General features: G+C 44.6%; 1 protein-coding gene across 1 annotated transcript; it reads right to left on the bottom strand.

Moving 5' to 3' along the window:
- Positions 1-42,383: 42,383 nt before the first annotated feature.
- On the bottom strand, positions 42,384-68,388 carry LOC110537158 (glial cell line-derived neurotrophic factor-like). The gene is made up of 3 exons (XM_021622982.2): positions 67,463-68,388; positions 65,494-65,724; positions 42,384-45,763 (listed from the first exon to the last, which is right to left on the bottom strand). The coding sequence occupies exons 2-3, from the start codon at positions 65,696-65,698 to the stop codon at positions 45,189-45,191; spliced, it is 780 nt and encodes a 259-aa protein (XP_021478657.2). The 5' UTR covers positions 65,699-65,724; positions 67,463-68,388; the 3' UTR covers positions 42,384-45,188.
- Positions 68,389-72,089: the final 3,701 nt, after the last annotated feature.

Here is a 72,089-nt window from a genome sequence, read left to right as displayed (position 1 = left end):
CAAAAGGAGCTGATCGTGGAGTACAGGAAATGGAGGGCCGAGCACGCCCCCATTCACATCGACGGGCCTGAAGTTGAGAGGGGGTCTAGAGCTTAAAGAGCTTAATCAAATGGCTACCCGGACTATTTGCATTGACATCCTGACTCTACCCACACCCTCACGCATAATACACTGACACTCCAAAACACACACACACACACACGCACGCAAACACACACACACACACACACACACACACACACACACACACACACACACACACACACACGCACACGCACACGCACACACTTTCACACACTTTACATACGCTGCTGCTACTCTGCACATAGACTTGTATGTAGCCTCGTTATTTTGTGTTACCATTTATTTTATTTTATTATTTGCCATTTTGTATTTATTTGTTTTACCCTGCACTGTTGGAAAAGGGCTTGTAAGTAAACATTTCACTGTAAAGTCTACACCAGTTTTATTCGGCGTAGGCGACAAATTAAATTAGATTTTATATCCTTTTACACTACGTGATCTATAAATGTAAAATGAAGTTCTGTGTTGGTGTTTTTAACCTGTGAGTGAGTCTTAGCCCGCGTTAGCACTGTCAGGCAATTTAGCAGATGCTTTTTTCATGCAGTCATGTGTGAATAGTACATTTTACAAATGGGTGGTCCCGGGAATTGAACCCGCTATCCATGGTCTACCAACTGAGCTAAAGAGGATCACCATAGTGCATGTGTTGATCATGTCAACCATATTGTCATTTAGGTGTTGTCAGTGGACATATGACGCTCCTGACACATTGGTTACAGTGTTATTGATATTACTATGACTGACCCCAGTTACATGTAAAATCTATTAACTTGTAAGCTTTCCAACCTACCCAGGCCTAAATGTCCTAAATGCGTTAGGACAAAGGGTTTTGTCTGCTATGTAATGTGGTGTGGGACTTATGGCTTGAGTTATGGCAGCTGTAGTGTGTTTCGAATTTGAATAGAGAAAAACAAAGACTAGTAGTCAGGCAGCTCAGCTTGCCAAGGTAAACCCCCGGAGTCTAAAATCAAACAAATGTGTGTACTGTATGTGTCCTGTCTGCAAAGGTTGGAGGATTTCATACAGCATGGAGGTTTTGAGGGTATAGTGTTTTAGGAAGAAATGAAAACTGTATGTTGTCTTGAAGAGATGGAGCATGAACATAGCTTTATGTTACTGGAGTGGAGTTCAACATCCGTTTGTGAAAGAAAACCTCTAGCAAAGTGTTTAGAAGTTCACTAAGGATGGTTGACAGTCTAGGGAGCATGCATTTTCTACCCCAGTCACTGAGACAATGTCCTGGGATGTTCATTCTGATACAATGTCTGTGAATGTCGGGTCACCTTCACTTGTCATACCTTTGACCTTGTCACACCAAGTTCCACTGTCGCCAGGCCCACGCCCCAGGAATAGACACTTCCTGTCTCACCTTCTCCTATGACAGTACAACTCTGGCATCTCGAGGAGGTGAGATCTATCAGCCTGCCTCACTGCCTATGCTTTCCTGATTCGTTCCTACTAGCTCTTTGCCTATGGGTATATACATTGGAGCGAGTCCCTCTTCTCCAGCCTTGACTCAGCACTTTCAGGGAAGCTGTAATGTCTGAACACGCATCCTACATTCTCTGTTGTTTCAGCGGGGAAAGAGCTAATATTTTTCCCCAAGTGCAAATAAAGACGGCCAGTCTGTCACCATCAGCAAAGCTGTCCAGCACACATTCTATACACAGAAGCAGAGGGGTTCCCCTGGAGTCTTAATGAGTGTTCTGTTATAGCCGTATGTCCCTCTAAGCTGGAGTGATCATGGTGTGGTGTGATCATAACAACATACAGGAACTCAAATCCTTTTGTTCACCTGACCTACAATTCCTTACAATAAAATGCAGATCGCATTATCTACCAAGAGAATTCTCCTCGATCATAATCACAGTCGTGTATATCCCGCCCCAATCAAACACATCGACGGCCCTGAAAGAACTACATTTGACTCTGTGTAAACTGGAAACCACATATCCTGAGGCTGCATTTATTGCAGCTAGGGATTTAACAAGGCTAATCTGAAAACAAGGCTCCCTAAATTTGATCAGCATATCGAATGCGCGACCCGGGCTGGCAAAACCCTGGATCATTGTTATTCTAACTTCCGCGACGCATATAAAGCCCTCCCCCACCCATCTTTTTGGAAAATCTGACCACGACTCCATTTTGTTGCTCCCAGCCTATAGACAGAAACTAAAACAGGAAGCACCTGTGTTCAGGTCTGTTCAATGCTGGTCCGAACAATCGGATTCCATGCTTCAAGATTGCTTCGGTCACGTGGATCGTTGATGAATACGCTGATTCGGTGAGCGAGTTTAGTAGCAAGTGCATCGGTGATGTTGCACCTGCAGCGTCTATTAAAACATTCCCCAACCAGAAACCGTGGATTGATGCCAGCATTCGCTCGAAACTGAAAGCACCAACCACTGCTTTTAATCAGGGCAAGGTGACCGGAAACATGACCGAATACAAACAGTGTAGCTTTTCCCTCCGCAAGGCAATCAGACAAGCTAAGCCTCAGTATCGAGACAAAGTAGAGTCGCAATTCAACGGCTCAGACACGAGAGGTACAGTGTGGCAGGGTCTACATTCAATCACGGACTGCAAAAGGAAAACCTCTCCTTCACTGCAGCCAACGTGATTAAAACATTTAAACGTGTTAACACTCGCAAGGCTGCCGGCCCAGACGACATCCCCAACCGCGCCCCAGCTGGCTGGTGTGTTTACGGACATATCCAATCAATCCTTATCCCAGTCTGCTGTTCCCACATGCTTCAAGAGGGCCACCATTGTTCCTGTTCCCAAGAAAGCGAAGGTAACTGAGCTAAATGACTATCGCCCCATAGCACTCACTTCCGTCATCATGAAGTGCTTTGAGAGACTAGTCAAGGACCATATCACCTCCACTCTACCTGACACCCTAGACCCACTCCAATTTACTTACTGCCCCAATAGGTCCACAGACGACGCAATCTCCATCACACTGCACACTGCCCTAACCCATCTGGACAAGAGGAATACCTATGTAAGAATGGTGTTCATCAACTACAGCTCAGCATTTAACACCATAGTACCCTCCAAACTCATCATTAAGATTACCAACAACGACGAGACGGAGGTGAGGGCCCTCGGAGTGTGGTGTCAGGAAAATAACCTCACACTCAATGTCAACAAAAAAAAGGAGATGAACGGGGACTTCAGGAAACAGCAGAGGGAGAAGCCCCCTATCCACATCAATGGGACAGTAGTGGAGAAGGTGCAAAGTTTTAAGTTCCTCAGCGCACACATCACGGACAAACTGAAATGGTCCACCCACACAGACGGCATGGTGAAATTAGTCTTGTCACCAAAAACAAACTTTTACAGATGCACAATCGAGAGCATCCTGTCGGGCTGCATCACCGCCTGGTACGGCAACTGCTCCGCCCATACCCGTAAGGCTCTCCAGAAGGTAGTGAGGTCTGCACAACGCCTCACCGGGGGCAAACTACCTGCCCTCCAGGACACATACACCACCCAATGTCACAGGAAGGCCAAAAAGATCATCAAGGACAACAACCTGTTCACCCCGCTATCATCCAGAAGGCGAGGTCAGTACAGGTGCATCAAAGCAGGGACCGAGAGACTGAAAAACAGCTTCTATCTCAAGGCCATCAGACTGTTAAACAGCCATCACTAACATTGAGTGGCTGCTGCCAACATACTGACTCATCTCTAGCCACTTTAAAATGAAAAAATGTATGTAATAAATACATCACTAGCCACTTTAAACAATGCCACTTTATATAATGTTTACATACCCTACATTACTCATCTCATATGTATATACTGCACTCTATACCATCTACTGCATCTTGCCTATGCCATTCGGCCATCGCTCATTCATTTATTTTTATGTACATATTCTTATTCATTCCTTGACACTTGTGTGTATAAGGTAGTTGTTATGAAATTGTTAGGTTAGATTACTTGTTAGATATTACTGCATGGTCGGAACTAGAAGCACAAGCATTTCGCGACACATCTGCTCACCATGTGTATGTGACAAATAAAATTTTATTTGATTTTGATTTTGAATGTGGCTACAGGTCTTTCCACCTTCCCCATGTGAGTACTACTGTCATTATTCCCTTGGCATGAATCATTGGTGATTTAACACCCTTTATGGGATTTATTGTGATTACTTCAACGTAACTGGTTGGCACACTACCTACATGTGCAGGGTACAGTAACCGAAGACAACTGTATGACATGAAGTTTTGTACAAACGTGTTTGTCTAGTATCAGCTGGATGAACTGTGGTGTGTGACTGTGTATTGCCCTGATGACAAGTTGCTGGTGACGGGGACGTCGGTGAAAAAGGACGAGGGCAATAGGAAGCTGGTGTTCTTCGACAGAGAAACATCCTTTAACTCTGACTGCAACACTAATAATAACTGACCAGAATGGCTACATCATATCCGAAAGTTTCATTTAAATGTATTGGTTCACAAACATAAACAACCATGGACATAGATAATCAAACATTATTTGGTTGAAGGGACAACATTAATTTGTGTACATTTGCAACAGATGCAGTATTGAGGACTTACCTAGAAAGATCCTAGAATTTAATTTCCTCTCAGGATTTGTGGTTTGTCCTTGTGTTCCATCCTAAAACTCTCCGACATCAGTCTAAGCTCTCATTTGGGCAGGAAAGAAGTCTTGTCTGTTTAGATTAAGAGGTTTAAGGTAGTTTCTTTAATCTCCCATTTATCCAGAGCTGAATTATCCCCAGCAGGGATTAGAGCTACAGTACAGACAGTACTGTGACTATACAGGCAGGAGAGGAGAGTTGGCCTGGGGAATACTGGATGCTGCTAAACTCAATTAGTAAGGTCTGATACAGTAGATACTGCTGTACTCAATTAATAAGGTCTGATACTGTAGATACTGCTGTACTCAATAAGGTCTGATACTGTAGATACTGCTGTACTCAATTAGTAAGGTCTGATACTATAGATACTGCTGTACTCAATTAGTAAGGTCTGATACTGTAGATACTGCTAAACGCTAAACATAATTACTCAGGCCAGAGGGGTATATTACACAGTCCAGTACACACAATGCAACAGAACCAGTAGCCACCAGAGGGGCATTCTACAAAGTAGGATCGATGAGTTAGCCAGCTAAGTTGCCTAAATATTCTGAAATAACATTATTTTTTGGAAAGATGAGCTTGAAATGGGCATGCTCTAATTGACTCAACAACCAAAACACATCTAAGTTTAGCGTTTTTAAATGATGCACAAAATCAATAGTTATTTCAAATCAAATGTTATTTGTCACCTGCGCCGAATACAACCATGCAATGCTTACTAGGGGAATGTTAGCTAAGCATCCTTGCACTTCCAGAAATAGAGTTAAGAAAATATTTGCTAAATAAACTAAAGTAAAAAATGAAATAAAAAATAACACAATAGGATTACGTAACAATAATGAGGCTATATACAGGGGGTACCGGTCCCGAGTCAATGTGGAGGCTATATACAGGGGGTACCGGTACCGAGTCAAAGTGGAGGCTATATACAGGGGGTACCGGTACCGAGTCAAAGTGGAGGCTATATACAGGGGGTACCGGTACCGAGTCAATGTGGAGGCTATATACAGGGGGTACCGGTACAGAGTCAATGTGGAGGCTATATACAGGGGGTACCGGTACCGAGTCAATGTGGAGGCTATATACAGGGGGTACCGGTACCGAGTCAATGTGGAGGCTATATACAGGGGGTACCGGTACCGAGTCAATGTGGAGACTATATACAGGGGGTACCGGTACCGAGTCAATGTGGAGGCTATATACAGGGGGTACCGGTACCGAGTCAATGTGGAGGCTATATACAGGGGGTACCGGTACCGAGTCAATGTGGAGGCTATATACAGGGGGTACCGGTACTGAGTCAATGTGGAGGCTATATACAGGGGGTACCGGTACCGAGTCAATGTGGAGGCTATATACAGGGGGTGCCGGTACCGAGTCAATGTGGAGGCTATATACAGGGGGTACCGGTACCGAGTCAATGTGGAGGCTATATACAGGGGGTACCGGTACCGAGTCAATGTGGAGGCTATATACAGGGGGTACCGGTACCGAGTCAATGTGGAGGCTATATACAGGGGGTACCGGTACAAAGTCAATGTGGAGGCTATATACAGGGGGTACCGGTACCGAGTCAATGTGCGGAGGTACAGGTTATTCAAGGTTGTTTGTACATGTAGGTAGGGGTGAAGTGACTATGCAGAGATAATAAACAGAGAGTAGCAGCAGTGTACATGTAGGTAGGGGTGAAGTGACTATATATAGATAATAAACAGAGAGTAGCAGCAGTGTACATGTAGGTATGGGTGAAGTGACTATGCATAGATAATAAACAGAGAGTAGCAGCAGTGTACATGTAGGTAGGGTTGAAGTGACTATGCAGAGATAATAAACAGAGAGTAGCAGCAGTGTACATGTAGGTAGGGTTGAAGTGACTATGCAGAGATAATAAACAGAGAGTAGCAGCAGTGTACATGTAGGTAGGGGTGGAGTGACTATGCAGAGATAATAAACAGAGAGTAGCAGCAGTGTACATGTAGGTAGGGGTGAAGTGACTATGCAGATATAATAAACAGAGAGTAGCAGCAGTGTACATGTAGGTAGGGGTGGAGTGACTATGCAGAGATAATAAACAGAGAGTAGCAGCAGTGTACATGTAGGTAGGGGTGGAGTGACTATGCATAGATAATAAACAGAGAGTAGCAGCAGTGTACATGTAGGTAGAGATGAAGTGACTATGCAAAGATAATAAACAGAGAGTAGCAGCAGTGTACATGTAGGTAGGGGTGAAGTGACTATGCAGAGATAATAAACAGAGAGTAGCAGCAGTGTACATGTAGGTAGGGGTGAAGTGACTATGCATAGATAATAAACAGAGAGTAGCAGCAGTGTACATGTAGGTAGGGGTGAAGTGACTATGCAGAGATAATAAACAGAGAGTAGCAGCAGTGTACATGTAGGTAGGGGTGAAGTGACTATGCATTGATAATAAACAGAGAGTAGCAGCAGTGTACATGTAGGTAGGGGTGAAGTGACTATATATAGATAATAAACAGAGAGTAGCAGCAGTGTACATGTAGGTAGGGGTGAAGTGACTATATATAGATAATAAACAGAGAGTAGCAGCAGTGTACATGTAGGTAGGGGTGAAGTGACTATGCAGAGATAATAAACAGAGAGTAGCAGCAGTGTACATGTAGGTAGGGGTGAAGTGACTATGCATTGATAATAAACAGAGAGTAGCAGCAGTGTACATGTAGGTAGGGGTGAAGTGACTATATATAGATAATAAACAGAGAGTAGCAGCAGTGTACATGTAGGTAGGGGTGAAGTGACTATATATAGATAATAAACAGAGAGTAGCAGCAGTGTACATGTAGGTAGGGGTGAAGTGACTATGCAGAGATAATAAACAGAGAGTAGCAGCAGTGTACATGTAGGTAGGGGTGAAGTGACTATGCATAGATAATAAACAGAGAGTAGCAGCAGTGTACATGTAGGTAGGGGTGAAGTGACTATGCACAGATAATAAACAGAGAGTAGCAGCAGTGTACATGTAGGTAGGGGTGAAGTGACTATGCATAGATAATAAACAGAGAGTAGCAGCAGTGTACATGTAGGTAGGGGTGAAGTGACTATATATAGATAATAAACAGAGAGTAGCAGCAGTGTACATGTAGGTAGGGGTGAAGTGACTATGCAGAGATAATAAACAGAGAGTAGCAGCAGTGTACATGTAGGTAGGGGTGAAGTGACTATATATAGATAATAAACAGAGAGTAGCAGCAGTGTACATGTAGGTAGGGGTGAAGTGACTATATATAGATAATAAACAGAGAGTAGCAGCAGTGTACATGTAGGTAGGGGTGAAGTGACTATGCAGAGATAATAAACAGAGAGTAGCAGCAGTGTACATGTAGGTAGGGGTGAAGTGACTATGCATAGATAATAAACAGAGAGTAGCAGCAGTGTACATGTAGGTAGGGGTGAAGTGACTATGCACAGATAATAAACAGAGAGTAGCAGCAGTGTACATGTAGGTAGGGGTGAAGTGACTATGCATAGATAATAAACAGAGAGTAGCAGCAGTGTACATGTAGGTAGGGGTGAAGTGACTATATATAGATAATAAACAGAGAGTAGCAGCAGTGTACATGTAGGTAGGGGTGAAGTGACTATATATAGATAATAAACAGAGAGTAGCAGCAGTGTACATGTAGGTAGGGGTGAAGTGACTATGCACAGATAATACACAGAGAGTAGCAGCAGTGTACATGTAGGTAGGGGTGAAGTGACTATGCAGAGATAATAAACAGAGAGTAGCAGCAGTGTACATGTAGGTAGGGGTGAAGTGACTATGCAGAGATAAGAAACAGAGTAGCAGCAGTGTACATGTAGGTAGGGGTGAAGTGACTATGATAGATAATAAACAGAGAGTAGCAGCAGTGTACATGTAGGTAGGGGTGAAGTGACTATGCAGAGATAATAAACAGAGAGTAGCAGCAGTGTACATGTAGGTAGGGGTGAAGTGACTATGCAGAGATAATAAACAGAGAGTAGCAGCAGTGTACATGTAGGTAGGGGTGAAGTGACTATGCATAGATAATAAACAGAGAGTAGCAGCAGTGTACATGTAGGTAGGGGTGAAGTGACTATGCACAGATAATAAACAGAGAGTAGCAGCAGTGTACATGTAGGTAGGGGTGAAGTGACTATGCAGAGATAAGAAACAGAGTAGCAGCAGTGTACATGTAGGTAGGGGTGAAGTGACTATGATAGATAATAAACAGAGAGTAGCAGCAGTGTACATGTAGGTAGGGGTGAAGTGACTATGCATAGATAATAAACAGAGAGTAGCAGCAGTGTACATGTAGGTAGGGGTGAAGTGACTATGCATAGATAATAAACAGAGAGTAGCAGCAGTGTACATGTAGGTAGGGGTGAAGTGACTATATATAGATAATAAACAGAGAGTAGCAGCAGTGTACATGTAGGTAGGGGTGAAGTGACTATGCAGAGATAATAAACAGAGAGTAGCAGCAGTGTACATGTAGGTAGGGGTGAAGTGACTATATATAGATAATAAACAGAGAGTAGCAGCAGTGTACATGTAGGTAGGGGTGAAGTGACTATGCAGAGATAATAAACAGAGAGTAGCAGCAGTGTACATGTAGGTAGGGGTGAAGTGACTATATATAGATAATAAACAGAGAGTAGCAGCAGTGTACATGTAGGTAGGGGTGAAGTGACTATGTATAGATAATAAACAGAGAGTAGCAGCAGTGTACATGTAGGTAGGGGTGAAGTGACTATATATAGATAATAAACAGAGAGTAGCAGCAGTGTACATGTAGGTAGGGGTGAAGTGACTATGCAGAGATAATAAACAGAGAGTAGCAGCAGTGTACATGTAGGTAGGGGTGAAGTGACTATGCATAGATAATAAACAGAGAGTAGCAGCAGTGTACATGTAGGTAGGGGTGAAGTGACTATGCAGAGATAATAAACAGAGAGTAGCAGCAGTGTACATGTAGGTAGGGGTGAAGTGACTATGCAGAGATAATAAACAGAGAGTAGCAGCAGTGTACATGTAGGTAGGGGTGAAGTGACTATGCATAGATAATAAACAGAGAGTAGCAGCAGTGTACATGTAGGTAGGGGTGAAGTGACTATATATAGATAATAAACAGAGAGTAGCAGCAGTGTACATGTAGGTAGGGGTGAAGTGACTATGCAGAGATAATAAACAGAGAGTAGCAGCAGTGTACATGTAGGTAGGGGTGAAGTGACTATGCAGAGATAATAAACAGAGAGTAGCAGCAGTGTACATGTAGGTAGGGGTGAAGTGACTATATATAGATAATAAACAGAGAGTAGCAGCAGTGTACATGTAGGTAGGGGTGAAGTGACTATGCATAGATAATAAACAGAGAGTAGCAGCAGTGTACATGTAGGTAGGGGTGAAGTGACTATATATAGATAATAAACAGAGAGTAGCAGCAGTGTACATGTAGGTAGGGGTGAAGTGACTATATATAGATAATAAACAGAGAGTAGCAGCAGTGTACATGTAGGTAGGGGTGAAGTGACTATGCACAGATAATACACAGAGAGTAGCAGCAGTGTACATGTAGGTAGGGGTGAAGTGACTATGCAGAGATAATAAACAGAGAGTAGCAGCAGTGTACATGTAGGTAGGGGTGAAGTGACTATGCAGAGATAAGAAACAGAGTAGCAGCAGTGTACATGTAGGTAGGGGTGAAGTGACTATGATAGATAATAAACAGAGAGTAGCAGCAGTGTACATGTAGGTAGGGGTGAAGTGACTATGCAGAGATAATAAACAGAGAGTAGCAGCAGTGTACATGTAGGTAGGGGTGAAGTGACTATGCAGAGATAATAAACAGAGAGTAGCAGCAGTGTACATGTAGGTAGGGGTGAAGTGACTATGCAGAGATAATAAACAGAGAGTAGCAGCAGTGTACATGTAGGTAGGGGTGAAGTGACTATGCAGAGATAATAAACAGAGAGTAGCAGCAGTGTACATGTAGGTAGGGGTGAAGTGACTATGCAGAGATAATAAACAGAGTAGCAGCAGTGTACATGTAGGTAGGGGTGAAGTGACTATGCACAGATAATAAACAGAGAGTAGCAGCAGTGTACATGTAGGTAGGGGTGAAGTGACTATGCAGAGATAATAAACAGAGAGTAGCAGCAGTGTGAAAACGAAGGGAAGAGGGGGATCAATGTAAATAGTCTGGGTGGCCATTTGATTAAGTGTTCAGGAGTCTTATGACTTGTGGATAGAAGCTGTTAAGGAGCCAAGCAGTTGCCATACCAGGCGACGATGCAACCGTTCAGGATGCTCTCGATGGTGCTGCTGTACAACTTTTTGTGGATCTGAGGACCCATGCCAAATCTTTTCAGTCTCCTGAGGGGGAAAAGGTTTTGTCGTGCCCTCTTCACGACTGTCTTGGTGTGTTTTGACCATGATAGTTTATTGGTGATGTGGACACCAAGGAACTTGAAGTTCTCGACCCGCTCCACTATAGCCCCGTGATGTTAATGGGGGCCTGTTCGGCCCTCCTTTTCCTGTAGTCCACAATCATCTCCTTTGTGTTGATCACACTGAGGGAGAGGTTGTTGTCCTGGCACTACATTGCCAGGTCTCTGACCTCCTCCCTATAGGCGGTCTCATCGTTGTCGGTGATCAGGCCTACCACTGTTGTGTCGTTAGCAAACTTAGTGATGCTGTTGGAGTCGTGCTTGGCCACGCAGTTGTGGGTGAACAGGGAGTACAGGAGGGGCCAAGCACACACCCTTGAGGGGCCCCGGTGTTGAGGATCAGCGTGGCAGATGTGTTGTTGCCTACCCTCACCACCTGGGGTCAGACCGTCAGGAAGTTGGAAGTTCTGGGTTGTTAATTATGGAACAATTGACTAAGGCTTTGTATTACATTATGTAATTCAAGCCATGCATTCGTGTCTGAACATCATAATTAGCCTACATGTATCATTGTTACATTTCAATAGAAATCCTTTCATTAAAACATCTGACTTGAGTTATGTGACCAACTGTGCTACTTGTGGAGGAGACCAGAATGGTGATGTTCCCCCAACACTATGTTTTGCCAGTAGCATGATCGTCTTTCAGTGCAGGACGAACTGGAAAACCCAGCTCAACCCAGCCAAGCCCATGAAAGAGAAGAGAGGAGAAAAGAGTCAGGAACACAATTTGAAGGCCCAGCCAAGCCAGAAAAGGGTAGGGTAGAAATGTACCCCTATTCTCTGCCTGTCATCTCCATCCAGTGTTGGCAGGAGAGGCACAGTAGATGCTTTTCCAATTGCTTCAGTAAACATTAGATAGAGAATTAAATACTATAACTAGCAAAATGATTATAGTCCATTCACACACACATTAATGTGCATGTGAAGTAATGTTCTACACAATCTATCTGCATGTAAAGAACCTACATGCTATGTGTTGCCAAGGCAAAGTGCATGTATCCATAACATAGCATGGAGTATTGGAGTAACATACAGTTATTTACACCTCTATAATGCTTCTAGAGATACAGCAGCTGCAGGTGTTCTCCTCACCAACACTCCACTGCAGTGGCTGTCTTGCATTAGCCAATCAAAATAGCTCTCTTCACCTGGGTAAATAGAGGTTCAAATCAGAGAGAGAGGTCTGTCGATAATTGATACCACACCACCATCCCATCGTTGGAAATGTTCTCTCTGTTGTCTGTGATGTCATACAGTACAGTATGCACAGCTCATCGTTGGGAGTATGTTCTCTCTGTTCTCTGTGATGTCATACAGTACAGTATACACAGCTCATCGTTGGGAGTATGTTCTCTGTTGTCTGTGATGTCATACAGTACAGTATACACAGCTCATCGTTGGGAGTATGTTCTCTCTGTTGTCTGTGATGTCATACAGTACAGTATACACAGCTCATCGTTGGGAGTATGTTCTCTCTGTTGTCTGTGATGTCATACAGTACAGTATATACAGCTCATCGTTGGGAGTATGTTCTCTCTGTTGTCTGTGATGTCATACAGTACAGTATACACAGCTCATCGTTGGGAGTATGTTCTCTGTTGTCTGTGATGTCATACAGTACAGTATACACAGCTCATCGTTGGGAGTATGTTCTCTCTGTTGTCTGTGATGTCATACAGTACAGTATACACAGCTCATCGTTGGGAGTATGTTCTCTCTGTTGTCTGTGATGTCATACAGTACAGTATACACAGCTCATCGTTGGGAGTATGTTCTCTCTGTTGTCTGTGATGTCATACAGTACAGTATACACAGCTCATCGTTGGGAGTATGTTCTCTCTGTTGTCTGTGATGTCATACAGTACAGTATGCACAGCTCATCATTGGGAGTATGTTCTCTCTGTTGTCTGTGATGTCATACAGTACAGTATACACAGCTCATCGTTGGGAGTATGTTCTCTCTGTTGTCTGTGATGTCATACAGTACAGTATGCACAGCTCATCATTGGGAGTATGTTCTCTCTGTTGTCTGTGATGTCATACAGTACAGTATACACAGCTCATCGTTGGGAGTATGTTCTCTCTGTTGTCTGTGATGTCATACAGTACAGTATGCACAGCTCATCATTGGGAGTATGTTCTCTCTGTTGTCTGTGATGTCATACAGTACAGTATGCACAGCTCATCATTGGGAGTATGTTCTCTCTGTTGTCTGTGATGTCATACAGTACAGTATACACAGCTCATCATTGGGAGTATGTTCTCTCTGTTGTCTGTGATGTCATACAGTACAGTATACACAGCTCATCGTTGGGAGTATGTTCTCTCTGTTGTCTGTGATGTCATACAGTACAGTATGCACAGCTCATCATTGGGAGTATGTTCTCTCTGTTGTCTGTGATGTCATACAGTACAGTGCAGCTCTTTTTCTCCCTCCCTTCTTCCACCTCAATCCCTTTCCATCGCTCCTTTTGGATATCTGAATACAGAGACTAACCTGTACCCCCCCACATAGACACATTGAACCGGTACCCCCTGTATATAGCCTCGTTATTGTAATGTGCATTTCTTGTGTTACCTTTTGATTGATTAGATTTTTTTAATACTTTAGTTTATTTAGTAAATATTTTCTTGATCTGTATTGTTGGTTAAGGGCTTGTAAGTAAGTGCTTCACAGTAAGGTCTACTACACCTGTTGTATTCAACGCATGTGGCAAATGCAATTTGATTTGATTTGTCTCCCTCCCTCTCTCTATCTCCATCTCTACTGTCTCTGTCAGCCAGGGGATTTAGCAGAGTGTATTTGTAGTCATAACAGTGAGGTCTGATGGAGGCTAATAGCTTCCTCAGTATCCCTCTGGTCCAGGCCTGACAGCCAGGTTCGGCTATCCTCTACTTGGGGTTACAGCGGCCATGTTGCATCCTGCTTGCCCTGCCTCTCTCCTCTTCCAGCCGGCTGCCATCACCTCTCCCTCTCCTGTCTGACAGCAGGCCTGGCACAGCCTACAGAGAGAGACACACCTCTAAGTGCATGTACCCATGTATATTTAGTACCTTCCCCATCCCAAACCAGATAAGCAGAGCTAGGTAGTAAAGTTAATTTTGGGGGGGGTGGGAGGTGCACTCAGGGGACCTGACGAATGAGCAATTTACTGTGTTTACACTAGCCCGTCCCGCTCTGAGATGGGTTAAGAATTTAAGTGCTGTCTTTATGAAGTGGTGTACCATACAGTCGAGTGAAAGGCAAGGTAACTAAACAGTCTGCATAAACCCAGACCTGGGCCATAGGCTGTGCTAAGGAACGGAGGATTTTTTAAATCCTCGATAAGGTAAATACTCCATCCTCTCTTAACTTATCTCTGTCTATCACAGGAGGCCATGAACCAGGCGACAACTCACAGACTCACTTCCACTGAGGTACAGTGGGACATTTCTCAGAGAAATACCTCTCAGTGAGAGTACTAGTGGATGTGGCAGTCCTGGAAATCCTACAGTAGATTGCCCTGGGGAGAAGTTGTGTCCCTGCCTCACATTCCCATAGCGTGTCTGTGTGTTGATGTTTGTACTCTACACTTCACTTCTCACGCGTGGTGGCTCTCAAACAGAAGCCTGCCTTTCCCTCTCCTTCTTTATTTGATGGAGAGGTTTAGGCTTTCATCTTTAGAGGGAGGAGGAGGGTGAAAGGTGGGACAGGGGCAAATGGGCTATGGCTCTCCTCTTTGTGGGTCAGTACACTGCTCCTCCACAATGGCCTATTTGGAGTTCATTCTGATGTCGGTTATGGGGTGCTAAGGCAAACTCACACTTTAATTGAGATTTCCCCCTTTAGTTATACCAAAGCTAGATGTTTGGCTGCTGTGGGTAAATAGTCAGCTGTGGTCCTTTCTCCCTTCTGTTTCTGCCGGGGAACCCTTTATCTCTCTCTGTCAACAGCAATACCCCTGTTAAAATGAACACACTGGCAGCTAACCAAGGGCCAGGAAGTTCTTTCTGAAGATCAAAAACATGCTCAGTTTGACTAACCAAAATCTAACCAATTTGTTTCTCTTCATCAGCCACACATTGATAGATACTATCCACTACATGTTCTCTTTTCAGACAGGAGGCAGAGAAAGAATGCTATTGAATAGCTGATTAAAGTGCCTCTCTCATCTCCTTCATGGTGTGATGTAGTGGAGTAGGAGTGTAAACAGTGTATTCCCCACACTATAAACACACTATAAACACATGGCTCTGAATATCCACATTTGAACCCTACTGCTGGGTCGCCTGGGTGAGGCTACCACATAGCTCTGCTGGCCTGGGCTATACTTGACTGGGCTAAGTCAGTTGGGTTGGATTGGACTGGACTGTTGTTCTACTTGGTTATTGCCTGTGTTAGGCTGCTGGGTCAAGAATCTGAGCTCAACTGGAGTGTAATGGAAATCCTCATGTGATGTAAATGAAATGATCTATAATCTCCAAGCTGATAGGATAGATTACCTAAAGACCCAGTCCTGTTTGGGAGCGTTTTCTTGATCTTTCTAAATCATCAATTACTCCACCACATGGTCAGTGGGGCAGATTAACCCCTATATGTCCAGTACACTTACCCACTCGGCACACACACAGCTGCTGGTGGTGCCTGCCGGGTCTGGGGGTGGGGGTGTTTGGCTGACTGTTTACGTAAGTGCATGATGTGTAATGCCTATGCATTGTGTAAGTATGTGCATTTATAAGGGTGTTTTGTGTTGCTGTGTGTGTGGGGTTCCCCCCTACCAGGGGGAGCCTGGTGGGAGGCTGAACAGCTGTGCGTTAAGCAGCTTTGACGCTGTCACAAACCCTTCCCACAGCACAGCACCCTTAGTCCTGCCCTTCCCCATCCTGTCCCACCCCCCACAGGGCTACCCTGATCCACCCGCAGGGCCAGGGCACGCCATGCCACAGCTATACCACTCTCTCTCTGGCAAACACACCTCACACAAAAAACCCCACACTAATACACATGTACATACAATCACTCCCTCCACCCACACGCTCACTTTGTCAAACTGGGGTTAACTAGGGTCTTCCAATCCACACTAATACTCCATCCATGCCCACTGCTTGTAATACTGCCCACAGCTTGTAATGCTCCCTACAGCTTGTAATACTGCCCACTTCTGGTAATGCTCCCTACAGCTTGTAATACTGCCCACTTCTTGTAATGCTCCCTACAGCTTGTAATGCTCCCTACAGCTTGTAATGCTCCCTACAGCTTGTAATGCTCCCTACAGCTTGTAATACTGCCCACAGCTTGTAATACTGCCCACAGCTTGTAATGTTCCCTACAGCTTGTAATGCTCCCTACAGCTTGTAATGCTCCCTAAAGCTTGTAATACTGCCCACAGCTTGTAATGCTCCCTACAGCTTGTAATGCTCCCTACAGCTTGTAATACTGCCCGCTGCTTGTAACTGCCCACAGCTTGTAATACTGCCCACTTCTTGTAATACTGCCAACTTCTTGTAATACTGCCCACTTCTTGTAATGCTCCCTACAGCTTGTAATGCTCCCTACAGCTTGTAATATTGCCCGCTGCTTGTAATACTGCCCACAGCTTGTAATACTGCCAACTTCTTGTAATACTGCCCACTTCTTGTAATGCTCCCTACAGCTTGTAATGCTCCCTACAGCTTGTAATACTGCCCGCTGTTTGTAACTGCCCACAGCTTGTAATACTGCCCGCTGCTTGTAACTGCCCACAGCTTGTAGTACTGCCCGCTGCTTGTAACTGCCCAAAGCTTGTAGTACTGCCCACTGTTTGTAACTGCCCACAGTTTGTAATACTGCCTGCTGCTTGTAACTGCCCACAGCTTGTAGTACTGCCCACTGTTTGTAACTGCCCACAGTTTGTAAAACTGCCCGCTGCTTGTAACTGCCCACAGCTTGTAATACTGCCCACTTCTTGTAATACTGCCAACTTCTTGTAATACTGCCCACTTCTTGTAATGCTCCCTACAGCTTGTAATGCTCCCTACAGCTTGTAATACTGCCCGCTGCTTGTAACTGCCCACAGCTTGTAATACTGCCCGCTGTTTGTAACTGCCCACAGCTTGTAATACTGCCCGCTGCTTGTAACTGCCCACAGCTTGTAGTACTGCCCGCTGCTTGTAACTGCCCACAGCTTGTAGTACTGCCCGCTGCTTGTAATGCTCCCTACAGCTTGTAATGCTCCCTACAGCTTGTAATGCTCCCTACAGCTTGTAATGCTCCCTACAGCTTGTAATACTGCCCGCTGCTTGTAACTGCCCACAGCTTGTAGTACTGCCCGCTGTTTGTAACTGCCCACAGCTTGTAGTACTGCCCGCTGTTTGTAACTGCCCACAGCTTGTAGTACTGCCCGCTGTTTGTAACTGCCCACAGCTTGTAGTACTGCCCGCTGTTTGTAACTGCCCACAGCTTGTAGTACTGCCCGCTGTTTGTAACTGCCCACAGCTTGTAGTACTGCCCGCTGTTTGTAACTGCCCACAGCTTGTAATACTGCCCGCTGCTTGTAACTGCCCACAGCTTGTAGTACTGCCCGCTGCTTGTAACTGCCCACAGCTTGTAATACAGCCCGCTGTTTGTCACTGCCCACAGCTTGTAATACTGCCCACTTCTTGTAATACTGCCAACTTCTTGTAATACTGCCCACTTCTTGTAATGCTCCCTACAGCTTGTAATGCTCCCTACAGCTTGTAATACTGCCCGCTGCTTGTAACTGCCCACAGCTTGTAGTACTGCCCGCTGCTTGTAACTGCCCACAGCTTGTAGTACTGCCCGCTGCTTGTAATGCTCCCTACAGCTTGTAATGCTCCCTAGAGCTTGTAATGCTCCCTACAGCTTGTAATGCTCCCTACAGCTTGTAATACTGCCCGCTGCTTGTAACTGCCCACAGCTTGTAATACTGCCCGCTGCTTGTAACTGCCCACAGCTTGTAGTACTGCCCACTGCTTGTAATGCTCCCTACAACTTGTAATACTGCCCGCTGCTTGTAACTGCCCACAGCTTGTAATACTGCCCACAGCTTGTAATGCTCCCTACAACTTGTAATACTGCCCGCTGCTTGTAACTGCCCACAGCTTGTAATACTGCCCGCTGCTTGTAACTGCCCACAGCTTGTAATACTGCCCGCTGTTTGTAACTGCCCACAGCTTGTAGTACTGCCCACTGTTTGTAACTGCCCACAGCTTGTAATACGGCCCACTGTTTGTAACTGCCCACAGCTTGTAGTACTGCCCGCTGTTTGTAACTGCCCACAGCTTGTAGTACTGCCCACTGTTTGTAACTGCCCACAGCTTGTAATACTTCCCGCTGTTTGTAACTGCCCACAGCTTGTAATACGGCCCGCTGTTTGTAACTGCCCACAGCTTGTAGTACTGCCCGCTGTTTGTAACTGCCCACAGCTTGTAATACGGCCCGCTGTTTGTAACTGCCCACAGCTTGTAATACGGCCCGCTGTTTGTAACTGCCCACAGCTTGTAATACGGCCCGCTGTTTGTAACTGCCCACAGCTTGTAATACTGCCCACAGCTTGTAATACTGCCCACAGCTTGTAATGCTCCCTACAGCTTGTAATGCTCCCTACAGCTTGTAATACTGCCCGCTGCTTGTAACTGCCCACAGCTTGTAATACTGCCCACTTCTTGTAATACTGCCCACTTCTTGTAATACTGCCCACTTCTTGTAATGCTCCCAACAGCTTGTAATGCTCCCTACAGCTTGTAATGCTCCCTACATCTTGTAATACTGCCCACTGCTTGTAACTGCCCACAGCTTGTAATACTGCCCGCTGCTTGTAACTGCCCACAGCTTGTAATACAGCCCGCTGTTTGTCACTGCCCACAGCTTGTAATACTGCCCGCTGTTTGTAACTGCCCACAGCTTGTAATACTGCCCGCTGTTTGTAACTACCCACAGCTTGTAATACTGCCCACTGTTTGTAACTGCCCACAGCTTGTAATACTGCCCGCTGTTTGTAACTGCCCACAGCTTGTAATACTGCCCGCTGTTTGTAACTGCCCACAGCTTGTAATACTGCCCGCTGTTTGTAACTGCCCACAGCTTGTAATACTGCCCGCTGTTTGTAACTGCCCACAGCTTGTAATACTGCCCGCTGTTTGTAACTGCCCACAGCTTGTAATACTGCCCGCTGTTTGTAACTGCCCACAGCTTGTAATACTGCCCACTTAAAAAAAATATATATATTTTTCACCTTTATTTAACCAGGTAGGCCAGTTGAGAACAAGTTCTCATTCACAACTGCGACCTGGCCAAGATAAAGAAAAGCAGTGCGACAAAAAAGTTACACGTGGGATAAACAAAAGTACAGTCAATAACACAATAGAAAAATCAATATACAAATGGAGTAAGGAGGTAAGGCAATAAATAAGCCATAGTAGCGAAGTAATTACAATTTAGAAAATGAACACTAGAGTGATAGATGTGAAGATGATGATGTGCAAGTAGAAATACTGGTGTGCAAAAGAGCAAAACAAGTAAAATAAAAACAATATGGGGATGAGGTAGGTAGTTGGATGGGCTATTTACAGAAGGGCTGTGTACAGCTGCAGCGATCAGTAAGCTGCTTAGATAGCAGATACTTAAAGTTAGTGAGGGAGATATAAGTGTCCAACTTCAGCGATTTTTGCAATTCGTTCCAGTTATTGGCAGCAGAGAACTGGAAGGAAAGGTGGCCAAAGGAGGCGTTGGCTTTGGGGATGACGAGTGAGATATTCAGTTGAAGTTGTAAGTTTACATACACCTTAGCCAAATACATTTAAACTCAGTTTTTCATAATTCCTGACATTTAATCCTAGTAAAAAAATCCCTGTTTTAGGTCAGTTAGGATCACCACTTTATTTTAAGAATGTGAAATGTCAGAATAATAGCAGAGAGTGATTTATTTCAGCATTTATTTCCTTCAATTTGTCAAACGGGGGTTAATTAGTACTTGGTAGCACTGCCTTTAAATTGTTTCACTTGGGTCCAATGTTTCGGGTAGCCTTCCACAAGCTTCCCACAATAAGTTGGGTGAAATTTGGTCCATTCCTCCTGGCAGAGCTGGTGTAACTGAGTCAGGTTTTTAGACCTCCTTGCTCGCACTCGCCTTTTCAGTTCGGCCCAAAAATTGTATATAGGATTAAGGTCAGGGCTTTGTGATGGCCACTCCAATACCTTGACTTTGTTGTCCTTAAGCCATTTTGCCACAACTTTGGAAGTATGCTTGGGGTCATTGTCCATTTGGAAGATCCATTTGCGACCAAGCTTTAACTTCCTGACTGATGTCTTGAGGTGTTGCTTCAATATGTCCACATACATTTCTTTCATCATGATGCCATCTATTTTGTGAAGTGCACCAGTCCCTTCTGCAGAAAAGCACCCCCACAACATGGTGCTGCCATCCCCATGCTTCACGGTTGGGATGGTGTTCTTCGGCTTGCAAGCCTCCCCCTTTTTCCTCCAAACACAACAATGGTCATTATGGCCAAACAGTTCTATTTTTGTTTCATCAGACCAGAGAAAATGTATTCAAAAAGTATGATCTTTGTCCCCATGTGCAGTTGCAAACCGTAGTCTGGCTTTTTTATGGCGGTCTTGTAGCGGTGGCTTCTTCCTTGCTGAGCTGCCTTTCAGGATATGTCGATATAGGACTCGTTTTACTGTGGATATAGATACTTTTGTACCTGTTTCCTCCAGCATCTTCATTTGGTCCTTTGCTGTTGTTCTGGGATTGATTTGCACTTTTCGCACCACAGTACGTTCATCTCTAGGAGACAGAACTCGTCTCCTTCCTGAGCGGTATGACGGCTGTGTGGTCCCATGGTGTTTATACGTGCGTACTATTGTTTGTACAGATGAACAAGGTACCTTCAGACGTTTGTAAATTGCTCAAGACTTGTGGAGGTCTACAAAAAAAATTCTGAGGTCTTGGCTGATTTCTTTTGATTTTCCCATGATGTCAAGCAAAGAGGCAATGAGTTTGAAGGTAGGCCTTGAAATACATCCACAGGTACACCTCCAATTGACTCAAATTATTAGCATATCAGAAGCTTCTAAAGCCATGACATAATTTTCTGGAATTTTCCAAGTTGTTTAAAGGCACAGTCAACTTAGTGTATATAAACTTCTGACCCACTGGAATTGTGATACAGTGAATTATATGTGAAATAATCTGTCTGTAAACAATTGTTGGAAAAATTACTAGTGTCATACACGAAGTAGATGTCCTGACCGACTTGCCAAAACAATATTTTGTTAACAAGAAAATTGTGGAATGGTTGAAAAACAAGTTTTAATGACTTCAACCTAAGTCTATTTAATCTTCCGACTTCAACTGTACCTGCTGGAGCGCGTGATACGGGTGGGTGTTGTTATGGTGACCAGTGAGTTGAGATAAGGCAGAGCTTTACCTAGCAAAGACTTATAGATGATCTGGAGCCAGTGGGTCTGGCGACGAATATGAGGCGAGGGCCAGCCATTGAGAGCATACAGGTCGCAGTGGTGGGTGGTATATGGGGCTTTGGTGACAAAACAGATGGCACTGTGATAGACTGCATCCAGTTTTCTGAGTAGAGTGTTGGAGGCAATTTTGTAAATGACATCGTCGAGGATCGGTAGGATAGTTCATTTTACGAGGGTATGTTTGGCAGCATGAGTGAAGGAGGCTTTGTTGCAAATTAGGAAGCCGATTCTAGATTTCATTTTGGATTGGAGATGCTTAATATAAGTCTGGAAGGAGAGTTTACAGTCTAGCCAGACACCTAGGTATTTGTAGTTGTTCACATATTAAGTCAGAACCCTCCAGGGTGGTGACGCTAATCAGGCTTGCGACGCTAATCAGGCTTGCGGGTGTGGGCAGCGATGGGTTGAAGAGCATGCATTCAATTTTTCTAGCGTTTAAGAGCAGTTGGAGGCCACGGAAGGAGTGTTGCATGGCATTGAAGCTCGTTTGGAGGTTTGTTAACACAGTGTCCAAAGAAGGGCCAGATGTATACAGAATGGTGTCATCTGCGTAGAGGTCGATCAAGAAATCACCAGCAGCAAGAGCGACATCGTTGATATATACAGAGAAAAGAGTAGGGCCGAGAATTGAAGCCTGTGGCACCCCCATAGAGACTGGCAGAGGTCCGGACAACAGGCCCTCCCATTTGACACACTGAACTCTATCTGAGAAGTAGTTGGTTTAACCAGGCGTGGCAGTCACTTGAGAAACCAAGGCTGTTGAGTCTGCCTTTAAGAATACGGTGATTGAAAGCCTTGGCCCGGTCGATGAAGACGGCTGCACAGTAATGTATTTTATCGATGGCGGTTATGATATCGTTTAGTACCTTGAGCGTGGCTGAGGTTCACCCGTGACCAGCTCGGAAACCAGATTGCACAGCGGAGAAGGTACGGTGGGATTCGAAATGGTCACTGATCTGTTTGTTAACTTGGCTTTCAAAGACTTTAGAAAGGCAGGGCAGGATGGATATAGGTCTTTCATTATTTAAGTCTCGAGTGTCACCCCCTTTGAAGTGGGGGATGACCGCGGTAGCTTTCCAATCTTCTTGTAATACTGCCCACTTCTTGAAATACTGCCCACTGCCTGTAATTCTGCCCACAGCTTGTAATACTGCCCACTGCTTTTAATACTGCCCACAGATTGCTATACTTCCCATGTCTTGTAATACTGCCCACTGCGTGTAATACTGCCCACTGCTTGTAATAGCGCTCACTGCTTTTAATACTGCCCACTGCTTGTAATACTGCTCACTGCTTGTAATACTGCCCACTTCTTGTAATACTGCCCACTGCTTGTAATACTGTCCACTGTTTGTAATACTGCCCACTGCTTGTAATAGCGCTCACTGCTTTTAATTCTGCCCACTGCTTGTAATACTGCTCACTGCTTGTAATACTGCCCACTTCTTGTAATACTGCCCACTGCTTGTAATACTGCTCACTGTTTGTAATACTGCCCACTTCTTGTAATACTTCCCACTGCTTGTTATACTGCCGACTTCTTGTAATACTGCCCACTGCTTGTTATACTGCCCACTTGTAATACTGCCCAATGCTTATTATACTGCCCACTTCTTGTAATACTGCCCACTGCTTGTTATACTGCCCACTTCTTGTAATACTGCCCACTGCTTGTTATACTGCCCACTTCTTGTAATACTGCCTACTGCTTGTAATACTGCCCACTTCTTGTAATACTGCCCACTGCTTGTTATACTGCCCACTTCTTGTAATACTGCCCACTGCTTGTTATACTGCCCACTTCTTGTAATACTGCCTACTGTGCCCAGCATCAGTCATAAACCTTTTTCATTATGTGTAGGATTATTGCATCCTCTTCCATTCCTACATTAGGACTCTTTGTTACAGAGGAACTTAGAGAGACGGAGAGAGCACAACAAGCCTGAGTGAGAAGACTGCTGTGCATTCAGAATTATCCAACGTCCAGCCACTAATGTGTTACCTGCCACACATCTGCTTAGCATCTCTCAGAATTTCCACCTATAAACTGAAAGTCTCTCACAAAAATAGTGCACACGTGCACTCTCAAGTGCTTCATCACTGCTAAACATACACACTTGCGTGTGCACACACACCACACACACTCTGGATGAGCGTGGTCACATTTGCACTTGGCAGCAAGCCATCTGTCACACACAGACTGAGGGATCCAGGCCCCGTCCTGACGACCAAATATAGTCAACTAATGCAGAGACCACTCCGACTGATAAAAACCTGCCCACGTTCCACTTTACATCTACAGTCTACCGCAGTCAATAGCACAAACTACTACCACAATGTATCCGCTCCATCGCTACAAATCATTTCAATCTCATGTTACGATGAAATGTTCAGTATGTCTCTGTATAGCTTATCTCCTGTCTCTGTTTCTCTCTCAGGGTGTGGTGCGCTGTCTCTGTTTCTCTCTCAGGGTGTGGTGCGCTGTCTCTGTTTCTCTCTCAGGGTGTGGTGCGCTGTCTCTGGCATCCCAAGCTGAATCAGATAATGGTGGGGACTGGAATCGGATTGGCTAAGGTCTACTAGGACTCTGTCAAGAGTCATAGGTACACTGAACTGATAATGTTTACCTTTGTGGTGGCTGGGACGACAGCTGTTATTTTTTACAACACGTTTTTACCTGTCCTGTACATTGTCAGTATTTTTCTCACTTCACTGTACAAACTCCCAGCGAGAAACAATAGTGTGTTTATTTGATAATGTGCCTGAAGTGGGTTGTCTAGACTCCATCCTGTTAGGAGCAGAGCGGAAGAGACTGGCCATCTCTATCCTACAGGCAGCCATGTTTGAGAACGGTGTATAAAGCTGACCTTGTCTCTCACAGCTAACTCTCTGTGTGCAGGGGGGCTAAGCTGTGGTGAAGAGCAAGATGAAAGAGAGACACTGATGCAAGAATCTATCGTCACACGTAAGTACCTCAACACACACAGTCACACACACAATAGGGCTGGGCGGTATACTGTATTTGACGATATACCGGTATTGATGCACGGACCGGTTTGGGTTTTTACTTTACCTTCTATAATATTATTTGAATGTTTGGTTTGTTAAATATGATACGCTGTGTGTAACTTCCATTTTTATAGTTACCTTCGCTACTTGAGTCATCTCTCCTCTCTCTCATCTCTCCTCTCATTTGTTGTTCCTCCAGTCTCTGCCTGGTCAATGCAGCACATGCAACAATTTTGACATCAACGATGGATGATGTTATCACTTTGCTTCTTAATCATAAACCCTTAGCATTCTATAATTACACTATAAAAGCTAGTTTGTATTTTCTTAATTAGTTGGGCCTAAATCTTCTTAGCTGCTAATGCTAATTACTAGCCAGAGAGTCAGAGCCAACATAACTAGCTATACAGCCTGATAATATCAGTGATGGTGTAGACCTACATCTGCATGCTTTTTTGTGCAACAGTATCTTTTAAATCAAAGAGGAATAAGCAAAGCCCTAGGGTACACTTGTCAACACTTTGGTTCCTACCCTGTCACAATAACACCTTCCTGGCATTTTAATTTTCTGTCATGTCAAACACTGTAGTCAAAGTTCCCACTGTTATATTCTAACAGTAGAATTAGAATAATCATTATATTTCCATGATTCCAACAGTTCACCCAAGTGTTTTGCTCTAAATCACAAGTCAAATTGTAATTGCAACATTTTGGTTAAAAATAAGACCTAGATTGTTCACCCAAATTGTGCCTTCCTAAGTGGCCGTGTGGAAATGACCTCAAATGAGCGTATGAAATGCATAAATTTATGAAAATGCAGATTTTTTGGGGGGTGGGGTTGAATTGAACAGTATAAAACAATCTGAATGGAAAAAGACCCATTTGAAATCATTTAGAATATATGTGTTGCCACCCTAGGATCACGCACTACTCATAAAGCAAATGTAGAACTTTTATTCATCCAAAACATAACATACCGTCAGACCGTCAAATTTGTATAAAAATATTGTGATATTATATTTTGCCGATATCGCCCAGCCCTAACACACACACACACACCATGTACACACACACACTCATCACACACACACACACACACACACACACACACACACAGACAGACAGACACACAGTATCAGCCACAAACATGCTAGCAGTATCACACAACAACACTCGCTCTCTCTCTCACACACACACACACACACACACACACAGACACACACACACAGACACACACACACACAGACAGACACACAGTATCAGCCACAAACATGCTAGCAGTATCACACAACACTCGCTCTCTCACACACACGCTTTCAGAGGTGACATCAGGCAGTGTTCAGTCAGTGTTGTCACAGTGCAGGCCCATTAGCTGATGGTGACCGTGAGTGAACAGACCGCCACAGGGCATGATGCCACGCATCAACCACCAGGGCTCCAGTCATGCCAGGGACAGCCACCTCTCCCACCTCAGGCAGCGTGATACCCCCGCTTTCACACACACACACTCACCCCTCTCCTAAATCAACACCCCCCTTCCCTACAACCCACCACACTTGACCAGTCTTTAACCCAGACAGTCTGTCATTTCCACACTAATCACAGCTGCACTATGCATGGACGATGCGTGGCTCTCCTCTGTCAGCCTTGTATTTCTCTCACTGAGGTATGAACAGGAATAGGAGGACCAGACACCTGGCATAGCCGTGATTGACTAGTAGGGAAACACAGCTTATTGTTTAGGCGACAGAACCCTTTTTATATCCATCATGTGATTTCATCGCCGCGCTGACAGGCTGTGAGAGTAAAGGTCATGGTCGCTGAGTGACAAACCTGTGCCCTAGCGCTGGAAAATTAGAAGGAAGAGGAAGCGTGGTGATGGCCCATTGAGAAAAGAGTGGGGATCTGTTAACAGTAACCTTTTTGTTTAATGTAGCGTGGAGGAGAAGAATTAACACTGAGCAGTGACAACAGGAGCTCCTGAATGGAAAATCACTTAATCTAGCCCTACACTAAGTATGTCTCTGTAACCCTTGAGGAAACACACACACACACACACGTACACACACGTACACACACACACAGTGTTACTCAGATATTCAAGCATACGTATGTTGGGGACAGACACACAAAACGTGGATGTGTAAATATAAACCTGGAAGTGATAATGACCTTGTTGGGGTCCAACATGGCAGAAAGAGTACACTGAGAGGACATGGACCTCATTTTCTCTCTCCCTCCAGCCCATGCTCTTCCCATGTACCATGAGGCCCGGCAGCACAGCACTAAGAAATAGCTGGAGAAAGACAGAGTGGACCCTAATGAAGTCCCACAAGTCTGGCGTTGGGCTTGACCAATGTTAGAGTTCTCTTCCTTGAAATGGATAGGTCATATTTTTTTCTTTATCAGACACATTAATCCACTCACATTCAAGATTAGATTTAATACAGTAATACCGTTGCAGTTCAGGGTCACAACAACACAATGCAACCCCTTTTGGGTTCCCCTACTAACACATTTGGTGATTGTCTTATTTACCTAACTGCTGAACCACTACTGCCCCAATGACCTCTGTGGACTCCTATGCCCACTGTGTGTACAGTCTATCACACACACAAACACTCTACCTGACCCTCAGTCAATAATCTGAGGTGTTGTACATTTCCTGACTAAATGGCTCCCAGCTGTCTGTTTAGCTGTGATGCTTTGAGAGAAGTTTGCAGCCCAGCGGTTCTCTTGAATGCTCACATATTCCCTTCCTCACTATTATATGAGCGAGAGAGACTTGTTGGATAATTCACTGTAATTTCTTTATCATCCTGATTTAAACTACTCTTAAAAGTGTTGTGTAATGTTTCAGGGGCTGGCTGGGGCTAGGGATGAATACTTCCCAAGAAATACCTGTAAGTGCCCATTTTAAATCGTTTAAAACCAACATATGCCAATGTTCTCCCGAAATAAGAGGAGCACTGCTATGTAAAGATTGCAGAGCAAAGTAAACTGATATTTAGTAATGAGGGAGTAAGTTAACTATCGTTGATCTCCAATTACGTACAGGCCATTCATAACACAATGTCAAATGACCAAAGTTGCTAACCTTGCTAGATAACCTCCTTCAACGAAAGACAGAATACCTCCTACATTTGTCTAAATCGAGTTGATGATTATACAGACAGCAGATCAGCTCATTAATAACGGGGAGATAAAGAGTGGAAATAGTTTAAATATCAAGGTATCTTAATGGGGACCAACTCTGTTTAAAAAATATCCATACTATATCTACTCTCAATAGTTACTTCTACTCTCAATAGCTAGATCTACTCTCAATAGCTAGATCTACTCTCAATAGCTATTTAAAAAAAATGTAACTAGGCAAGTCAGTTAATAACATATTCTTATTTACAATGACGGCCTAGGAACAGCCTAATACTGGTGCACATACACACAGAACAAGGACATCAAGACACTAAGGACCCACATAACCCAACACCAAACAGCCTCATACTGGTGCACATACACACAGAACAAGGACATAAGGACACTAAGGACAATCACCCACAAAACCCAACACTAAACAGCCTAATACTGGTGCACATACACACAGAACAAGGACATAAAGACACTAAGGACCCACATAACCCAACACCAAACAGCCTAATACTGGTGCACATACACACAGAACAAGGACATAAAGACACTAAGGACCCACATAACCCAACACCAAACAGCCTCATACTGGTGCACATACACACAGAACAAGGACATCAAGACACTAAGGACCCACATAACCCAACACCAAACAGCCTAATACTGGTGCACATATACACGACAGAACAAGGACATAAAGACACTAAGGACCCACATAACCCAACACCAAACAGCCTAATACTGGTGCACATACACAGAACAAGGACATAAAGACACTAAGGACCCACATAACCCAACACCAAACAGCCTAATACTGGTGCACATACACACAGAACAAGGACATCACGACACTAAGGACCCACATAACCCAACACCAAACAGCCTAATACTGGTGCACATACACACAGAACAAGGACATCACGACACTAAGGACCCACATAACCCAACACCAAACAGCCTAATACTGGTGCACATACACACAGAACAAGGACATAAGGACACTAAGGACCCACATAACCCAACACCAAACAGCCTAATACTGGTGCACATACACACAGAACAAGGACATCAAGACACTAAGGACCCACATAACCCAACACCAAACAGCCTAATACTGGTGCACATACACACAGATCAAGGACATAAGGACACTAAGGACCCACATAACCCAACACCAAACAGCCTAATACTGGTGCACATACACACAGAACAAGGACATAAGGACAATCACCCACATAACCCAACAGCCTAATACTGGTGCACATACACACAGAACAAGGACATCAAGACACTAAGGACCCACATAACCCAACACCAAACAGCCTAATACTGGTGCACATACACACAGAACAAGGACATCAAGACACTAAGGACCCACATAACCCAACACCAAACAGCCTAATACTGGTGCACATACACACAGAACAAGGACATCAAGACACTAAGGACCCACATAACCCAACACCAAACAGCCTAATACTGGTGCACATACACACAGATCAAGGACATAAGGACACTAAGGACCCACAAAACCCAACACCAAACAGCCTAATACTGGTGCACATACACACAGAACAAGGACATAAGGACACTAAGGACAATCACCCACAAAACCCAACACCAAACAGCCTAATACTGGTGCACATACACACAGAACAAGGACATCAAGACACTAAGGACAATCACCCACATAACCCAACACCAAACAGCCTAATACTGGTGCACATACACACAGAACAAGGACATCAAGACACTAAGGACCCACATAACCCAACAGGCTAATACTGGTGCACATACACACAACAGAAAAAGGACATAAGGACACTGAGGACAATCACCCACAAAATCCAACACCAAACAGGCTACCTAAATATGGTTCCCAATCAGAGACAATGATGAACACCTGCCTCTGATTGAGAACCATATCAGGCCAAACATAGAACTAGACAAACTAGACATGTAACATAGAATGCCCACCCAGCTCACACCCTGACCAACTAAAACATAGAAACATACAAAGCAAACTATGGTCAGGGTGTGACAGTAGTAATAGTAGGGTTTGTTAACCGCATTCTGGTCACGACTCGCCTGTGCAGTCCGGCAGTGTCAATTATGTGTGTGCTTTGAATTCAGGGGGACTTTGTGTGAAGTAAATACGCTATGCTAATGGCTTCCATGTGACAACCTATTTTATTTTTTGTTAATCTGCTGCTGTGCATATTGGGTATTTTGTGGTGCTAATCTGCTGCTGTGCATATTGGGTATTTTGTAGTGCGATATTGGGGATAATAGGATTTTGAATGAGAATCAATAGTTTGGTCCCCACAAGGATAGTGTGAGTGTGGCAGGCCATATTTTAACTAAACATAAATACTCTAACAACAATGAGTACATTTTTCCTAACATGCTCATGGAGGGTGGGGGAGACCTTTGTATGCATCCAGTAAAGGTGGTCTCAGGTTTTTTTCCCTCTGGTTGCACATGTGACAGGCTGGTAAAAATTTGGTAAAACTGATTTAATTTTGCCTGCATTAAAGTCCCTGGCCACTAGGAGCACCGCTTCTGGGTGAGCATTTTCTTCTTTACTAATGGCCTCATAGAGTTGGTTGAGAGCGGTCTTAGTGCCAGCTTTGTTTTGTGGTGGTAAATAGACAGATGAGAACTCTCTTGGTAGATAGTGCAGTCTACAGCTTTTTAGGTACTTTACCTCAGGCGAGCAATACCTCGAGACTTCTTAATATTAGACATCGCGCACCAGCTGTTATTAACAAAAAGACACACAACCCTGCCCCTCGTCTTACCAGAGGTAGCATCTCTGTTCTGCCGGTGCATGGAAAATCCTGCTAGCTCTATATTGTCCGTATCCTCGTTCAGCTACGTCTCGGTGAAACATAAGATGTTACAGTTTTTAATGTCCCATTGGTCGGATAATCTTAATCGTAGGTCATCCATTTTATTGTCCAGTGATTGCACGTTAGCGAGAAGAATCAAAGGCAGTGGGAGTTTACCCGCTCGCCTCCGGATTTTCAGAAGGATCCCTGATCTGTGGCATCTTTTTTTCATGCAAACTGCGTGGATCTGGGCCTGTTGCAGTGAAAGCAGGAGTTGCTTCTCGTTGGACTCATTAAAAGAAAAATGTTCTTCCAGTCCGCGGTGAGTAATCACTTTTCTGATGTCCAGAAGTTATTTTCGGTCATAAGAGACAGTAGCAGGACATTATATACACAACAAGTAAAAAAATAAGTTACACAAAATGCAAAAAAAAAAAACAAACTAGCACAATTGGTTGGGAGAATGTAAAACGTCAGCCACGTTCTTCAGCGCCATTTTTCAAATACCCTACCAAAATGTTGGATATTCTAAGCAGGTATATATCTAAATTGGGGACCAAGAAAATGCAGCACTCCTGTCGAATAATCGTTCTGCAGTCTTTGACTGTAGCCTATAGCGCTTTTTCATTATTTGCTGGTTAGAGTTGGGTGCGGGCCTCAGATTTTCACTTTATCACAGTTGGGCGGTTGCAATTGCAGGCGGGTACGGGTGAACAACAGCTGACCCGCGCACCACTAACACACACACACACACGAGACAGAACACTATAAATATTGTATTACAACTCCCTCATCTGATCATTGAATGACCTGTAAGAAGGTTCTAAAAGAGAGGGTATGGTCTATAAAACATCTTAAGGAAAGTGTCATTGAGTAGGAGGCACACTACAAGTATTTTAGGAGGTGCTGCCTGGACCCCAGTGGAGGTATTGGAAGAACATATTCCTAATTTCCCTACTCTCTGCTTCCTATAGTCTAACCCCATGTGTGCTTTTTGTGTGTGTCTGTATGTTTCTGTGAGTGTGTGTCATGTCCACTCCCTTATTCACCTAGAACAGATGTTGGATTTGAATCACTGCTCAGAATGGGCAGAGTGATAACAATAAGGAAATGGTTTAATTTCCTGCTGACCTGCCTCACTGGTTAATGTCCTATCCCTTTCATTACGCCTCCTTTATTCTGTCTCTTAAAATCTTGTCCCATTATTCCTTCTCTCGGTCTGTATCAGTTTAATTTTCTGTCGTGTTGACGCTGAATAAGACTATCTTATTTGTATCGTGTAAGGATGGTTGTAATGTACTGTACCAATGTAAATTGTCTCCCCTCCTCCCTGTCTTCTGCCAATACCCAACCAGTTGCAATCTTTCAAGATGAGGAAGAGTCTGATGAAGAGGCTGACAATGAACCAGATTGGAAGAAACGCAAGATTTGAGCCGCAACAACTCCTTTGTGTGTGCATGTGCATGCAAGTGTGAGTATGAGTGTGTTTTTGTGCGATTGTGTGCTAGTGTGCTGGGGAGTGTTTCTATATGTGTATTATTTTTAACTTGCTGTACTTGACTCAAATTGTGTGTCGTTTATGATCTCCTGAGATACAGTAATTAAAGGGATAGTTCATCCAAATTATACATGTAGTGTGTACTTTACTCCACCACACTTTATCCCACCTCATTGAAGCCTATACCATGACTTTGGACCTTCAGACATAGATCAAGACTTTCAGCTAGATTTTATTGAGATGCAATCTCTTCAAATTAAAATCCATCTTGATCTATCTGGTGTCTATCATGGAGTTAATAACCTCTTAGACATCCACTCAGTCTTAGTCATCTGGGTCTGAAGGACATGCATGCATTTCCTTTGAGTCACTCCTTCAAATAAATATTTATTTAGATGTTATTTCTGTTGCGCAGTTTCACTTGCAGGATTTAACCAGTCCTAAATATTGATGGGAAAAGAGAACATTTAGCATAGAAATGGTTTATTGAATTCGGAAATACCAAGACAACGCAATGCCATGTGGTGTTACTTACGATTCATCATTTGGGGTATAGTTCTGGGGTATGAATTGAGTTTAGAAAGTTACTCCATGTATAATGCTTTTGTCAATCTGAACAGGTACTTTATCTAGTATACAGTACCAGTCAAAAGTTTGGACACAACTACTCATTCTAGGATTTGTCTTTATTTTTACTATTGTAGAATAATAGTGAAGACATCAAAACTATGAAATAACACATGGAATCATGTAGTAACCAACACATTTTTAATCAAATCAAGTAATGTTTTATATTTGAGAATCTTCAAAGTAGCCACCCTTTGCCTTGATGACAACTTTGCACACTCTTGGCATTTTCTTAACCAGCTTCATGAGGTAGTCACCTGGAATACATTTCAATTAACAGGTGTGTCTTGTTAAAAGTTCATTTGTGGAATTTCATTCCTTCTTAATGAGCCAATCAGTTGTGCTGTGACAAGGTAGGGGTGGTTTACACAAGATAGCCCTATTTGGTAAAAAAAAGACCAAGTCCATATTATGGCAAGAACAACTCAAATAAGCAAAGAGAAACGGCAATCCAACATTACTTTAAGACATGGTCAGTCAATCCGGAAAATTTCAAGAACTTTGAAAGTTTCTTCAAGTGCAGTCGCAAAAACCATTGAGCTCTATGATGAAACTGGCTCTCATGAGGACCGCCACAGGAAATTAAGACCCAGAGTTACCACTGCTGCAGAGGATAAGTTCATTTGAGTTACCAGCCTCAGAAATTGCAGCCCAAATAAATGTTTCACAGAGTTCAAGTAACAGAAACATCTCAAGATTAACTGTTCAGAGGAGACTGTGTGAATCAGGCCTTAATGGTTGAATTGTAGCAAAGAAACCACTACTAAAGGACACCAATAAGAAGAAGAGACTTGCCTGGGCCAAGAAACACGAGCAATGGACATTAGACCGGTGGAAATCTGTCCTTTTGTCTGATGATTCCAAATTTGAGATTTTTTGTTCCAACCTGTGTCTTTGGGAGACGTAGAGTAGGTGAACGGATTATCTCCTCATGTGTAGTTCCCACCCTGAAGCATGGAGGAGGAGGTGTGATGGTGTGTGGGTGCTTTGCTGGTGACACTGTCTGTGATTTATTTAGAATTCCGTGACACACGTAATAGCATGACTACCGGAGCATTCTGCAGCGACACACCATCCCATCTGGTTTGCGCTTAGTGGGACTATCAGTACTGAGCAGCCGTCTTCATCGACCTGGCCAAGGCTTTCGACTTTGCAGACAAGAATGCAGTGATTGACAGACTCAATAGCCTTGGCTTCTCAAAAGACTGCCTCGCTTGGTTCACCAACTACTTCTCAGATAGAGTTCGGTTTGTCAAATCAGAAGGCCTGTTGTCCGGACCTCTGGCAGTCTTTATGGGGGTGCCACAGGGTTCAATTCTCGGGCCGACTCTTTTCTTTGTATACATCAATGATGTTGCTCTTGTTGCTGGTGATTCTCTGATCCACCTCTACACAGGCGACACCATCAGGCAGTTCTTTGGACACTGTGCTAACAAACCTCCAAACAAGCTTCAATGCCATACAACACTCCTTCTGTGGCCTCCAACTGCTTTTAAATGCTAGTAAAACTAAGTGCATGCTCTTCAACCAATTGCTGCCCGCACTCTCCCACCCGACTAGCATCACTACTCTGTACGGTTCTGACCAAGACTATGTGGACAACTACAAATACCTAAGTGTCTGGTTAGACTGTAAAATCTCCTTCCAGACTCACATTAAGTGTATACAATCCAAAATGAAATCTAGAACAAACAAAGCCTCCTTCACTCATGCCACCAAACATACCCTCGTAAAACTGACTATCCTACCGATCCTTGACTTCGGTGATGTCATTTACAAAATAGCCCCCAACACTCTACTCAGCAAACTGGATGTAGTCTATCACAGTGCCATCCGTTTTATCACCAAAGCCCCATATACTACCCACCACTGCGACCTGTATGCTGTCGTTGGCTGGCCCTCACTTCATATCCGTCGCCAAACCCACTGGCTCCAGATCATCTATAAGTCTTTGCTAGGTAAAACCCCGCCTTATCTCAGCTCACTGGTCACCATAGCAACATCCTCCCGTAGCACGCGCTCCAGCAGGTATATTGCTCTGGTCATCCCCAAAGCCAACACTTCCTTTCGCCGCCTTTTCTTCCAGGTCTCTGCTTCCAATGACTGGAACAATTTGCAAAAATCGCTGAAGCTGGAGTCTTATATCTCCCTCTCCAACTTTAATCATCAGCTTTCTGAGTAGCTTACCCATCACTGTACCTTTACACAGACAATCTGTAAATAGCACACCTTCAACAGGACAATGACCCAACAAACCTCCAGGCTGTATAAGGGCTATTTGACCCAGAATGAGAGTGATGGAGGGCTGCATCAGATGACCTGTCCTCCCCAATCACCCAACCTCAAACCAATTGAGATGGTTTGGGATGAGTTGGACTGCAGACTGAAGGAAAAGCAGTGCTCAGCATATGTGGGAACTCCTTCAAGACTGTTGGAAAAACATTCCAGGTAAAGCTGGTTGAGAGAATGCCAAGAGTGTGCAAAACTGTCATCAAGGCAAAGAGTGTCTACTTTGAAGAGTCTCAAATATAAAATATGTTTTGATTTGTTTAACACTTTTTTGGTTACTACATGATTCCATATGCGTTATTTCATAGTTTTGATGTCTTCACTATTATTCTACAATGTAGAAAATAGTAAACATAAAGAGAAACCCTGGCACTGACTGGTACTGTACATAAACAGTAGAGCTATCTTACACAACATGTATGGTATGGCCACCCAAATGTGTCAGAGCTGAATAGCTAGAAATGTTTAAAATATCCTTTAATTGCTGCTTTCACCTCACCCAGAAACTAGATAAGTGATGACAGTCACCAGTGTTGTCCTAAATCTCCTGTCCAACCTGTAGATTGTCTATAATTATGTTAGTGTGAGGGAAAAAGCTACTTGGGTACAGTGCATGGATCACGTTTATGTTCATTACAATCCTCTGGAATGTAGCCTCAGGCTTTTACCCACCTTACAGTTTCGTAGCTGACTATCTACCACCGCAAACCAATGCTGGCACTAAGACCACACTCAACAATTTGTATACGCTACCATTGAAAAGTTTGGGGTCACTTAGAAATGTCCTTGTTTTTGAAAGAAAATCGTTTTTCCCCCCATGTAAAATAACATCAAATTGATCAGAAATACAGTGTAGACATTGTTAAGGTTGTAAATGACTATTGTAGCTGGAAACGGCAGATTCTTTATTAAATATCTACATAGGCGTACAGAGAACCATTATCAGCAACCATCACACCTGTGTTCCAATGGCACATTGTGTTAGCTAATCCAAGTTTAGAATTTTAAAAGGCTCATAAGAAAACCCTTTTGCAATTATGTTAGCACAGCTGAAAACTGTTGTGCTGATTAAAGAAGCAATAAAACTGGCCTTCTTTAGACTAGTTGAGTATTTGGAGCATCAAATCAAAGTTTATTTGTCACGTACGCCGAATACAACAAGCGAAGTGCTTATTTACAGGCTCTAACCAACAGTGCAATTTCTAAGTAAAAATAATATATTAGGTAAAAAATAGATAAGTAAAGAAATAAAAACAACAGTAAAAAAGACAGTGAAAAATAACAGTAGCGAGGCTATATACAGGCACAGGTTAGTCGGGCTGATTGAGGTAGTATGTACATGTAGGTATGGTTAAAGTGACTATGCATATAAGAAAAACAGAGAGTAGCAGTCTTGTGAATGTTGACCTGTTTAAAGGTCTTACTCATGTCGGCTACGGAGAGCGTGATTACACAGTCGCCCGGAACAGCTGATGCTCTCATTCATGCCTCAGTGTTTCTTGCCTCAAAGTGAGCGTAGAAGTGATTTAGATCATCTGGTAGGCTTGTGTCACTGGGCAGCTCGCGGCTGTGTTTCCCTTTGTAGTCTGAAATAGTTTGCAAGCTCTGCCACATAAGACGAGAGTCGGAGCTGGTGTAGTACGATTCAATCTTAGCCCTGTATTGACGCTTTGCCTGTTTGATGGTTCGTCGGCGGGCATAGCAGGATTTCTTATAAGCTTCCAGGTTAGAGTCCCGTACCTTGAAAGCGGCAGCTCTACCCTTTAGCACAGTGCGAATGTTGTCTGTAATCCATGGCTTCTGGTTGGGGTATGTACGTGCAGTCACTGTGGGGACGAAGTCCTCGATGCACTTATTGATAAAGCCAGTGACTAATATGGTGTACTCCTCAATTATCATCGGAAGGATCCCAGAACATGTTCCAGAGTTCCTCTGTCCAGTGTCTGTGTTATTTCGCCCATCTTAATCTTTTCTTGGTATTGTCCAGTCTGAGATATGACTTTTTCTTTGCAACTCTGCTTACAAGGCCAGCATCCCAGGGTCGCCTCTTCGCTGTTGATGTTGATACTGTCAGAAACGTCTCAGGAAAGCTCATCTGCGTGCTCGTCGTCCTCACCAGGGTCTTGACCTGACTACAGTTTGGTGTCGTAATAGACTTCATTGGGCAAATGCTCACCTTCGATGGCCACTGACATGCTGGAGAAGTGTGCTCTTCACGGATGAATCCTAGTTGAAACTGTACCGGGCAGATGGCTGACGGCGTGTATAGAGTCGCGTGAGCAAGCGATTTGCTGATGTCAACTTTGTGAACAGAGTGGGTTATGGTATGGGCAGGCATAAGCTAGGGACAACGAACACAAATGCATTTTATTGATGGCAATTTGAATGCACAGAGTTACAGCGATGAGATCCTAAGGCCTATTGTCCTGCCATTCATCCGCCACCATTACCTCATGTTTCGACATGATAATGCACAGCCCCATGTCGCAAGGATCTGTACACAATTCCTCGAAGCTGAAAATGTTCCAGTTGTTCCATGGCCTGCACCCATTGAGGATGTTTGGGATGCTCTAGATCGACGTGTATGACAGCGTGTTCCTGTTCCCGCCAATATCCAGCAACTTCGCACAGCCATTGAAGAGGGGTGGGACAACATTCCACATCCCACAATCAACAGCCTGATCAACTCTATGTGAAGGAGATGTTGCGCTGCACGAGGCAAATGGTGGATACTGACTGGTTTTATGATCCACACCCCTTCTTAAAAAAGGTGCATGTCTGTATTCCCAGTCATGTGCCTCATGAATGTATTTAAATTGACTGATGTTCTTATATGAACTGTAACTCGGTTAGATCTTTGAAATTGTTGCATGTTGTGTTTATATTTTGTTAAGTGTAGTTAGTCCGAGGAGCTATTTGGTTAACTATCTGCATTGACCCTTTTTTGACTCATCACATACTACTGTTGACCATGTGTCACTTTATTCCTAGTTATATGTGCATATCTACCTCAACTACCTTGTACCCCTGCACATCCACTTGGTACTAGTACCCTGTGTATATAGCCAAGTTATCGTTACTCATTGTGTATCTATTATTACGTGATTTACTTATCTATTATTTCTCTTTCTTTCTCTCTGCATTGTTGGGAAGGGCCCATAAGTAAGCATTTCACTGTTAGTCCATACCTGTTGTTTACGAAGCATGTGACAAATACATTTGATTTGAGTTATGAGGGATTGAGAAGACCATTCAGTTTTGACAGACACTACTTTAGTGTCTTTATAAAGTAGCAGTTCTCATTCACCAGGGTGAATACCCAGTCCCCAGATTTATTTAACGTTTTTAAGAAAACAGGCATGGAAAAGGTTTGTTTTGTCTTTCCTTAGTGAATCAAATAGCACTGTGAATCAAATTGTGCTGTGCTTTGTCCTGCACAGTCATCCCAAGAGATCATGACTAGAAAGCGTGTTCTAAACACAAACCCTTGATAACTGCTCATCATCTGGACTGTGGCCAGTTCACCATGAAAAAGCCTCAAACGTCCTGAAAACCGTAATGAGTCCCAAAGGAGCGTGGCTTAGCCAACCGCCAAGCCCTAAGGCCTAATCTTCTTGCCCAGCACTACTATTCCAAAGGATGATGTCACCAGCCAGTGGCTGCAGCAGTGTCTGTTACCAGCCCAGGAATGCCAAAATGTTGGAATGCAGGATCAGTGAGTGACATAACAGTCCAGCAATGTCCAGTGGGATCATCTGCCTCTTTTAGTAGTGGGCAAAGGGTGTGTTTTGGGCTGGATGTGGCACTACAATCTGTATAAGTCATGGCGCAATCAGAGGATCAAGTCTCTCCTCTGTCTTGGTCCCAGGTTTCTCCTCATCTCCTTGCCCCAATCTTTGGCTTGTTTTTTTTGTTTTTTTGTTCAAAAGAGGGGCATGTTTAGGACTAAAGAAATGTGCTTTGCCGATGGTCCAGGCCTGAAGTCATCATCCTCACACAGCTTGATGGACAGCTGATAATCAGGGCTTTCCTTTTATCCACTGGAAAAACCAAGGTGCATAAAACCACCTTGAGGTGTATAAACACGGGCAGAAATTGACTGACTCACGCCGCCTGTGCCATTTTCTCATCAGTGTTTACACATCTTCTCTGTGCGGTGGAAACATTTTCCCTGAGTGCCTCGATTTCCAGCATGGTGTCGCTTTCCAGCAAGCTTTTGTTTACCATACAGACCTGGCCCTGGCATTCAGGAATACACAACAGGAGGAAGCAAAGCACTGGCCTCTCCTTCCACTAATGTATCCTTACAACCCCCTAACACACCTAAAACCCTCAACCACCCCTCCCCTGACCCTTCCTATAAAACCTCAAACCTCCCCTCCCCTGACCCTTCCTATAAAACCTCAATCCTCCCCTTACCTGACCCTCCCCATAAAACCTCAAACCTCCCCTGCGCTGACCCACCCTATAAAACCTCAAACCTCCCCTCCCCTGACCCTCCCTATAAAACCTCAAACCTCCCCTGCCCTGACCCTCCCTATAAAATCTCAAACCTCCCCTCGCCTGACCCTCCCTATAAAACCTCAAACCTCCCCTGCCCTGACCCTCCCTATAAAACCTCAAACCTCCCCTCCCCTGACCCTCCCTATAACACCTCAAACTTGCCCTGCCCTAACCCTACCCTATAAAACCTCAAACCTCCCCTGCCCTGACACTCTCTATAACCCCCCCCCCCCCTGCCCTGGCCCTACCCTATAAAACCTCAAACCTCCCCTGCCCTGGCCCTACCCTATAAAACCTCAAACCTCCCCTGCCCCTCTCTATAAAACCTCAAACCTCCCCTGCCCTGACCCTACCCTATAAAACCTCAAACCTCCTCTGCCCTGGCCCTACCCTATAAAACCTCAAATCTCCCCTGCCCTGACCCTACCCTATAAAACCTCAAACCTCCCCTGCCCCTCTCTATAAAACCTCAAACCTCCACTGCCCTGACCCTCTCTATAAAACCTCAAACCTCCCCTGCCCTGACCCTACCCTATAAAACCTCAAACCTCCCCTGCCCTGTCCCTACCCTATTAAACCTCAAACCTCCCCTGCCCTGAGCCTACCCTATAAAACCTAAAACCTCCCCTGCCCCGACCCTCTCTATAAAACCTCAAACCTCCCCTGTCCTGGCCCTACCCTATAAATCCTCAAACCTCCCCTGCCCTGACCCTACCCTATAAAACCTCCCCTGCCCTGTCCCTACCCTATTAAACCTCAAACCTCCCCTGCCCTGAGCCTACCCTATAAAACCTAAAACCTCCCCTGCCCCGACCCTCTCTATAAAACCTCAAACCTCCCCTGTCCTGGCCCTACCCTATAAATCCTCAAACCTCCCCTGCCCTGACCCTACCCTATAAAACCTCAAACCCCCCCTGCCCTGGCCCTACCCTATAAAACCTCAAACCTCCCCTGCCCTGACCCTCTCTATAAAACCTCAAACCTCCCCTGCCCTGACCCTCTCTATAAAACCTCAAACCTCCCCTGCCCTGACCCTCTCTATAAAACCTCAAACCTCCCCTGCCCTAACATCTGCCCTTCAAGTGCTGATGGCAACCTCCAACGAAGTTATTCCACCATGAGAATTACATTTGCACTCAAATGTCTGTCAGGGAGAGACTACACATGGAGTACTTTGTTATGGAAGACCTTTCTTATAAACGACCAATAGGATTCTACAGAACTCGCACTGCATTTTGTTTTGAGTAGCAATCAGATGCACAACATTTTGATAGAAACAAGTTTAATTCTGTAAAAAGTTATAAAATATTGTACAAAAATAAAATTTGTTGAGAGCTTTGGTTCAGTAACACAAAACATGTGAGACATTACACCTTTTCTTTCACAGAGGCAATAACGACACAAACATAGGTCTGAAAACAAATAATGCATTTTTTTCTGCCTGCCTGGTGTTTGTACACTTTGAATGTTTATCTTCACAGAATAACTGCCGGAGTTATGAACACACAGGAAAAGATCACCGACTGTTGAGCAAACAACCATAAGACAGAGGGGTCAGTCAGTTAGTTCACACACACTTTAAAATATCGTGCAGAAGGGTAAGGGCCCAAGAGGCTGCTAGGTTGTCTCCAGAAGACTTACACAGAAATCCGATATTAAAGGGGAAGATGGTCCAAATGAAAAGTGTGCTGTGATAAAATGGTAGATTTTTCTCTGACCGTATTTTTTATTTGATTTAACTAGGCAAGTTGAACAGGCAGTTGACCCACTGTTCCTAGGCCATCATTGAAAATAAGAATTTGTTCTTAACTGACTTGCCTAGTTAAATAAAGATAAAATAAAATAAAAAAGTAAGTTAAGAACAAATTCTTATTTTCAATGATGGCCTAGGAACAGTGGGTTAACTGCCTGTTCAGGGGCTGAATTACAGATTTGTACCTTGTCAGCTCAGGGATTTGAACTTGCAACCACTTTGGCTGCTAGTCCAATGCTCTAACCACTAGGCTACCCTGCCACCCCATTGGGCCTAAATTTCAGCTTGATGCCGTGGATTTGTTCTGTGTGCAGGATGGATTATGAGACTAAAGCTGTCTTGGATGCAGTTGGGTGAGCACAGATACTCTGGTCCGTAATCCATGCCCTTCATCAGGTCCTGGGGCTCTCTCTCTCTGTGTTTCCACCAGAAGCTCCTCTCTATGATAATGGGACAAAGGCATAGCAGTAATATTATGCTCTTAAAGAATTCTCTGTTAGTGTTCCCTTCTGTTTAGTAGTTGTTTTGGGTGAGTGTATACTGTATGCTGTATAATGCTCACACTGAATGCCTGGTTACCCAGTGGTCCCCTCTCTCCCCTTCAGTGATGTCACAAACACAGTATGTCTGTCTTTTTGTTGTACTGTCTGTCTGTCTTTTTGTTGTACTGTCTGGTCTTAAGACGCACACTTCCATACGTATTTATTTGGACAGTGAATCTAAATAATCTGTACATTTGTCCCTATACTCCAGCATTTGGGATTTGAGATCAAATGTTTCAGATGAGGTGAGAGTGCAAAATGTCACCTTTTATTTGAAGGTATATTCATACATATCTGTTTTACCATTTAGAAATTAAATGACTTTGTAAGTAGTCCCCCCCCCCCCCCCTCCCCACACTTGAAGATATACAGTATATCACAAAAGTGAGTACATCCCTTACATTTTTGTAAATATTTGAGTATATATTTTCATGTGACAACACTGAAGAAATGACACTTTGCTACAATGTAAAGTAGTGAGTGTACAGCTTGTATAACAGTGTACATTTGCTGACCCCTCAAAATAACTCAACACACAGCCATTAATGTCTAAACTGCTTTCTTCAGTGTTGTCACATGAAAAGATATACTCAAATATTTACTAAACTGTGAGGGGTGTACTCACTTGTGTGATATACTGTATGTTGGATGCATTTGCAGTTTGTTTTGGTTATGTTACGGATGATGTTTTTCCCAATAGTAAATCATGTATTTAATGTATTCACTTTTATTGTAAATAAGAATATAATGTGTTTCGGGAACACTTCTGCATTAATGTAGTTCCTAGCAATGATTACGGATAATCAAGAATGAATCGTGAATAATGATGAGTGAGAAAGTTAGACATAAATATCATACCCCCCCAAAAATGTTAACCTCCCCTGTTGGTAAAGATGAGAGGTTAGCATGTCTTGGAGGTATGACCTTCGTATCTCTAACTGTATCATTGTGTGCTAGGAATATGGGACCAAATACAACATTTCTGACCACTTTAATACACCTGTGTGATTCTGTACAAATATTTATGACACCTTCAAATGGGGGGACTAGATTCATAGAGCTTACATTTTTAAACGGATAAACAGAATGTTGGAAAATACCCTAAAATAAAAGGTGACATTCTGTACTGTCACCTCATATGAAGTATTTGATCTCAAAGTGAAAATGCTGGAGTATAGACCCAAATGAAAAGTTTAAGCTTCACTGTCCAAATACATTTGTAGGGGAGTGCATGTCGATTTGGCTAAGAGAGGCAGAGCCTAGATCGCCCTTAAATGGTCTTAAACATTGGTGTTCCAGTGGGGGTAGTGGGCTAAGCTGCATGTTAGAGCACTGTTTTCAAACAAACCCCAGATCAGTAAGAAAAACCTGCATGTCTGTCAAAGCAGAGACCACAGAGACAGAGACACTCCCAGGAACGCTAAAGCCTACTGGGACAGTAACCACTACGAAGTTTTTGCCCAGACTTGGTGTAGAGCCAGGACCAGACTGAAGGGTTGAGGGTAACAGACCCTGGCAGCCAAGTGTACATGCATACCATCAACTTCTGCACTGCACTGTGATGGCCAAAGGACAGTGGGTCCCTTTTCCACAGTCTAGCGTCAAGGTTTTTACTGACTGCTTCTATGATATCAGAGATTTTCTGTGCTACCATCACTCCTGGCTAGCTTTTATGTAGCATTTTGTAAAGAGTTTAGTAACACATTACTTTGCAAATGGTGTGATAGAAAGAGAATGTAAGTTAATTGAAAGCAGTGGGCCTGAAGGCTGGCCATATCCAACCTGTCCTGCACCACCTCTCTAGCAATGAGGTCATTTTGTTATTCTGTCTATAAAAAAAGAGGATGTCTTGAAATAATGTGGAGAGTATCATTGTAAAGAAAGCTACACAGCTCTCCGGGATAACCACTGGCAGTACGACTTTATGCCTAGAAAATAAACAATGAATGCAGGCTTTGTATGTTCCTTTGTAAACCGATAATGGCATGCCATGATTTTGGCAGTAGTCTTGTTTACCCATCTACTTGGTTAGCGTGAGGAGTGAGGAGCAGCTGACTGGTGTCTCCCAGGCCCTCAGCCCCTAACGCCCCAGGCTGCTCAGCCCTCTCTGCTTTCCATTAGTGACAAATGAGGAACACTGTCAAAGACGCTCAAACCTGGCATCATTCAAAAGGATCGAAAGCAGAGATAAGATTTGTAAGTTTTGAAAAAGGTTGGAATTGGTCCGCTCCACCCTGTCACTTCCTTTCTGCGCCCCCTCTCTAAATCGATAGCTTCTGTTATTCTCATAAATCTATGATGTTTTGGAATCGGCAGTGAGTTTAGGATTAACTACCATGGATTACAGACTTTGTACAGCATTTTGAAACTGAAGGATGAGTTTGATTAGTTATGGCTGCACCTTGAATCTGGTTGTTTCAGCACAATCTGATTCTACTTAGAAAACACATGCTCGACTTTGGTACCATCCGGGACAAAACAGAGCTCAAATAAATAAGAAAAACAAACATTTCTTTCATAAAATGGACTGCAATAAATAACAATAAGTTAATTCAATCTTAATAAATACATCTTGTGTGTGTGTATATATATATATATTTATATATATATATATATAAATTGTAAATATATTGGATTTTACATTGATGTGTCGTACCAGACTGTCTCTTTGCTATAGGACTAAACCAGTCAACAGGTTCCCTCGTTCATTGTGAATGTAAACGTTAAGCTCCAGTCTGTGCAGTGGAACCAGAACACTCTGGACTGCAGCTGGAAATACTTGTCAAGAAGAGTTCTGCTCTCACTGTATGCCTCATGATCTGACTACGGAAAAACAGACTTTTTTGAGGAACAATATCCTGAATTCCTCTGATTCCGTCTCAGCAGCTCCATTGCAGGCAAGCCTGTGAGTGTAACAGCATGGTTCCACAGGGAAATGAGAGCGTATCCCCTGTAGGTGTCCAAGAACGTCATCCAATCATGAAGTGAATACTGAGCTGAATTGACAACGTCTCTTTTAAAGACCGTTACGCTGAATTTCTAAGTCATTAAAATTCTATGTAATTATAGCATAGAGGAGTCCCTTTTCCACTGTGACCTGATCTGGGCTCTAAATTAGCCTAATTACTGGAGGTTTGGGGACCACACCATCCCTGTTCACCCCACAGCAGCCTCTCAGGAGTGGGACACAGGACATGCTAATACTGTCCATGGTTCCTAAGACACCACTGGAGTGGACTGTATCCGTCTCATGTTCCCTTCTTTTCCCATGTGTTCCTTCATTCCAAGAGGCAGTACCAGCCTCTGAGAGGCTTTATGTTACTGCTCCTTCTCCTTTCTGTCTGTCTGTCAGCCTTTCTTTCATTCGTCTCTCCCAGAGTCAGACACAGCCACATTTGCGGGCGGAATGCTTCCGCAGAATGTGGTAGTCCTCGTTGTTGTCATCCAGGAATGACAGATCATCGTCAAACGTGATTGGTCGACAGCAGGTGCGGGAGGGTGTGTCCTTGACCAGCTTCTTGTTGTGGGTGAGGTTGTTGAGGATCTTGTCATAGTTGGTCTCTGCATCTGAACAAGGGCCGCTGCAGTACCGGAAGATCAGCTCCTCTTTGGTCCGGTAGCCCAACCCTAAGTCTGTGACGTTGAGATGGACCTCTTTTAGCAAGCAGCCTCGGCCTTCAACCGGCTTCATCCGCTGCTCCCCTCTTTCACTGCTCCTCCCTTTGCCCCCTCGCCCCCGACCCTTCTTCTCCCCACGCCCTCCTTTCCCCACTCCTCTCCCTCCCCCTCTTCGGTCTATGTTTGCTGCTCCTCTCTGTCTCCCCTGCTCTCTCTGCTCCCTCCTTCCCCTTGAGCTGCCGGCGGGCTCTGATGATCTTCTCAGTCTGCCAATGGTAGCCTTGATAAAATCCATTACATCCTCAAACTGGTCCGGATATGGGCCTGTGATGTCATCTTTAAGAGAGAGAGGATGCAAAGAGGAAATTACTGATAATGCAATAGTGAATTCAATGCAATAAAATGACAACACATAGAGTCGTAATAAACAATAGAAGTAAAAATAGTAATGACAACAATTTGAATGTTAAATCAATATTGAGCATCTCCATGACAAAGTAGCAATGCTTCGATAACTGTTACAGCTGACAGTGCCATACAGAGGATTGTTTTAGTCTTCGTCAGTCATTTTAGGCAAAGCCATATATTAAGAGTTCAGCCAGGTTTTATTCTCGCCATGTTGGTGATGTAACAATATGTCAGTGCCTCTGACAGTTCCCTATGAAATGACCCGCTGCAAACAAGCAAAACAGAGTAGCGAATTTAACAGACGTTTTTATTGATTGGCATTCGGGATAATGTGTCTCCAAGTCTGTACTGTGTTGTGGTGTCAACAAATAGCATATCTGCTTTCACTGGACATCTTCATAGGTTTTGAAACTATCAGAGATAAACAGTACAACATCAATTATCACTTAGCTACGGCTATGGAGGAGAAAGTGGCGCTCTCAGAACATTCAGACACAAACCGTATTGGCACAAGTCTTCTCTAAATATGACTCTGATCTTAGTTATAGGTCTTGGAATGGACATCCTTCTCTTTCCCTTTTAAAACACTGAATCAGAGTTTACAGCACCTCCAGAAGGGAATCATACGGAATGTGACATTGAGTTAGAGCAGATCTCTCAGAGCACCTATTCTGCTTCAAATTCAAAACATGCAGGGAGCCCTCTGCCCTCTGCAGAGGGGAACAAGAAGAGACCCAGAGAGTCCTGATCCTTAAGTAATACATGTTGATTCTATTATAGTGTAAACCCCCTCCTGCTCCACAGCGCATAAGCATCTTGCAACCCACTCAGAAGAAAACATTATTGTGAAATGACTCAATTAGTATGGCACTATTACCCAACAGCAATCAGGTATATGACGTTTTTATTATGTTTTAATGTGCGTGCGTGTATGTTTGTGCATCTGTGCATTTGGTCGGTGGAGGTAAGATTAGTAGAGGGGCTATGCTGGCCTTGACATGTTTACTCCAAGCCTCAGTTGACTGGCCTGTGTGTGGTGGGCACAGGGCATCCAGACAGGTTCTGTAGTGTGTCTGTCTGGCAGGTGGAGGTGTCAGTAACCCAGCCTCTCTATGGTGGTGGGTGTCACCTGTCTCACCTGTCCCACTACCAGGGAACAGGTAATCTGATCCACCCAGGTCCAAAGCTGATTGGGCCGTATCGGGTGAGCCAGGGGCCAATCTGTTTAGACACCCTGTGCCTTTTTGATTTAGCCACCTCCTATTGTGTGTCTATTAGCTGATACACTATAGAGCAGACAGACAGGGGTAGGTACAATTCTATGTTAGCAGACAGACAGGGGTAGGTACTATTCTATGTTAGCAGACAGACAGGGGTAGGTACTATTCTATGTTAGCAGACAGACAGGGGTAGGTACTATTCTATGCCAGCTGACAGACAGGGGTAGGTACTATTCTATGCCAGCAGACAGACAGGGGTAGGTACTATTCTATGCCAGCTGACAGACAGGGGTAGGTACCATTCTATGTCAGCTGACAGACAGTGGTAGGTACTATTCTATGCCAGCTGACAGACAGGGGTAGGTACTATTCTATGCCAGCTGACAGACAGGGGTAGGTACTATTCTATGCCAGCTGACAGACAGGGGTAGGTACTATTCTATGCCAGCTGACAGACAGGGGTAGGTACTATTCTATGCCAGCTGACAGACAGGGGTAGGTACTATTCTATGCCAGCTGACAGACAGGGATAGGTACTATTCTATGCCAGCAGACAGACAGGGGTAGGTACTATTCTATGCCAGCAGACAGACAGGGGTAGGTACTATTCTATGCCAGCTGACAGACAGGGGTAGGTACCATTCTATGTCAGCTGACAGACAGTGGTAGGTACTATTCTATGTTAGCAGACAGACAGGGGTAGGTACTATTCTATGCTAGCTGACAGACAGTGGTAGGTACTATTCTATGCCAGCTGAAAGACAGGGGTAGGTACTATTCTATGTTAGCAGACAGACAGAGGTAGGTACTATTCTATGCCAGCTGACAGACAGTGGTAGGTACTATTCTATGTTAGCAGACAGACAGGGGTAGGTACTATTCTATGCCAGCTGACAGACAGGGGTAGGTACTATTCTATGACAGCAGACAGACAGGGGTAGGTACTATTCTATGCCAGCTGACAGACAGGGGTAGGTACCATTCTATGTCAGCTGACAGACAGTGGTAGGTACTATTCTATGCTAGCTGACAGACAGTGGTAGGTACTGTTCTATGCCAGCAGACAGACAGGGTTAGGTACTATTCTATACCAGCTGACAGACAGGGATAGGTACTATTCTATGCCAGCTGACAGACAGGGGTAGGTACTATTCTATGCCAGCAGACAGACAGGGTTAGGTACTATTCTATGCCAGCAGACAGACAGTGGTAGGTACTATTCTATGCCAGCTGACAGACAGGGGTAGGTACTATTCTATGCCAGCTGACAGACAGGGGTAGGTACTATTCTATGCCAGCTGACAGACAGGGGTAGGTACTATTCTATGCCAGCTGACAGACAGGGGTAGGTACTATTCTATGCCAGCTGACAGACAGGGGTAGGTACTATTCTATGCCAGCTGACAGACAGGGGTAGGTACTATTCTATGCCAGCAGACAGACAGGGGTAGGTACTATTCTATGCCAGCAGACAGACAGGGGTAGGTACTATTCTATGCCAGCTGACAGACAGGGGTAGGTACCATTCTATGTCAGCTGACAGACAGTGGTAGGTACTATTCTATGCTAGCTGACAGACAGTGGTAGGTACTGTTCTATGCCAGCAGACAGACAGGGTTAGGTACTATTCTATACCAGCTGACAGACAGGGATAGGTACTATTCTATGCCAGCTGACAGACAGGGGTAGGTACTATTCTATGCCAGCAGACAGACAGGGTTAGGTACTATTCTATGCCAGCAGACAGACAGTGGTAGGTACTATTCTATGCCAGCTGACAGACAGGGGTAGGTACTATTCTATGCCAGCTGACAGACAGGGGTAGGTACTATTCTATGCCAGCTGACAGACAGGGGTAGGTACTATTCTATGCCAGCTGACAGACAGGGGTAGGTACTATTCTATGCCAGCTGACAGACAGGGGTAGGTACTATTCTATGCCAGCTGACAGACAGGGGTAGGTACTATTCTATGCCAGCAGACAGACAGGGGTAGGTACTATTCTATGCCAGCAGACAGACAGGGGTAGGTACTATTCTATGCCAGCTGACAGACAGGGGTAGGTACCATTCTATGTCAGCTGACAGACAGTGGTAGGTACTATTCTATGTTAGCAGACAGACAGGGGTAGGTACTATTCTATGCTAGCTGACAGACAGTGGTAGGTACTATTCTATGCCAGCTGAAAGACAGGGGTAGGTACTATTCTATGTTAGCAGACAGACAGAGGTAGGTACTATTCTATGCCAGCTGACAGACAGTGGTAGGTACTATTCTATGTTAGCAGACAGACAGGGGTAGGTACTATTCTATGCCAGCTGACAGACAGGGGTAGGTACTATTCTATGCCAGCAGACAGACAGGGGTAGGTACTAATCTATGCCATCTGACAGACAGGGGTAGGTACTATTCTATGCCAGCTGACAGACAGGGGTAGGTACTATTCTATGCCAGCTGACAGACAGGGGTAGGTACTATTCTATGACAGCAGACAGACAGGGGTAGGTACTATTCTATGCCAGCTGACAGACAGGGGTAGGTACCATTCTATGTCAGCTGACAGACAGTGGTAGGTACTATTCTATGCTAGCTGACAGACAGTGGTAGGTACTGTTCTATGCCAGCTGAAAGACAGGGGTAGGTACTATTCTATGTTAGCAGACAGACAGAGGTAGGTACTATTCTATGCCAGCTGACAGACAGGGGTAGGTACTATTCTATGCCAGCAGACAGACAGGGGTAGGTACTATTCTATGCCAGCAGACAGACAGGGTTAGGTACTATTCTATACCAGCTGACAGACAGGGATAGGTACTATTCTATGCCAGCTGACAGACAGGGGTAGGTACTATTCTATGCCAGCAGACAGACAGGGTTAGGTACTATTCTATGCCAGCAGACAGACAGTGGTAGGTACTATTCTATGCCAGCTGACAGACAGGGGTAGGTACTATTCTATGCCAGCTGACAGACAGGGGTAGGTACTATTCTATGCCAGCTGACAGACAGGGGTAGGTACTATTCTATGCCAGCTGACAGACAGGGGTAGGTACTATTCTATGCCAGCTGACAGACAGGGGTAGGTACTATTCTATGCCAGCTGACAGACAGGGGTAGGTACTATTCTATGCCAGCAGACAGACAGGGGTAGGTACTATTCTATGCCAGCAGACAGACAGGGGTAGGTACTATTCTATGCCAGCTGACAGACAGGGGTAGGTACCATTCTATGTCAGCTGACAGACAGTGGTAGGTACTATTCTATGTTAGCAGACAGACAGGGGTAGGTACTATTCTATGCTAGCTGACAGACAGTGGTAGGTACTATTCTATGCCAGCTGAAAGACAGGGGTAGGTACTATTCTATGTTAGCAGACAGACAGAGGTAGGTACTATTCTATGCCAGCTGACAGACAGGGGTAGGTACTATTCTATGTTAGCAGACAGACAGGGGTAGGTACTATTCTATGCCAGCTGACAGACAGGGGTAGGTACTATTCTATGCCAGCAGACAGACAGGGGTAGGTACTATTCTATGCCAGCTGACAGACAGGGGTAGGTACCATTCTATGTCAGCTGACAGACAGTGGTAGGTACTGTTCTATGCCAGCTGACAGACAGGGGTAGGTACTATTCTATGCCAGCTGACAGACAGGGGTAGGTACTATTCTATGCCAGCTGACAGACAGGGGTAGGTACTATTCTATGCCAGCTGACAGACAGGGGTAGGTACTATTCTATGCCAGCTGACAGACAGGGATAGGTACTATTCTATGCCAGCAGACAGACAGGGGTAGGTACTATTCTATGCCAGCAGACAGACAGGGGTAGGTACTATTCTATGCCAGCTGACAGACAGGGGTAGGTACCATTCTATGTCAGCTGACAGACAGTGGTAGGTACTATTCTATGTTAGCAGACAGACAGGGGTAGGTACTATTCTATGCTAGCTGACAGACAGTGGTAGGTACTATTCTATGCCAGCTGAAAGACAGGGGTAGGTACTATTCTATGTTAGCAGACAGACAGAGGTAGGTACTATTCTATGCCAGCTGACAGACAGTGGTAGGTACTATTCTATGTTAGCAGACAGACAGGGGTAGGTACTATTCTATGCCAGCTGACAGACAGGGGTAGGTACTATTCTATGACAGCAGACAGACAGGGGTAGGTACTATTCTATGCCAGCTGACAGACAGGGGTAGGTACCATTCTATGTCAGCTGACAGACAGTGGTAGGTACTATTCTATGCTAGCTGACAGACAGTGGTAGGTACTGTTCTATGCCAGCAGACAGACAGGGTTAGGTACTATTCTATACCAGCTGACAGACAGGGATAGGTACTATTCTATGCCAGCTGACAGACAGGGGTAGGTACTATTCTATGCCAGCAGACAGACAGGGTTAGGTACTATTCTATGCCAGCAGACAGACAGTGGTAGGTACTATTCTATGCCAGCTGACAGACAGGGGTAGGTACTATTCTATGCCAGCTGACAGACAGGGGTAGGTACTATTCTATGCCAGCTGACAGACAGGGGTAGGTACTATTCTATGCCAGCTGACAGACAGGGGTAGGTACTATTCTATGCCAGCTGACAGACAGGGGTAGGTCCTATTCTATGCCAGCTGACAGACAGGGGTAGGTACTATTCTATGCCAGCAGACAGACAGGGGTAGGTACTATTCTATGCCAGCAGACAGACAGGGGTAGGTACTATTCTATGCCAGCTGACAGACAGGGGTAGGTACCATTCTATGTCAGCTGACAGACAGTGGTAGGTACTATTCTATGCTAGCTGACAGACAGTGGTAGGTACTGTTCTATGCCAGCAGACAGACAGGGTTAGGTACTATTCTATACCAGCTGACAGACAGGGATAGGTACTATTCTATGCCAGCTGACAGACAGGGGTAGGTACTATTCTATGCCAGCAGACAGACAGGGTTAGGTACTATTCTATGCCAGCAGACAGACAGTGGTAGGTACTATTCTATGCCAGCTGACAGACAGGGGTAGGTACTATTCTATGCCAGCTGACAGACAGGGGTAGGTACTATTCTATGCCAGCTGACAGACAGTGGTAGGTACTATTCTATTTTAGCAGACAGACAGGGGTAGGTACTATTCTATGCTAGCTGACAGACAGTGGTAGGTACTATTCTATGCCAGCTGAAAGACAGGGGTAGGTACTATTCTATGTTAGCAGACAGACAGAGGTAGGTACTATTCTATGCCAGCTGACAGACAGTGGTAGGTACTATTCTATGTTAGCAGACAGACAGGGGTAGGTACTATTCTATGCCAGCTGACAGACAGGGGTAGGTACTATTCTATGCCAGCAGACAGACAGGGGTAGGTACTAATCTATGCCATCTGACAGACAGGGGTAGGTACTATTCTATGCCAGCTGACAGACAGGGGTAGGTACTATTCTATGCCAGCTGACAGACAGGGGTAGGTACTATTCTATGACAGCAGACAGACAGGGGTAGGTACTATTCTATGCCAGCTGACAGACAGGGGTAGGTACCATTCTATGTCAGCTGACAGACAGTGGTAGGTACTATTCTATGCTAGCTGACAGACAGTGGTAGGTACTGTTCTATGCCAGCTGAAAGACAGGGGTAGGTACTATTCTATGTTAGCAGACAGACAGAGGTAGGTACTATTCTATGCCAGCTGACAGACAGGGGTAGGTACTATTCTATGCCAGCAGACAGACAGGGGTAGGTACTATTCTATGCCAGCAGACAGACAGGGTTAGGTACTATTCTATACCAGCTGACAGACAGGGATAGGTACTATTCTATGCCAGCTGACAGACAGGGGTAGGTACTATTCTATGCCAGCAGACAGACAGGGTTAGGTACTATTCTATGCCAGCAGACAGACAGTGGTAGGTACTATTCTATGCCAGCTGACAGACAGGGGTAGGTACTATTCTATGCCAGCTGACAGACAGGGGTAGGTACTATTCTATGCCAGCTGACAGACAGGGGTAGGTACTATTCTATGCCAGCTGACAGACAGGGGTAGGTACTATTCTATGCCAGCTGACAGACAGGGGTAGGTACTATTCTATGCCAGCTGACAGACAGGGGTAGGTACTATTCTATGCCAGCAGACAGACAGGGGTAGGTACTATTCTAGGCCAGCAGACAGACAGGGGTAGGTACTATTCTATGCCAGCTGACAGACAGGGGTAGGTACCATTCTATGTCAGCTGACAGACAGTGGTAGGTACTATTCTATGTTAGCAGACAGACAGGGGTAGGTACTATTCTATGCTAGCTGACAGACAGTGGTAGGTACTATTCTATGCCAGCTGAAAGACAGGGGTAGGTACTATTCTATGTTAGCAGACAGACAGAGGTAGGTACTATTCTATGCCAGCTGACAGACAGTGGTAGGTACTATTCTATGTTAGCAGACAGACAGGGGTAGGTACTATTCTATGCCAGCTGACAGACAGGGGTAGGTACTATTCTATGCCAGCAGACAGACAGGGGTAGGTACTAATCTATGCCATCTGACAGACAGGGGTAGGTACTATTCTATGCCAGCTGACAGACAGGGGTAGGTACTATTCTATGCCAGCTGACAGACAGGGGTAGGTACTATTCTATGACAGCAGACAGACAGGGGTAGGTACTATTCTATGCCAGCAGACAGACAGGGGTAGGTACTATTCTATGCCAGCAGACAGACAGGGGTAGGTACTATTCTATGCCAGCAGACAGACAGTGGTAGGTACTATTCTATGCCAGCAGACAGACAGGGGTAGGTACTATTCTATGCCAGCTGACAGACAGGGGTAGGTACTATTGTATGCCAGCTGACAGACAGGGGTAGGTACTATTCTATGTTAGCAGACAGACAGGGGTAGGTACTATTCTATGCCAGCTGACAGACAGGGGTAGGTACTATTCTATGCCAGCAGACAGACAGGGGTAGGTACTAATCTATGCCAGCAGACAGACAGGGGTAGGTACTATTCTATGCCAGCTGACAGACAGGGGTAGGTACCATTCTATGTCAGCTGACAGACAGTGGTAGGTACTATTCTATGCTAGCTGACAGACAGTGGTAGGTACTATTCTATGCCAGCTGAAAGACAGGGGTAGGTACTATTCTATGTTAGCAGACAGACAGAGGTAGGTACTATTCTATGCCAGCTGATAGACAGTGGTAGGTACTATTCTATGTTAGCAGACAGACAGGGGTAGGTACTATTCTATGCCAGCTGACAGACAGGGGTAGGTACTATTCTATGCCAACTGACAGACAGGGGTAGGTACTATTTATGTTAGCAGACAGACAGGGGTAGGTACTATTCTTTGCCAGCTGACAGACAGGGGTAGGTACTATTCTATGTTAGCAGACAGATAGGGGTAGGTACTATTCTATGCCAGCTGACAGACAGGGGTAGGTACTATTCTATGCCAGCAGACAGACAGGGGTAGGTATTATTCTATGCCAGCTGACAGACAGGGGTAGGTACTATTCTATGCCAGCTGACAGACAGGGGTAGGTACTATTCTATGACAGCAGACAGACAGGGGTAGGTACTATTCTATGCCAGCAGACAGACAGGGGTAGGTACTATTCTAAGCCAGCAGACAGACAGTGGTAGGTACTATTCTATGCCAGCAGACAGACAGGGGTAGGTACTATTCTATGCCAGCAGACAGACAGGGGTGGGTAATATTCTATGCCAGCTGACAGACAGGGGTAGGTACTATTCTATGCCAGCTGACAGACAGTGGTAGGTACTATTCTATGTTAGCAGAGGGACAGGGGTAGGTACTATTCTATGCCAGCTGACAGACAGGGGTAGGTACTATTCTATGCCAGCTGACAGACAGGGGAAGGTACCATTCTATGTCAGCTGACACAGTGGTACGTACAATTCTATGTTAGCAGACAGACAGGGGTAGGTACTATTCTATGTTAGCAGACAGATAGGGGTAGGTACTATTCTATGCCAGCTGACAGACAGGGATAGGTACTATTCTATGCCAGCAGACAGACAGGGGTAGGTACTATTCTATGCCAGCAGACAGACAGGGGTAGGTACTATTCTATGCCAGCTGACAGACAGGGGTAGGTACTATTCTATGCCAGCAGACAGACAGGGGTAGGTACTATTCTATGCCAGCTGACAGACAGGGTTAGGTACTATTCTATACCAGCTGACAGACAGGGATAGGTACTATTCTATGCCAGCTGACAGACAGGGGTAGGTACTATTCTACGCCAGCTGACAGACAGGGGAAGGTACTATTCTATGCCAGCTGACAGACAGGGGTAGGTACTATTCTATGCCAGCTGACAGACAGGGGTAGGTACTATTCTATGCCAGCAGACAGACAGGGGTAGGTACTATTCTATGCCAGCTGACAGACAGGGGTAGGTACTATTCTATGCCAGCACAGACAGGGGTAGGTACTATTCTATGCCAGCTGACAGACAGGGGTAGGTACTATTTAATGCCAGCTGACAGACAGGGGTAGGTACTATTCTATGCCAGCAGACAGACAGGGGTAGGTACTATTCTATGCCAGCAGACAGACAGGGGTAGGTACTAATCTATGCCAGCTGACATACAGGGGTAGGTAATATTCTATGCCAGCTGACAGACAGGGGTAGGTACTATTCTATGCCAGCTGACAGACAGGGGTAGGTACTATTCTATGACAGCAGACAGACAAGGGTAGGTACTATTCTATGCCAGCAGACAGACAGGGGTAGGTACTATTCTATGCCAGCAGACAGACAGGGGTAGGTACTATTCTATGCCAGCAGACAGACAGTGGTAGGTACTATTCTATGCCAGCTGACAAACAGGGGTAGGTACTATTCTATGCCAGCTGACAGACAGGGGTAGGTACTATTCTATGCCAGCTGACAGACAGTGGTAGGTACTATTCTATGCCAACAGACAGACAGGGGTAGGTACTATTCTATGCCAGCAGACAGACAGGGGTAGGTACTATTCTATGCCAGCAGACAGACAGGGGTAGGTACTAATCTATGCCAGCTGACATACAGGGGTAGGTAATATTCTATGCCAGCTGACAGACAGGGGTAGGTACTATTCTATGCCAGCTGACAGACAGGGGTAGGTACTATTCTATGACAGCAGACAGACAAGGGTAGGTACTATTCTATGCCAGCAGACAGACAGGGGTAGGTACTATTCTATGCCAGCAGACAGACAGGGGTAGGTACTATTCTATGCCAGCAGACAGACAGTGGTAGGTACTATTCTATGCCAGCTGACAAACAGGGGTAGGTACTATTCTATGCCAGCTGACAGACAGGGGTAGGTACTATTCTATGCCAGCAAACAGACAGGGGTAGGTACTATTCTATGCCAGCTGACAGACAGGGGTAGGTACTATTCTATGCCAGCTGACAGACAGGGGTAGGTACTATTCTATGCCAGCTGACAGACAGTGGTAGGTACTATTCTATGCCAGCAGACAGACAGGGGTAGGTACTATTCTATGCCAGCAGACAGACAGGGGTAGGTACTATTATATGCCAGCTGACAGACAGGGGTAGGTACCATTCTATGTCAGCTGACAGACAGTGGTAGGTACTATTCTATGTTAGCAGACAGACAGGGGTAGGTACTATTCTATGCTAGCTGACAGACAGGGGTAGGTACTATTCTATGCCAGCTGACAGACAGGGGTAGGTACTATTCTATGTTAGCAGACAGACAGGGGTAGGTACTATTCTATGCCAGCTGACAGACAGTGGTAGGTACTATTCTATGCCAGCAGACAGATAGGGGTAGGTACTATTCTATGCCAGCAGACAGACAGGGGTAGGTACTATTATATGCCAGCTGACAGACAGGGGTAGGTACCATTCTATGTCAGCTGACAGACAGTGGTAGGTACTATTCTATGCCAGCTGACAGACAGTGGTAGGTACTATTCTATGTTAGCAGACAGACAGGGGTAGGTACTATTCTATGCCAGCTGACAGACAGGGGTAGGTACCATTCTATGTCAGCTGACAGACAGTGGTAGGTACTATTCTATGCCAGCTGACAGACAGGGGTAGGTACTATTCTATGCCAGCAGACAGACAGGGGTAGGTATTATTCTATGCCAGCAGACAGACAGGGGTAGGTAATATTCTATGCCAGCAGACAGACAGGGGTAGGTACTATTCTATGCCAGCAGACAGACAGGGGTAGGTAATATTCTATGCCAGCAGACAGACAGGGTTAGGTACTATTCTATGCCAGCAGACAGACAGTGGTAGGTACTATTCTATGCCAGCTGACAGACAGGGGTGGGTACTATTCTATGCCAGCTGACAGACAGGGGTAGGTACTATTCTATGCCAGCTGACAGACAGGGGTAGGTACTATTCTATGTTAGCAGACAGACAGAGGTAGGTACTATTCTATGTCAGCTGACAGACAGTGGTAGGTACTATTCTATGTTAGCAGACAGACAGGGGTAGGTACTATTCTATGCCAGCTGACAGACAGGGGTAGGTACTATTCTATGTCAACTGACAGACAGGGGTAGGTACTATTTATGTTAGCAGACAGACAGGGGTAGGTACTATTCTTTGCCAGCTGACAGACAGGGGTAGGTACTATTCTATGCCAGCTGACAGACAGGGGTAGGTACTATTCTATGCCAGCAGACAGACAGGGGTAGGTACTATTCTATGCCAGCTGAAAGACAGGGGTAGGTACTATTCTATGTTAGCAGACAGACAGAGGTAGGTAGTATTCTATGCCAGCTGACAGACAGTGGTAGGTACTATTCTATGTTAGCAGACAGACAGGGGTAGGTACTATTCTATGCCAGCTGACAGACAGGGGTAGGTACTATTCTATGCCAGCAGACAGACAGGGGTAGGTACTATTCTATGCCAGCTGACAGACAGGGGTAGGTACTATTTAATGCCAGCTGACAGACAGGGGTAGGTACTATTCTATGCCAGCTGACAGACAGGGGTAGGTACTATGCTATGACAGCAGACAGACAGGAGTAGGTACTATTCTATGCCAGCAGACAGACAGGGGTAGGAACTATTCTATGCCAGCAGACAGACAGGGGTAGGTACTATTCTATGCCAGCAGACAGACAGTGGTAGGTACTATTCTATGCCAGCAGACAGACAGGGGTAGGTACTATTCTATGCCAGCAGACAGACAGGGGTAGGTAATATTCTATGCCAGCTGACAGACAGGGGTAGGTACTATTCTATGCCAGCTGACAGACAGTGGTAGGTACTATTCTATGTTAGCAGAGAGACAGGGGTAGGTACTATTCTATGCCAGCTGACAGACAGGGGTAGGTACTATTCTATGCCAGCTGACAGACAGGGGAAGGTACCATTCTATGTCAGCTGACACAGTGGTAGGTACAATTCTATGTTAGCAGACAGACAGGGGTAGGTACTATTCTATGTTAGCAGACAGATAGGGGTAGGTACTATTCTATGCCAGCTGACAGACAGGGGTAGGTACTATTCTATGCCAGCAGACAGACAGGGGTAGGTACTATTCTATGCCAGCAGACAGACAGGGGTAGGTACTATTCTATGCCAGCTGACAGACAGGGGTAGGTACTATTCTATGCCAGCAGACAGACAGGGGTAGGTACTATTCTATGCCAGCTGACAGACAGGGTTAGGTACTATTCTATACCAGCTGACAGACAGGGATAGGTACTATTCTATGGCAGCTGACAGACAGGGGTAGGTACTATTCTATGCCAGCTGACAGACAGGGTAAGGTACTATTCTATGCCAGCTGACAGACAGGGGTAGGTACTATTCTATGCCAGCTGACAGACAGGGGTAGGTACTATTCTATGCCAGCAGACAGACAGGGGTAGGTACTATTCTATGCCAGCTTACAGACAGGGGTAGGTACTATTCTATGCCAGCAGACAGACAGGGGTAGGTACTATTTAATGCCAGCTGACAGACAGGGGTAGGTACTATTCTATGCCAGCAGACAGACAGGGGTAGGTACTATTCTATGCCAGCAGACAGACAGGGGTAGGTACTAATCTATGCCAGCTGACATACATGGGTAGGTACTATTCTATGCCAGCTGACAGACAGGTTTAGGTACTATTCTATGCCAGCTGACAGACAGGGGTAGGTACTATTCTATGACAGCAGACAGACAGGGGTAGGTACTATTCTATGCCAGCAGACAGACAGGGGTAGGTACTATTCTATGCCAGCAGACAGACAGTGGTAGGTACTATTCTATGACAGCAGACAGACAGGGGTAGGTACTATTCTATGCCAGCAGACAGACAGGGGTAGGTACTATTCTATGCCAGCAGACAGACAGTGGTAGGTACTATTCTATGCCAGCTGACAGACAGGGGTAGGTACTATTCTATGCCAGCTGACAGACAGGGGTAGGTACTATTCTATGCCAGCAAACAGACAGGGGTAGGTACTATTCTATACCAGATGACAGACAGGGATAGGTACTATTCTATGGCAGCTGACAGACAGGGGTAGGTACTATTCTATGCCAGCTGACAGACAGGGTAAGGTACTATTCTATGCCAGCTGACAGACAGGGGTAGGTACTATTCTATGCCAGCTGACAGACAGGGGTAGGTACTATTCTATGCCAGCAGACAGACAGGGGTAGGTACTATTCTATGCCAGCTTACAGACAGGGGTAGGTACTATTCTATGCCAGCAGACAGACAGGGGTAGGTACTATTTAATGCCAGCTGACAGACAGGGGTAGGTACTATTCTATGCCAGCAGACAGACAGGGGTAGGTACTATTCTATGCCAGCAGACAGACAGGGGTAGGTACTAATCTATGCCAGCTGACATACATGGGTAGGTACTATTCTATGCCAGCTGACAGACAGGTTTAGGTACTATTCTATGCCAGCTGACAGACAGGGGTAGGTACTATTCTATGACAGCAGACAGACAGGGGTAGGTACTATTCTATGCCAGCAGACAGACAGGGGTAGGTACTATTCTATGCCAGCAGACAGACAGTGGTAGGTACTATTCTATGACAGCAGACAGACAGGGGTAGGTACTATTCTATGCCAGCAGACAGACAGGGGTAGGTACTATTCTATGCCAGCAGACAGACAGTGGTAGGTACTATTCTATGCCAGCTGACAGACAGGGGTAGGTACTATTCTATGCCAGCTGACAGACAGGGGTAGGTACTATTCTATGCCAGCAAACAGACAGGGGTAGGTACTATTCTATGCCAGCTGACAGACAGGGGTAGGTACTATTCTATGCCAGCTGACAGACAGTGGTAGGTACTATTCTAAGCCAGCAGACAGACAGGGGTAGGTACTATTCTATGTTAGCAGACAGACAGGGGTAGGTACTATTCTATGCCAGCTGACAGACAGGGGTAGGTACCATTCTATGTCAGCTGACAGACAGTGGTAGGTACTATTCTATGCCAGCTGACAGACAGGGGTAGGTACTATTCTATGCCAGCAGACAGACAGGGGTAGGTACTATTCTATGCCAGCAGACAGACAGGGGTAGGTATTATTCTATGCCTGCAGACAGACAGGGGTAGGTAATATTCTATGCCAGCAGACAGACAGGGGTAGGTACTATTCTATGCCAGCAGACAGACAGGGGTAGGTAATATTCTATGCCAGCAGACAGACAGGGTTAGGTACTATTCTATGCCAGCAGACAGACAGTGGTAGGTACTATTCTATGCCAGCTGACAGACAGGGGTAGGTACTATTCTATGCCAGCTGACAGACAGGGGTAGGTACTATTCTATGCCAGCTGACAGACAGGGGTAGGTACTATTCTATGTTAGCAGACAGACAGAGGTAGGTACTATTCTATGCCAGCTGACAGACAGTGGTAGGTACTATTCTATGTTAGCAGACAGACAGGGGTAGGTACTATTCTATGCCAGCTGACAGACTGGGGTAGGTACTATTCTATGCCAACTGACAGACAGGGGTAGGTACTATTTATGTTAGCAGACAGACAGGGGTAGGTACTATTCTTTGCCAGCTGACAGACAGGGGTAGGTACTATTCTATGTTAGCAGACAGACAGGGGTAGGTACTATTCTATGCCAGCTGAAAGACAGGGGTAGGTACTATTCTATGTTAGCAGACAGACAGAGGTAGGTACTATTCTATGCCAGCTGACAGACAGTGGTAGGTACTATTCTATGTTAGCAGACAGACAGGGGTAGGTACTATTCTATGCCAGCTGACAGACAGGGGTAGGTACTATTCTATGCCAGCAGACAGACAGGGGTAGGTACTATTATATGCCAGCTGACAGGCAGGGGTAGGTACTATTTAATGCCAGCTGACAGACAGGGGTAGGTACTATTCTATGCCAGCTGACAGACAGGGGTAGGTACTATGCTATGACAGCAGACAGACAGGGGTAGGTACTATTCTATGCCAGCAGACAGACAGGGGTAGGAACTATTCTATGCCAGCAGACAGACAGGGGTAGGTACTATTCTATGCCAGCAGACAGACAGTGGTAGGTACTATTCTATGCCAGCAGACAGACAGGGGTAGGTACTATTCTATGCCAGCAGACAGACAGGGGTAGGTAATATTCTATGCCAGCTGACAGACAGGGGTAGGTACTATTCTATGCCAGCTGACAGACAGTGGTAGGTACTATTCTATGTTAGCAGAGAGACAGGGGTAGGTACTATTCTATGCCAGCTGACAGACAGGGGTAGGTACTATTCTATGCCAGCTGACAGACAGGGGAAGGTACCATTCTATGTCAGCTGACACAGTGGTAGGTACAATTCTATGTTAGCAGACAGACAGGGGTAGGTACTATTCTATGTTAGCAGACAGATAGGGGTAGGTACTATTCTATGCCAGCTGACAGACAGGGGTAGGTACTATTCTATGCCAGCAGACAGACAGGGGTAGGTACTATTCTATGCCAGCAGACAGACAGGGGTAGGTACTATTCTATGCCAGCTGACAGACAGGGGTAGGTACTATTCTATGCCAGCAGACAGACAGGGGTAGGTACTATTCTATGCCAGCTGACAGACAGGGTTAGGTACTATTCTATACCAGCTGACAGACAGGGATAGGTACTATTCTATGGCAGCTGACAGACAGGGGTAGGTACTATTCTATGCCAGCTGACAGACAGGGTAAGGTACTATTCTATGCCAGCTGACAGACAGGGGTAGGTACTATTCTATGCCAGCTGACAGACAGGGGTAGGTACTATTCTATGCCAGCAGACAGACAGGGGTAGGTACTATTCTATGCCAGCTTACAGACAGGGGTAGGTACTATTCTATGCCAGCAGACAGACAGGGGTAGGTACTATTTAATGCCAGCTGACAGACAGGGGTAGGTACTATTCTATGCCAGCAGACAGACAGGGGTAGGTACTATTCTATGCCAGCAGACAGACAGGGGTAGGTAGTAATCTATGCCAGCTGACATACATGGGTAGGTACTATTCTATGCCAGCTGACAGACAGGGGTAGGTACTATTCTATGCCAGCTGACAGACAGGGGTAGGTACTATTCTATGACAGCAGACAGACAGGGGTAGGTACTATTCTATGCCAGCAGACAGACAGGGGTAGGTACTATTCTATGCCAGCAGACAGACAGTGGTAGGTACTATTCTATGCCAGCTGACAGACAGGGGTAGGTACTATTCTATGCCAGCTGACAGACAGGGGTAGGTACTATTCTATGCCAGCAAACAGGCAGGGGTAGGTACTATTCTATGCCAGCTGACAGACAGGGGTAGGTACTATTCTATGCCAGCTGACAGACAGTGGTAGGTACTATTCTAAGCCAGCAGACAGACAGGGGTAGGTACTATTCTATGCCAGCAGACAGACAGGGGTAGGTACTATTATATGCCAGCTGACAGACAGGGGTAGGTACCATTCTATGTCAGCTGACAGACAGTGGTAGGTACTATTCTATGTTAGCAGACAGACAGGGGTAGGTACTATTCTATGCTAGCTGACAGACAGGGGTAGGTACTATTCTATTTTAGCAGACAGACAGGGGTAGGTACTATTCTATGCCAGCTGACAGACAGTGGTAGGTACTATTCTATGCCAGCAGACAGACAGGGGTAGGTACTATTCTATGCCAGCAGACAGACAGGGGTAGGTACTATTATATGCCAGCTGACAGACAGGGGTAGGTACCATTCTATGTCAGCTGACAGACAGTGGTAGGTACTATTCTATGCCAGCTGACAGACAGTGGTAGGTACTATTCTATGTTAGCAGACAGACAGGGGTAGGTACTATTCTATGTTAGCAGACAGACAGGGGTAGGTACTATTCTATGCCAGCAGACAGACAGGGGTAGGTACTATTCTATGCCAGCTGACAGACAGGGGTAGGTACTATTCTATGTTAGCAGACAGACAGGGGTAGGTACTATTCTATACCAGCTGACAGACAGGGGTAGGTACTATTCTATGCCAGCTGACAGACAGGGGTAGGTACTATTCTATGCCAGCTGACAGACAGGGGTAGGTACTATTCTATGTTAGCAGACAGACAGGGGTAGGTACTATTCTATGTTAGCAGACAGACAGGGGTAGGTACTATTCTATGCCAGCTGACAGACAGGGGTAGGTACTATTCTATGCCAGCTGACAGACAGGGGTAGGTACTATTCTATGACAGCAGACAGACAGGGGTAGGTACTATTCTATACCAGCTGACAGACAGGGGTAGGTACTATTCTATGCCAGCTGACAGACAGTGGTAGGTACTATTCTATGTTAGCAGACAGACAGGGGTAGGTACTATTCTATACCAGCTGACAGACAGGGGTAGGTACTATTCTATGTTAGCAGACAGACAGGGGTAGGTACTATTCTATGTTAGCAGACAGACAGGGGTAGGTACTATTCTATGTTAGCAGACAGACAGGGGTAGGTACTATTCTATGCTAGCTGACAGACAGTGGTAGGTACTATTATATGCCAGCTGACAGGCAGGGGTAGGTACTATTTAATGCCAGCTGACAGACTATTATTAACAACATCCGTTTTCTAGCCTAGTTGTGCAGGCTCCAGAAGCCTTGTACATGTTTTCTGTCCTGCAGACACAAGTATCTCTAGAGGCTGTGGATCAGCTGCAGAGACACTTGCCTCCAAAGATTACTTGGAATGGGTACAAGAGTCATCGCTTACCACAGACATTGCAACTGAAACAAAAGGCCAAAACCTCCCATTGAGCTCCAGGGTTGTTTACACCTTGGTGCATTGTTAATGGTCTTAAGTTGCAGAACAGGCCGAGGGGATGTCACTCACCGCCGCTAACTGAATATGAGGTGAGGGGGAAACATTTCTCTGGTCTAAATGTTCCATGTCTCGTCTACAGCTTATACTGTGTAAAGACAAGACAGGTTCATGCTCTTTTAAACAAATTGAATTCCTCGCCCTCGCAGCTGCTAAAATGAACATAAATACAATATTGAGCTTTCCCTTGTTGCTTCTTACTCTGTATAGTCCATTCTTTCTCCTGTGATCGGCATCTGTTTTGTGGTTCCTCTACTGTAACTTGGTTGGGGAGGGAGTGCTTTGTTTTCCTGACAGGGAGAGGGCACAAATACCGCAGTCCCAGAGAGGCAGGGTTGAAGATAAACAAGGCAGTAGGAATGTCAGTGCTCAACTCTGTTTAGGACTGAGGCGCTGCAGTCACTATTTCTTGCTCCTTCTGCCGCATGGATGTTTTGACCCCAGCGTGATGCTGCCCACAGCAGCAGAGAAGGCTGCTCAAACCTGCTGTTAGACAAACTACTGCTCCTCCTCTGAATCTGGCACTCAGCAGGATTCATCAATGACTGGTCTGGCCTCCGTTCAAGGGCGCTTCACACTATCAGGCATCAATTACATTGACTGCTGTCCCTTTATTTGGGATAAGCTTGCCTTGCTACAATGTGGTTCATAGCAAAAGGCAGTAGCTTGCAAGACTTTACCCACCAAAAACCAAGTGTAACCCCAGAGTGCCTGTTCTTACCAGGGGAGCACCCCTGGTGCAATATGTAACACATGGCAACCTATGGCCATGGTAAACAGATATGTATCCTCTCTGTTTGGGTTACATGTTTGGACTGAATGTAGCACGTTTGTTTTGGTAATCAGGCAATTTGAACACACTGAGTACCAAACAATACATGGTATGTTTAATGTGTGGTGTGTCACCCTCTTTAAACCCATATTCACTTCAAGAAACTGAGAACCAGTTGAGGACTGAGTACTGCAGTCACATTAATGCTACGGTTTTGCAACAGAGTCTCATCAAGCAACTTTAATAGTCTTCTATAAGAAATTATAATTTTCCTGAAGACGGTCTGATCTTATGCAGAATAAAGTATGTTTGAAACTTCAGTAGGTGTAAAAACAATGTATCAGAATCTTGACTTACATTTTTCTTCCATGGAAATCTCTTGCAGGCTGTGAGACTCCGACTGGAACTCTGGCTCTGGTTCCTCCACAGACGGGGACAGAGAATCACTATGCCAATCCGAGTAGTGAGCTCTTTTGGCAGGCTGAAGGTTTTGGTAAAGGGGGCGTGTGGAGACGGAGCTCAGGAGCAACAAACACGTGGCCAAAACATCCCATAACTTCATCTTAGACTCAGTTCCTATGAAGGAATCTGCAAGAAAACGAGACGGATGTGTGAGTTGTATCCTACTTTACAATAATCAAACATTTCTGAATTGGATTGAACTATGAATATACAGTCAGTGTAGGCTGTAGACACAGTGCCAAAAGGGGGTTGGTTTGGTCATCTTTCAATAGGTGGTTGGTTTGGTCATCTTTCAATAGGGGGTTGGTTTGGTCATCTTTCAATAGGGGGTTGGTTTGGTCATCTTTCAATAGTGAAAACTGGAAAATATTACAAGTTGATCAAATGTATAAAAATGCTGGGCAGGCCATTATTGTGGCTTCCACGGCTATGCCCCCCATAGGATGACAACGCCTCTATCCACACGGCACAAGAGGTCCCTGAATAGTTTGATGAGCATAAAAGCAATGTAAATCATATGCCATGGCCGTCTCAGACACCAGATCTCAACCCAATTGAATACTTATGGGAGATTCTGAAGTGGCGCCTAGGACAGGGTTTTCCACCATGGTCAACAAAACACCAAATGATGGAATTTCTCGTGGAAGAATTGAGGTCTCCGATAGAGTTCCAGACACTTGTAGAATCTATGCCGAGGTGCATTGAAGCTGTTCTGGCTGGTGGTGGCCCAATGCCCTAAGAAACTTTATGTTAGTGTTTATTTTGCCAGTTACCTGTAGTTCCAAATTCCAAATTAACCAACTTCAGAAAGCATTATTTACATTTGATCAAATTGATATTTTTCAATTTAAAGGTAAAATATGTCTAGAAGGTTATAAACACTATATGTAACTATAAACTGTTACCACATTGGTATTTAGGTTTAAATAGACTAGATATAATCTATTAATATAATTTAATACATGACTATCCTATTACTTTGGGGACCTCCATAGCTTCTGCATGATACAAATATTGATAATCACAATAATTTTTTTATGATTGTTTTTGTGCCAAGATATTTCTGCATGTCTATGAATTTCCATTCTGGCCCAAACAACACCTCGATTACAACCATTTTTAAACCTATTTCAGAGAGAATTTATGAGTGCGTGTTACTGAAATAGGTGGCCGCCACAGGCGTAGGGTGCGCCTTTACTCCAAAATGTGTTTATGGACACACCATGCATAGCGCATTGGCTACTGTCCAGCAGAAAGGTTACACAAGCCCAAATGTTGACATGAATTCGCCAGATGGTGAATCCCTGGCCAATTAATTATTATCTGGAATCTTGTTAATTAATTGAGCATTGTCTGCAGATAAAGTTTGTAAATTTTTAATAGGCTTCATGCCTTGGGGCGGCAGGGTAGCCTAGTGGTTAGAGCGTTGGACTAGTAACCGAAAGGTTGCAAGTTCATATCCCCGAGCTGACAAGGTACAAATCTGTCGTTCTACCCCTGAACAGGCAGTTAACAGGCAGGCAGTTCATAGGCCGTCATTGAAAATAAGAATTTGTTCTTAACTGACTTGCCTAGTTAAATAAAGGAAAAATATATAAATAAATTGCTTCCAATTGTGCAGCATATGCATATGCAATGCATATGCTATTATAAAACGGCCCCTTTTTTTTTTTACACGTTTTATACATTTGTCCTTTCGAAGATTGATTAATGCTTTTTTGTATTTTGTAGGCTAGACATTCAGAATGTCCAATAGCCTCAAAATGAATGTATCAATATCATAGGCATACGACAGCCTACACACATGCATCTAAATTACTCAATACTACTGAACAACCAATAACTGTGAATGTACTGTGCTTACCTTAAATCTGGCCCTTGCAGACCTGCAATTGGTATCAGTATTAAAATCCAACACACAGCGATGCATTTAACGTTCCGTGGTGCGTCAGAAGCAGCCCTAGTTGTATCCAAAGGATATATTCAGACTGTAAAATTGTATCTGATCACATATATCCGATGCGTTCATCCGATGCGTTTAATGTAATTTACAATGTAAAAATGACCCTGAAAATGAGTGCAACAAGGCTTGATGAGTGGCTTCTCGTATACAGAGCAGCCAACCATGTGTCTGCCCACAGGTAGGCTACGCGCTGGAGTGACTGGCTGGGTAAAGTGCCGCTGCGCTCTCTCTCCAGGCGCTCAGTCGCAAACTAATTGGATTCTGGTTTCCACATTGGATATCCGAGATAGATCCACCATCACCAACTGCAAGGAGTCAAATGAAGACATCGGCTTTCCCGAAGCAGGGAGTGGACCAGTTCGCCAAAGCCGAGGCGCAGGGAAACGTACAGAAAACTCGCGTTAGGGAGACCGTTAAGTGTTACTTTTGACCTTTTTCATTAGAAAAAATGTAATAAATAACGTTCGTAACATCCACCAGAGCAACATGTATGATCATGAAGATTTACGCGATGTTTTCATATCCCCAATGTATTCTAATAAAAAAATAGGGCAATGATGTGTATTCTCCATTATATCCAAGGTGTCCGCGTGAGGAGTGAGATGGCTGTCCACATGAGGGCTCTTCAGGCTGGCACTGGCAGTACAGATGTGCAGCTGTCTGCTCATTACACCATACCGGGCGCAGAGAGCGGTTTGGATAGATTTATAGCTTTAAGCACGCTGACGTTTCGAAGTGTCCGCCCTTCTTTTCTCGACCTCTGCACGACCAAACAGTAAGTAGAGACAGAAGTCCACTCCAACACACATCTCCAAAACACCCCTGGCACTCCGTTTGCTGGGTCGCAGTTTTGGGATGTCTTGAGGATTATGTCACTCTCCTGATGTCCTCGGGTTAGATTTCAGTAATGCGGAAGGCGATTTGAAGACATTCGGTTGCGATACATGTTCCTTGCCTAAACTGATCTTCACCGCGCGCGCTGGGTGTCGGGTTCGGTCTGGTGGCTACACACAGCTCAAATTAGGATGCTCACCACTCGTATTTACTTGGAAGCACTTGTAAATACATGTGATGGATATTTGGGGGGAAAAGTGAACATGTATAACGACTTTTAACATTTTACGTATATGGCGGCAAACTATATAATTCTCCATAATTGAATGCATCTGTAGAAAACTCATAACTATTCAGATGCACGCTATAGGTCGCAGCAAATGGTCGCTTAATAACCCGTGTTTGGTGTCGTTATCCCTGCAGGGGTCTATGTGAGCCACAACAGAGGCACCAGAAGCCTTCTGGGATATGGCACCTGAGAGGCCTGGTCCATTAACCCTCATCATTTACACTCAACAATCTCCTTTCATCTTTAGGAGGTCCAAATTAGTCCTGGTTTAACCCAACTGTTTATGAATTTATGTAAATTTAGTATTGATGAGTTAGAAGGTACCTGACCCCCCCCCCCCCCCATCAAAATAGAAAAAACCATCCAAACACAGCACACATGTTTTATTAGAGAGAGCAGGACTTCGTTTCTGTTTGACAGGCAAATTACAGAGGGAAATTTCTGAATGTCGACAAAAGGGATGCAAATCCTACTGTTGACACTGTAAATCCAAAGTGACTGGTGATAAGATTTAGCTTGTTTAGATCATTCATTGGTAATAAAGGTGCGTACTTGTTAGCTCCAGGACTGGAATATCATGTCAATACATGCATTCTCTAATATGGTTTTGCCCTGGTTACCCTGTGTCCTCTTGGTATTGAGTCCTTTCTACATACACACAATACTGTAGATTCCTCACTGGCATGTTCTCTTCTGAAGCTATGCATTTCATTGTTGCTATATCATTAACAGACTGTGAGTAATAGGTGCACCAATAACCTGTCAAGAGGCATACAATTGTCTAAATCCATATAATGTAGGTGTAAAGACACCTATGACTGACTGTGTGATGCTTACTACATCTCATAATTATGCCTAAACCACAGCATAACTATTTTTGCTCAGTGAATCACTTTTAAGTGTTGTGTCTGTGTAAGAATGTAGGATGTTTCAAAAGCCAAGGGAGGGATATCCTCTACCAAGGTGTAGTACAACATAATAATTGAATAACCAGTAGTTTATAAGTGCAGGTGCAGGCTAAGGGAGTATATGACATATTTACAGAGTGGATCATAAAAGAAAAACGCTTTTACAAAAACTATAGTAAATTGATTTACAGTACACAGAAGATGGGTGGGATTATTCTTATTTGCATTCCCAGTATCTTCTCTCCTCTGTCCATGGTACATCCCTTTCTTGATGTTAACTTTTAAGCATTTGCACAACCCCACTGACCTGCTTTAACTCCATTGTCTAGAACCTTAAAACAAATAGGGGTCAAAAGTGACCTATTCTGCCTGTGCTTACTCTGATGCTGAGATGTTATGGCCTACATCTGCACCCTGGATCAAGTTTACACACCTAAACAGTATAGTCTCCCATCCACTAGCTTCATCTCAGGATGATCTGTATTCAGTATTAATTTCTGTTGGTATTTCAAATGGTTGTTTGATGTCATCAGTCACTAATTGATTCACTAATTGATTAATGTCATGTTACAGGATTAAAGGTTGATAGTCAGGTTTTTTGCCACATACACACCGGATAGGTGCAGTGAAATGTGTTCGTTTACAGGGTCCGCCATAGTAGTACAGCGCTTCTGGAGCAAATTAGGGTTAAAGGGATACTTCAGGATTTTGGCAATGAGGCCACTTATCTACTTCCCAGAGTCAGATGAACTCGTGCATACCATTTTTGTCTCTGCATGCAGTTTAAAGGAAGTCGCTAACTAGCTCTAGCGTAATTGCTAACTAGTGTTAGCGCAATGACTGGAAGTCTAAGTGCTAGCATGCTGCTGTAGTAGATAGTCATTGTTCTAACTTACGCTAGTTAGGATTGGCTCATGTAACAACCTATAACTTCCTTCATGCTGGACACAGAGACATAAACATGGTATCCAGAGGTTCATCTGACTCTGGGGAAGTATATAAAGGGCTTCATTGTAAAAATCCCAAGTATACCTTTAAGTGCCTTGCTCAAGGGCACTTAAATAGTGTTGACAGTAAAAGATGGCGGAAACCATTTAACTACAGGCTGATACAAGTACCATGTGTCTGTGGGTGAATCTGTTGACATTTGAAGGGAGGCACTCATTCCATAGTGAAGTCCTATCCCCTGCTTCTCCACTGAGAAAGCATTATATTTAAAGGTCCAATGCAGCCGTTTTTATCTCAATATCAAATCATTTCTGGGTAACAATTAAGTATCTTACCATGATTGTTTTAAATTAAAATGCTCAAAAACAAACAAAAATATCTTCTTAGCGAAGTGCAATTTCTCAAGCAAGAATTTTGCTAGGACTGTCTGGGAGTGGTTTTAGTTGGGAAGGGAAAACTGAAAATTTGCTGTTATTGGCAGAGAGGTTTTAGAACTCTTTCTTATTGGTCTATTAACTAATTTACCGCTTGGTGATGTCACCAGACAGGCCAAAACTCCCTCTCACCAAAACAGGCAGACATTTCAGGCGTTCTTTTCAAACAGCTGTTACACTAAAGGGGCATAATCATAATTTTCACAATTTCACCTCATTATTGCAACCTCATAGTGTGGAAATATATATAAAATACAAGAAAATCACGTTTTTGACTGCACTAGGCCTTTATGCGGTGCAGTCATAATTGGCACACTGCCCAGTCCCCCTGATTTAGGTCTTGCCATGAGAATCACTTTAACTGTCTCTTTCTTGCTCTATTTCCTCTGGGCATTATTGACTGTCAGAGCTGTGTGTGCATGTGTCTGTGCTGCTCTGGGTTTGGCCAAATGTTTGGCTTGGTGTTGGTGCCTCCAGGATGGATGCCCATTGACCATGGACATCTAGATACAATACATCACATATCCTTTATGGAAGAAGCGGTTACTAGTGGTTACTATTAACAAACCATGACAAACAAACACTACCATAAAAACAAGAATAAACAGAATTACATAATGATGCCCATTTTCCCTCTTACGGTCAACAAGAATATCAACAATAATGACAACAATGATTCATATGCTGTCTGCTACCAACAAGCCCAGTAATGTCACAGTCAAGTTGGTGTGTTCAGTAACAGGTAGCAACAAAGCCAAAATATACAACAAACAGTGGTCCTGAACTAGAGCCTTCATAGAGAGTTGGGTCTTTAAAAGTGATTTAAAGGGATGAGTATGTTTAATGTGGAGGGGCTGAGAATTCCACAGGCGGCGGGTAGAAGTGGAGAGGGGGGCTGTCCCCTGTGGGGTATGGGGGCAGTAAGGATGTCACGGCTCTCGTCATAATGAGAATCGGACCAAAGCGCTGCGTGGTAAGTGTTCATGATTTTATTTGATCACAAAACACTCAAACAAAATCAACAAGAGGGAAAACCAAAACTGTTCTGTAAGGAGCATAAACTCTACAGAAAACAACTACCCACAAAACATAGGTGGGAAAAAAAGGCTGCCTAA

This window comes from Oncorhynchus mykiss, chromosome 12 (genome assembly GCF_013265735.2).
Source record: "Oncorhynchus mykiss isolate Arlee chromosome 12, USDA_OmykA_1.1, whole genome shotgun sequence".
Classification (NCBI taxonomy): domain Eukaryota; kingdom Metazoa; phylum Chordata; class Actinopteri; order Salmoniformes; family Salmonidae; genus Oncorhynchus; species Oncorhynchus mykiss.
This window is presented reverse-complemented; position numbering and strand designations above follow the sequence as displayed.

Excerpts from the sequence above, each read along its gene's own strand:
- LOC110537158 (XM_021622982.2), bottom strand. The coding sequence starts at position 65,698 with ATGAAGTTATGGGATGTTTTGGCCACGTGTTTGTTGCTCCTGAGCTCC. Across the intron at positions 45,764-65,493 it reads GATTTCCATGGAAGAAAAAT|ATGACATCACAGGCCCATAT; the intron begins GTAAGTCAAGAT and ends TCTCTCTTAAAG.